The sequence below is a fragment of the Toxorhynchites rutilus genome, chromosome 2, assembly GCF_029784135.1.
Source record: "Toxorhynchites rutilus septentrionalis strain SRP chromosome 2, ASM2978413v1, whole genome shotgun sequence".
Taxonomy (NCBI): Eukaryota; Metazoa; Arthropoda; class Insecta; order Diptera; family Culicidae; genus Toxorhynchites; species Toxorhynchites rutilus.
Window position 1 is genome coordinate 164,363,018 of NC_073745.1, and position 52,380 is coordinate 164,415,397.

General features: G+C 41.6%; 3 protein-coding genes across 3 annotated transcripts; 1 reads left to right on the plus strand and 2 right to left on the minus strand.

Moving 5' to 3' along the window:
* Positions 1-9,026: 9,026 nt before the first annotated feature.
* Positions 9,027-29,813, minus strand: LOC129767919 (1-phosphatidylinositol 4,5-bisphosphate phosphodiesterase gamma-1). The gene is made up of 14 exons (XM_055769198.1): positions 29,331-29,813; positions 29,060-29,261; positions 28,498-29,000; positions 26,853-27,553; positions 26,493-26,750; positions 26,310-26,424; positions 26,067-26,248; positions 11,061-11,244; positions 10,945-11,001; positions 10,646-10,883; positions 9,798-10,556; positions 9,595-9,734; positions 9,420-9,530; positions 9,027-9,365 (listed from the first exon to the last, which is right to left on the minus strand). The coding sequence occupies exons 1-14, from the start codon at positions 29,475-29,477 to the stop codon at positions 9,333-9,335; spliced, it is 3,630 nt and encodes a 1,209-aa protein (XP_055625173.1). The 5' UTR covers positions 29,478-29,813; the 3' UTR covers positions 9,027-9,332.
* Positions 29,814-40,102: 10,289 nt separating this feature from the next.
* LOC129766304 (uncharacterized) lies at positions 40,103-40,672 on the minus strand. Its single transcript, XM_055766825.1, has one exon. It carries the CDS (start codon positions 40,670-40,672, stop codon positions 40,103-40,105), a length of 570 nt encoding a protein of 189 aa, XP_055622800.1.
* A 6,221-nt stretch (positions 40,673-46,893) lies between these two features.
* Positions 46,894-48,307, plus strand: LOC129768793 (grpE protein homolog, mitochondrial). Its single transcript, XM_055770679.1, has 5 exons — positions 46,894-47,132; positions 47,192-47,360; positions 47,420-47,581; positions 47,698-47,853; positions 48,022-48,307. The coding sequence occupies exons 1-5, from the start codon at positions 47,071-47,073 to the stop codon at positions 48,127-48,129; spliced, it is 657 nt and encodes a 218-aa protein (XP_055626654.1). The 5' UTR covers positions 46,894-47,070; the 3' UTR covers positions 48,130-48,307.
* The last annotated feature ends 4,073 nt before the right edge of the window (positions 48,308-52,380 follow it).

The window sequence follows — 52,380 nt, forward strand, 5'->3', positions numbered from 1 at the left end:
TCTATGGCGAATAGACACTCCTCCCCCCTCTCTAAGGGAAGAAGAGGGAAGGGGTCTGTCTTTATCCTATCATATTTTCTGTGTCAAACATTTATTCCATGTAACGGAGAAACATGTTATTTGCAAGTGGTTGGAAAATCTTGAACGAGAATTGTGTCTGAAAATAATTTGATATTATAATGATGAGCTTTGGTAGAAGTACTAGGATTTTTTTTAGTACAAGGTAAATTCAACGGGGTCGATTAGAAGATCAATCAAAGAACAGTTCTGCGATTGTACTCATGAATTTGCGCTTTGTAAAAAAACGTGAATGTTTTAAAGTATTGATAACAAAAAACAAATTTTTGGCGGGACGATGTTTGCCGGGTCAGCTAATGTTAAATAAAGCGTCTAATTTCGATCAGAAATACCACATTTCTTTTTCCCCAACCCTATATGTACAGTGGGGTAAAAATCGAGTTTTTTTTAGATTTTGCTTGAATTTTCACCAGGAATCGTTTATATCGATATTGCAGCGAAATTAAGAAAGATATAAGTTGAGTGTCAAAGAACAAATTGTAGAGTGGTTTGAAAACTTTAATTTTATTGATAGGAACAATCACGTTCAATATGAATTTTTAGGATAAAATTAAAAATCACGCATTAAAAATTACTAACTTTGAAATTTTCACTTCCAAAACAGTTATTAAATCCGTTAACTTAGTTGTTCCACTGCTATATCCTGTACTACATTGTCTCATTTTTACTTTTTAGTGTAGAACCAGTTTAAGGCAACAGAGCCCGAAAAAATCAATAAATGAAAAATACATGCATAAAAAACGAATAAAAAAATTTTTTTTTGACTCGATTATAAGGATTTGATTATATACAGTGAAAAGAAATCGGAGACTGTATATAATCGAGTCGGCCCTGTAGTACCTTTTTATGCTGACTTCAACTTCAAAATTATAAAATCAAGTACATTTAGAACCAGAACTAGAGATCTGACGAATCACAAGAGGGTGGTGATGATATTATTCAGCTATTATCAAGTTCTGTTGGATCGTCCACATCACACTATTCTAATGAAACAATTTTCAAAACAATTACGAATGATTTAACTAAAATCCATAATTCTTGTTTTGTAGTTAAGAAAGATTAACCGGATTAACCGGCTTTTTGATAGATTCAACCATTCGATGTCACAATTCAAATCAAAATAGTATAATATAAGATTCGTGCAGATCTATAGTATAAATCGATAAATATCATATGTCAACACGACATCCTTGGAGAATTAGTTATTGATGATGATGTTTGTAAGATTGTCGCATATTATAGCATTTACATGTTGATAATTGAGCGGCATTAAATTACAAGATTGGAGCAAACGATAGCTCGCCGAGGCGTCAGTGAAGATCACAAAAATTGTCTTGAAAGCAAACATCACATATGAAAATTTATGCCAATAAATTAACCAAACATAAAACAGACTATTGGAAAAGGGCGTGTTCCGTTTTTCTACTTGCCTCTTATTACTTTCTCATAGTTGTACGCTTTAAGTTTGATGGCTGCAACAGTTTCGGAGCGCTGCTTCAGAACCATCACTCACCTGCTTTTGAGGAACGTCTTGCTGGGCTTTCAGTTTTATGCTTCTCTCAGCTATTTATGATCTGAAACATTCTCACAGCCTATAAAATTATCCACCGTCACGAGCTTATTAGTTTCGAGTAATTTGCATACATATATACTGCGAAATATTATACGTATATGATCACAAAAGCTATTTAACTGGACGATCCCGTCGTGAGCTCTTCCTCGTGACTTTAGAAGTCATCATTACATCTGTTTATTAGAATTGACTGAATTCTTAGTGAAATTTAAATCACTTATTTTCTAAAATAAAGTAAGGAAATATAGTGATGAAAGTGATCTATAATATAACGAGTACAATGCAAAGTGAACAGTGAAATTACTGGTGCATTCAATGCTCTTCTCATTTTTAGGGTTGTCCATTTCGCGGTTCGGGAAATACTGCCCTGTATTCCGACAACTATAAAACTTAACTATCATCCAATTTGTTCAGTTTCAGGTCTGCCCATTAGACTTCTCTCAGCTATTGCGGAGGGGAACAACGTCTTCCTTCAGGAAAAATTTGAATTCCTAAAGGAACGATAAGATAGAACATGTTTGTTCAGCTTAATAATGTCTGAACTATTTCTCATCGAAATCCGTATTCAAACCTTATTCATGCAAATTAGGAAAAAATAATCAGCTATAGCCAATATTATTCGTGAAATGTAGTTTAAAGTCAATTAGAAAACATTTATTTAGCTCTAAGATTTATTAGAAATAATTATTCGACCATATTTTGATTTATTTAGCCCTACTTGGACTGCACTGCCATTGAAGATGATCTTTGCAATCAGTGCAATGCAATTAGTCATTATTTTACCAAATTTCTATAAACAGAATTCGCTTTTAGCTGACGCTTGTTAGATAAATCATGTTCAGCTTTTGATGGGCTTTTGAAAAAAAAAACAATCTATAAAATAGCCGAGACTCAAACTCATGATCTTTGCCTCGATGATCCTCCATCGACCCAGTTGCTCCATTAGAGCTGTTTGCGCGTTCCTCAACGTCAAAGCAGTGGGCTGTAAAGGTGGAAAACTTAACGACTGTGTGGAAATAAACTCTTTTCTTCCGCCTTGACCAAGGCAGGTGTTGGTTTCCACAACAGTCTATTCAGCTCGATATCGATGGTGCAAATGGTTTTTCTTGGACTGCACTAAGGAAGTATTTTTTTATTAATCCGTTTATTTTTCCAGGCTCAGTTAGATAGGGTTAAAGGAGCCACGCTCTTAAATACATTTTTACTAGAAAATATTAACATGTTTCCTTAATTCTATGGTTAATTAAACAGGAAACCGAATACTCGCGGTCGACTCGAGTTAAGAAGGGTGTGACATTTTCATTAGGAAAAGGATGGAATGTAAGGAGATTGTAACAATGTTCACACTCACACTCATATTTACATTCACATTCTCATTCACACTCACACTTCACACTCAATTCTTAAAACTATCCTTACATCTAATATGTATTTACAATTGACCTTATTCTAATGTTAGTAGGAATGGAACCGATAGCTCGCGAAGGACGAAAAGGAGGGGAAAAGGATGTAAGAACAATCACACTCGAAGATCGATAGCTTTAAGTAAAACATATATTTGGGACATGTAATCAAGATATAACCGAACCAACACATCTTTCACCGGCACATTGGGCTTCTTTCCTCGAGCTCGAAGGGAGTTTTCTGAATTCGATCTGACGACAAGATACAACTCGCACGACCAAACAACGTGTTCGATGTCGTGGTAACCATGGCCACAAACGCAGAGATTGCTGTCGGCAAAATTAAAACGAAAAAGTAGCGCGTCATGATGGCTCGATCAAGAATATTCAAGAATATTCACTCCGACAATTCGAAATATTTCATAGCGCGTTGTTCAATTGTTGATACCGTACACGTACTTTGTAAATTGTAAATAGTATATTTAGTGAGTCCGGAATTGTTTGTAGAATTTGTTATTTGATTATTTTTATTATTATTTAAAAATATTTGTAGCATGAGAAAATAAAAATTAAAAACCCAAAAAAAGTGCATGTGTAGCTTAGTACAGAATTTCATTGTAATAATAATAGCAATTTGTTTTATTTTCATTTATTTTAAATTGTTTTATGCTTCATTTCAACTTATTTTAAATTGTTTTATTTAGTTTTTTTTAAAATTTGTTGCTATAAATATTAGTTGGGAAATTTAGACCATGAGTTCGCAGGAGATCGGAAACGAAGGATGTAAATAAAGTTTCACTAATATTTTTTGCCCGAGTATGTAACTGTTGGTGAGATGGACAAAACTAGCGCGTCTTGTTAAGTACTTAATTTATGTATTAAAATGGAAAATATCTGATCGTGCATGAGCTTGATGTTTCACCGCTCCATGCCACGCTCACAACGTCGAGGCAACGCTACACTCCCCATGCGCTACCCGGAGACCCGAAAATCCGCCACTAGGTGGCGCTATTTGTGTGGCCAAGTATGATGGCGGAAACCACGATACCTGAGTACGAAACCTGGAGGTATTCACCAGAGGTTAAGGTGAATGTCCAGAAACACAAGAGAGGGGACTTCTAAAGAAACCTTGGAATCGGATGGTTGAACTCAACCGAGTGTCGCGCGTTTGAGAAAAGGAAGTCACGAATACAAAAGAATCGCGGTGAATAGAGCGAATAGTCGCGTAAAATAGAAAAGCATCGGTTTCGAAGATAGTAAGAAGTTTGGTGGTGCGATTTCGCGAGGGCTCGCGATTAATCTGAAAGGTGCGCGAGTGTTTCTAGATTCCGAGGCAGCGAAGAAGCCACGAAGAGTCGCAGGTACGTGATTTTGATCCCGCTTCTGGTCGCAATACAGGTGTATGTAGGCTGAGGAAGTGGGTGAAAAGTAGTGTGATTACACGTGTAGGAGTTTCCCTGACCGCGTATTCCGATACGTTTACCGACCCTGAGGTGTCGAATCAGGGAGTTTTGTGTGTGTGTCACGAGGCACCTTCCAGCCGGGAAGTATGTTCATTCCCCGAAGAGAAGAAGACATTGCATCGCAAGCTCCTCCCCACCATTCGCACCGCAAAAGGTGCGACCGTTCACGATGTCCGAGAATAACTAGCAGTGGTTGATTTGGTTCGCTACCCATTAATCTGGTGATCTCCAAATGGATTTGTGGATATCTTTGCTGGGGAAGAAAGTGACTCTTAACATCATTCCCTGGGAGACTGCGAAATAATTACACCGTTGGGCGTTGTCGTTTATGTCTATCTATACATTTTATCCCTTCTAATTTGACGTTCATGACACCTCTTGTAGGCTTGATCAAGCTGTGTTTGAAACCCTTTTTATCGTTTTTGGTTCTTCATTCATTTTGACAGTGCACGTTGATGACAATAGCTTGCATTAAAAAATGAACAAATTTTACCAATTTTCATGCGTTCACCTTACACCTGGTGCATCGTCAATCATGGTGGTAACCCATGAGTTTTCAAACAAAATTTGACAGCGCTATTCGTTGAACTGCGGAAGTTATGGCTAGAACAGTAAAAAATCTGGGCTCCATGCTTTGTGCGTACTGGGAGGAACAGACTCAGAAACTCAGAAACAAGGACTTAGGGTGATAGAGAATGAAATTTTCCCGGCGAAGCGGAACATCACGGTCGTCATGGACGACAAGATGCTGGATGGCAACGACTGGCACAAGGCGCTTGCATAAATGTAGAACAGGTGAAGCAACATCATCATTTCAATAAGAAGGGGATTACGGTTTGTGGAGCGGGGGTTGTTTGTTTTGTTATTGCTAGGATACGCCATGGATACGCCAGGATACGTAGTGGATATGAGAATGCAATTCTACAAAATCATTCTTTCTTTTTCACATAAATTCGCGAAACCCGAACATAGTAGGCATCGTTCGGATAAGCGTCGTAGCAGTTTGTAGAGAGCCGCCGGCAGCGTTCTGATGCTGTTTGTAAACAATACCGACAGCATTTCCAATATGGCTGAAAGTGCATTTCATATGATTGTTTCACCTGATACATATAGAGGCGCCTTGGACTGGCAGGGAGCCAGCTACTTTACGTCCCCCACCAGCGGCGTAGCGTGACTGGATGACACCTGGGGAGGGTTACTAGGGTGTCACCCCTCCATAAGACTTAGTTTTTGTTTTCGAATGAAAAATTGAACTTATCTAAACAAGAAACGTATTTATTGTAATACTAGCTGACCCGGCAAACTTCGTCCCGCCCAAAATTTATTTTTCGTTGTCACATCCACGTCTTCTTACTAAGCGCACGTTCATGGGTCCAATCGCAGAACTATTCATTGATTGATCTTCTAATCTACCCTTTAAAATTATTTTTACTATAAAATGTTAGTACTTCTACCATTATAACATCAGTACTTCTACCATATAATATTATAATATCAGATTATTTTCAGACACAATTCTCGTGCAAGATTTTTCATCCACTTGCAAATAACATGATTCTCCGTTACATGGAATAAACCTACACCCTACAGAAAATATGATAGAATGAAGACAGCTCTAAACCGGACAATTCCTTTCTCGAGTTTTGCTCTTGTTAACACATTCGGCGATCCATTTTTATTTATTTAGATGGAAGACAATATAGGAGTGCGTTTTATCACATTAAAATCCATTTTCACTTTCGAACGAAGATCAATTTCGTTACCGCAAACATCAATTTTATTTCGTTTGCTTGATTAATTCTCGAATAATGCAGAAATTTGTGTTTCATTTGTATGGAAGCCCCCCCCCCCTAAGAGAGGGAGGAGGAGTCTCTAACCATCATAGAATCATTTATTGCACCCTAAAACATGCACATGCCAAATTTCGTTCCATTTGCTTGAATAATTCTCGAGTAATGTAGAAATTTGTGTTTCATTTGTATGGCAGCCAACCATCCTACCCTCCCCCCCCCCACCCCATAAGAGAGGAAAGAAGTCTCTAATCACCATAGAATTATTTATTGCATCCTAGAACCTCCACATGCCGAATTTGGTTTCATATGCTTGATTAATTCTCGAGTAATGTAGAAATTCGTGTTTCATTTGTATGGCAGCCCCCCCTAAGAGAGGAAAGGAGTCTCTAACCACCATAGAATCATTTATTGTACCCTAAAACCTCCACATGCCGAATTTGGTTTCATATGCTTGATTAATTCCCGAGTAATGCAGAAATTTGTGTTTCATTTGTATAGCAGTCCCCCCCTGTATCTCCCCAACAATGAAACATTTATTGCATCCTAAAACCTCCACATGCCAAATTTTATTTCGTTTGCTTGATTAATTCTCCATGTGTTTTATTTGTATGGCAGACCACCGCCCCCCCCCCCACCTTTTAGAGTGGGAGGAGGAGTATCTAACCACCATAGAATCATTCATTGCACACTAAAACCTTCACATGCCGAATTTGGTTTCATATGCTTGATTAATTCTCGAGTAATGCAGAAATTTGTGTTTCATTTGTATGGTAGCCTCCGCTTATAGAGGGGGTGGAGTATCTAACCACCATAGAATCATTTATTGCACCCTAAAACATGCACATGCAAATTTTCGTTTCGTTTGCTTGATTAATTTTCGATTAATGCAGAAATTTGTGTTTCATTTGTATGGCAGCCCCCCCTTGATAATGTTATTTTCATAAAACTTCGTTCATCCGGTAGAGAGAATTTAACGCTCAAAACCTTGTACTTCGAACGTAACCTCCTCGTTTTCGAGACTTTGAATTTACACTCCTGGACAGAAATAGTAGTAGGTGGTAGTATGACGAAATAATAAGCGTAAAAAACCAAGGAAGTTGCTATATCATGGACTTTTCCATAGTGACTTGTTTTGTTAGATAATAACATAAGTAATAACCGGTTACTTTCATTCTTAATCTTGTTTTTTCTTCAATATAATATACTTGTTATGGTCATGGGTGTCACTCCCCTAAGGGTGACACCCGGGGCGGACCGCCCCCTCCGCCCCTCTACACTACACCATTGTCTCCACTAAGGAGGTAAGTACCGACTCCGACGTGAAGTACATCTCCCACACCAAGTTCCCAAAGAAGGTGCTTCGGTGGCTAACCATCAACGAAAAAGGGATGTCAAAGCCGCTCGTTCGGGACTTGTGGTGAACGGAGAGATTTACAGCACCGAAAGTGTCTGCCGGAAGTTGCCTCCTTCATCCAAAAATATCATCCGGGCGAGAACGTGGTACTTTGGCCGGACCTGGCCTCCACTGGCATTACGCGAAGAAATCGCTGGAAGAGATGAACCGCTTGAAGATAATGTTGTTCCGAAGTCCGCCAACCCTCCGACGTCTCCCATCGAGAATTTCCTGGCAAACCTGAAGCGGAGGGTCTACTCTAACAATTTCGTGCCGAAAACAGAGGTTGAACTAATAAATAATGCTAAGAAAGAACTGGAAAATATACAAACATATATGTTTTCGACAGCAATGGCAAAAGTTGTTTTTTAGTTTTTTCTATTGCCATCCGAAAATTGACAAAAATCTGTACCATCGAAAATATTCGTTGTAGAGAAAAACAAATTATTAGCATTAAAAAAAAATACTCATTTATTTACTACAAATACTACATTTACATTTGCAAGTCATTCGTGTGTTTGATGATGCTTATACATAGGTTTTTTGAATCTAGATTGCATACTATCATTTTTTTAAATTTTCAAGCTGCCACCACGATGTTTGACCAAATCCTATGATCTCTACATAGCGTTCATCGTATCGTTGCTGAGCCGATTTCAAAGCACGTGCTTGTTTTTTTTTGTGATTTCCTTACTCAGTAATTTTATCTTTAGGCTACAGAATTAATTCTCCACATCTTGTACATTCCCATTGTAGAATACTGGAAACGCTTCTAACACAACTTAAATGCTATTAATGGATTTCGGAGACGATTCTTGTAAGAAATTTCGTCCTTATGAAACTGATAAATCATTGCATTGTTAAATGCATCTATGATCAGCAGCATCAAGCGATACTGCGGCGTAAAAATCGTCACGTACCTCAATATTGCTTTGTTCAAATGTAACAAATTTCACAAACGGAAAAAATCTGTGCCAATCTGTACTTTTTGACGAAAATCTGTACTCTGTACCGTACAGAATCTGTACCAAAGATAACGAAAAAATCTGTACCATTCCAGCTAAATCTGTACGTGTGGCAACACTGGTAGTAGGTTGCAGGAGGTTTGTTGGCAGAGATGCTTATTAGTCAGCGTTAACTCGCACTGTCAGAGAATTATACGGATACATGTGGACCCGCTCGGTCGCTTGCAGATCAGCCCTTTGGACACCCCTGTCATTCAAGACCAAAAGCGTATTCAACCTTCGAAATGAATAAAAATAAAAATTATTGAATAAGTCTTATGAATATGAGAGATATAATAACTATGATAACTAGCATCCATAATAGCAATATATCATGTATATTTCATCCGTATTTTAACATTTCGTTAAACTTATCTACGATAACAACAATTAAATATAATCGACATACACAAAATTCCTTAGTTAATAAAAATATATGAATATTATCAAATATGGGAAAGTACAAATTAAACTAATTAGGCACTTTTCGACATCTGTTTGTATATTCCTCGGTGTATGAAATGCAATCTCAATAGTTAATACTTGTGATATGAAGTCTCAATCTTTGCAGGATTACACTAACGATGCACGTGTGGAAAATTCCATCGTAGAATTCATTGCATTTCTAGCTAAATGAATCCGTCCTATTGATTCCATTCTGTGTAACGAAGCAGTGTAAACGCAATTTATTCGAATTTCAGAAAATGGTTACCTGTTCGTTTATGCGGATGCTTATATGAACAAGAAGTGTGGCCAACTCCAGTTCTTCGCTATATTTGTTCTTTAAAGGAACGCTCCGGTATCCAGTACGAAGAGCATTGACCTATACGCGAATATAATATTTTATTGAACAATGCTTGAATCAGATATACAAATATGAAATTTACCGGAAATACAGCCTGCCCAATGAAGTTAGGCTCGCCGAACATATCTTCATCCTGAACCTCGAATCGAAGCATTGCAAAATAAGTATTAATAACTCTGAATTCGCAGATTTCGTTCCAAACCGGATTGAAGCCATTGTCAACTGAAAATAATTATGTTAGTACTCAAACATGGAAAAGTAATAATTTCTAAACTTATTACTCACCCACAGCCCTTGTCCGATGTTTTATTCCATTGTCAAATGTAGCTCCCAGAAGTTCAATTTCCACAAGTGGACTTGCTATATTTCTACCTCCTTTGCAGAGGTGTCTGGCACCTATGATTTTTATGATGATATTTTTTTCACTGACACCCACCAGTATGTTTGGATCGTTTGGATCGAACTCGTCACGCAGCATAAAGTTTGGTTTCAACATGTATCCACACGCTCCATTATCTCTGAATTTCGCTTGATTCAATTGCATGGGTTTATCAGGGGTTTGGAAGTTAAGAGCTATCATTTGAGATCCTGTATTCCACAGAGCTATCGGATTGTAGTTGGAAGAATCTAAACGTTGCCCCTTAGGATACACCCTGCTAATTTGATTACGATGATACCGCACAAACATTTTCGTGTCTTGTTGAAGGAAACATTTTTCGGCTTTGGTTTCCGGGAAGCTTGACATTTCATAGAATAACCATCCAGAGCTTTTGAACGGTACACTTCGACAGTATATGATCATGTCAGACATTTCTTTGGCCACCCGAGAATTTCTTTCCATTTTTCTGCGTTCATCTTCAAGCACGCTTGCGTTTTGGGCTGCCTCCTTGATGGAGTTCATCCATTCAATGGCAAGATCCTTGCTTTGCACTCCAACTTCGAACACATTCTGCATAGAGGGATTCTGAATGCGCAACACCCGTTCCAAATCAGCATGAGGACCATAGCTCATTTCCACGACTGCTCCATGAACATCGAGTGATCCTGATAGTTCGTTGGAATTTTAATAATGTGATGATAAATATAATTGCTGAGAAAAGCATCACAAACATATCCGAAAAATGTGATCTCACCTTTCTGTAGACTTCCTAGCATCAAGGAATCTCCCCCACTATCATCATTGTTATTGTCATTGACACTTATTTCTTGAACATAATTCGCCGGAAAGTAATGCTGTTTCTTACCACCGTAGTCACCCGTCCACCATAATTCATTGCTCTTCTTGTCAACATTCATGATGATCGCATGCTTGCAAAATGACAATTCATCGTCCCGCTGTGCTTTATAATCGTAGAGAGCTTTAACGGTAATCTACAAGCAAAGGCATAATAATGGTTCCTAAAAAGTTCCACCATCCATTCTGTCTAAATACCTTCTCAGTCATGCAGGATGGATCCATGTAACTGTAGGCACCGTTATCTTCGGGACCCTGAAATCAATTCTCCGGTGAACATTGTATGTTCAAAAACATTAAATGGTAATACTCACATTCATTGTGTTAATTCTTTTGAGCATATCCTTAGGTATTGGGTGAGTCAGCCTCACTTTCTTATACAAAGGATGCTTTGTGTAGAAATTGACAAGATCTATCAAACTCTCGAAATCCATTCCTCCAACACTGTACAAACGGCCTTCCACTTTTATGCGACAGTGCTTGATTTTCTTGTGTGCCCTGGAACATCAAATATTTCACTGTTAATTAGAATTTTGAAACAGATTACGGTCTTCACAGGAACCTATCCCTTTTTAGAAAGAGTGTATGTGTTTAAGACTATTTCTGCAAAGGTAATGGAACTAACGCGTTTATTTCGGACAATTCACTTTTTCTTAATTGCTGTTACAATGGGTATAGGCAAGCGGTATACGACAAGCATATTAACATCTCGTGAATTATAATAAAGTATAATTGACTAAAATTTGCTTCTGTTTTGAACTACACACTGGTTTTTTCGATAAGGAATATAAATTACATAGAAAAAAATGTACATGTCCTGGGTGTGAATAATAAAACGAATTAATCCATTATACGTATTGGTCATCACCAGCCACCATCTTCCCATCTTTCCGGCAATTTACGAATTCCGTCACGAAAGAAGCGTTCATCTTTTGAAGTTTGTTTGTCTAGATTTTAGCAGCTCATAGTGGATTACATCCTTTCGATCCCACCAAATACAGAGCATCACTTTGGCACCGTTGATATTTGGCTTCGGCGTTGATGTTCTTTTTGGACTGGCGTTTCCTACGATCTTTTGTGTTTTGGATAGTCGTAGTGAATCCATTTTTTCTTCCCAGTAATTCGCTCATCGATCAATTCCGTTCAAAAACAGCTTTTGACTATTGCAACGCAGGGCTCGTCCAACTTAACTCGGTCCACTCTAACGGTCACCTTCTCGATTTCTGCTTTGTCAGCCGAGAACTCTCTAATGACATACATAACCGTATCGAGTGCCCCTGCCCCTCTAGTAAAGGAATGCCAGCATCATTCACCTCTTAACCTGCTCAGAAATGAATACTCTACGCATTTGACGAATTCACACACAAACTTATTACCACAAACATATGATTACAACCGTGAAGTTGCCGGCCTAGAATAGCACTTCGGATCTTGGTCATTGTCACTGTCGTGAGAGGCGTCTTATCGGGCGACAACGCGCATGAGGGCGCGGAAAAGCCTATGGAGATAGCAAGGAGGAAATACCGTGTACAGCAGCAATTGAAGGAGTGCCAAGAACATCAGGATCGACTCCAGTAACATCCTGATGATGACAAACTGGTTATTTTATGAAAAACGGACATGATAAAGAAACGAGTGAGCTTTGACGCTTAAAGGCTGACAGTATTGCTATCCCGTTCCCTTAGTAAGGAAGGGTGGAACCTTTCGAAATTGACATGTGGGTTAATGGTGCGATTGCCCCCGTCCCGATAAAATCCTTTGCAGGCCTTCGGATACGTTCGATGCTCGTCTAGGCATAGGCACTAGGTACTAGGCTCAGATGTAACATTCCTGACTTGCGCTGATCCGGCTCTGAACACGGTCACCATGGAGGACCATGTCAACCATTGCATGGTCTCACTACTTGCATAGATAACCATGGGCTCACCAAAAGCGACTATGTACAATGGACGGAGATAGTGGCCCGATGTGGGGACCCAAAAGTATGGATTATTTCAGACAATCACATCAATGGAGAGGAGAATGCATTCGCGAAAAGCGGAAAATTGCAGAGGTCACCGGCTCGAGTGGTTGCAACGAGTGCCAGCAGTAAAAAACTACAAGGAGAGCAGCAAGTACTTCAGGAGGAACTTGTACCAAGTCAGGTGTTCACGTCCCAAGAAGGGTTCCAAGTTGGGAGGTGCAATATAAGCATTAGATCCGCCGTTATATCCGCTGAACGCGAACAGAAGGAGTAGAGGCTGCTGAGTAGGCACTGCTTGTGATCAAGGACAAACTGGAGACACCGAAGGGTTCTCTGAACCCGCAATCGGACAAGAGAAGGAGGGACACATCAGGAGAGGAAGAAGACCTGAAAAGAGCCAAGAGCGACAATCTGGGTAATACAAAGAAAGGTGAAAGCAGTAGGTGACGATCGTTGAAATGACAAAAAGGGTGACCTTGATGGTGTGCAGATATAAATCCGGTTGAGAAAGACGGGTGAGAAACAAACGGCCTCGACTCGACTCTCGAGAGACGCGGCGAACAAAATGGCGAAGAATGGCAGAGTGAAAGTGAGGTGGTCCATGTGTCCGTTGAAAGTTATCCCTCTGGTGACCAAGCAAATAGAGGACCCACGATCACAAAATTTGAAAGTACACTGGATTCTTTTTTTACGCGATAATTTCGAGCAAATCGCGTAATTTCGAGCAAATCGCATGAAAAAAAAATCGCGTAATTTCGAGCAAATCGCGTAAAAAAATAACGTAATTTTGAGCAAATCGCTCAAAGTAAAAACGCAAAAAAGTGTCCAAAAGCGCGGACGTAAGTGTGTGTTTTTTTTTTATAGAGGTGAGGAACGCTCTTCCAGCCTTATCTGGGAAGGGATAACCCAGACGTCGAGTGGAGATCGCACCCACAAAAACCAAGCCCTCTACTCGTAGCCTCATTCCCCCCGGGACCACATCTAGGCGACTACTTCAGGGGGCGGCTGTGCTCATGCACTTCACGAGTTTTCAACGCTAACTCTCGTGGGGGTACCCACCGATTTGATGATGCTCTCCTAGGCTCTCGCTCCGCCGAAACGACCTTCGCAATGTTCCTCTCTCAATCCACCAACAGGCATTGCCAGCATTTTCTTGACCCTGCTCTCCAGATTCCGCTTACCCGTCGAGACGTGTACCGATTAGGAATTGCCCTCCAGCTTGACGCGCAACCCGTCACAGTCACCCTCGCGGGGTTTCTCACCTGTCGAGACGTGAACCGATTAGGAAGCGCCCTCCAACTTGACGCGCGCCCCGTCACAGCCACCCTCGCAGGATTTCTCTTCCCAACGGAGCGCCAATTAGGCAGTGCCCTCCAACATAACGCGCACTCCGTCACAACGACTCTCGTGGGGTACTACACTTTGCAACAGCCCTCGCATTTGTTCCTCTTCTATGGTCAGGGGTTATTACTACGCTGGTCGGCCCTCCACTTCCGCTGTAGCTCGGACATGATGTGTATGATTACACTGTTCACAGCGTTCCAGGTGCCCTCGTCGCGACACATTTTCTCTACTATGTTCCCGGCATGAAGGGCAGGCAGCCCCTCGCGTCTTGCGGTGAACCTGGGACACACAAATACCACGTGTTCTGGTGTTTCCTCCACATCTTCACACTCCGGACAGAGTGGCGACGTTGCGTGCCCGAACCGGTGCAAATATTGAATGAAGCAGCCATGTCCAGACAGGAACTGTGTCAGATGAAAATTCACCTCCCCGTGCTTCCTGTTCAGCCAGGTCGATAGTACCGGTATGAGCCCATACGTCCACCTGCCTTTCTCCGCCGTGTCCCATTCCTGCTGCCACTTCAAGAGTGATTCTACTCTCGCTGTTTTCCGGATACCCCTGATTTCCTTTCGTCTGTAGCACTCTCTATCTTCCGCCAGAGTGATGCCAATAGGGATCATGCCGGCGATAACACAGACTGCCTCCAACGAGATCGTCCTATACGCGCTCGCAACTCGCATCGCCATGAGCCGAAACGTACGGTCCAGTTTTCTACGATTCCGGTGGGTTTCGAGAGCCGCCGACCAAGCTGGTGCTCCGTACCGCAGTATGGACGAGGATACAGCAGCCAGGAGACGCCTTTTGCAACTGCAAGGTCCTGCGTTATTCGGCATTATTCTCGCTATCGCGCTAATGGACTTCTCTGCTTTCTCGCAGACGTAGTCGACGTGGTTGTTGAAATTCAGCCGGCCGTCGATCATAACTCCCAAGTATTTCACCCTACGCTTAGAAGTTATCACGTGTTCCCCGACTGTGATTTCCGCTCGCTGCACGGCTTTGCAGTTACTCACCAACAATACTTCCGTTTTATTATGAGCAATCTGCAGTTTCGCTGCTTGCATCCAGTTCCCTACTGAGACGATGGACTCGGCAAGCATCTTCACCTCTTCGAGTGTCTCGCCTGCAACTGTGAGAGCGATATCATCCGCGAAGCCCACGATCTCCACGCCTTTGGGAAGCTTCAGATTCAGTACTCCGTTATACATTACGTTCCAGAGCGTTGGGCCCAGGATAGAGCCTTGTGGTACTCCGGCCGTTATATTCAACGTTGTCTGCCCCGTGCTCGTCTCGTAGACTAGGACGCGGTTCTGGAAGTAGCTTCCTAGAATTCTGCACAGGTACCCAGGAACCTTCATACGGTGTAGGGACTCGGCAATGGCTTCCCAGCTAGCGCTGTTGAAAGCATTCCTCACGTCGATCGTTACTATAGCACAATGTCGGTCGCCTCTCCGCTTTTGCTGTGACGCCTTCTCTGCCTTTTCAACCACTGTCCGGATAGCATCAACGGTGGACCTACCTTTCCGGAATCCAAACTGCATCTTTGACAGACCATGGTCACTCTCCGTACATTTCGTCAGTCTGTTGAGGATAATCCTTTCCAAGAGTTTCCCAAGAGTATCCAGCAGGCATATAGGCCTATAGGATGTTGGTACCCCCGGGGGCTTTCCTGGTTTTGGCAGCAACACTAACTTTTGGATCTTCCATTTCTTAGGAAAGTGACCATCATCCAGGCATTTCTGTAGCACTATCCTGAAAATGTCCGGGAACGCCTGAATCGCCGTTTTCAAGGCCGCGTTGGGGATTCCGTCGGGACCGGGCGCTTTGTTTACCTGCAGTCTCTTCGCCACTGCTACCAGTTCTTCACTGGAAACTTGAGAACGTTCGGTAGCTATTTCGGCGTACGGTGTCGGTGGCCATATCGTAGGATCATGCATCGGAAATAAACCCTCCACAATGACCTTCAGCTTCTCGGGACACGAGAAGCGTCACAGGTCCTCCGATCGGGCGTCACAGGTCCTCTGATCTTCGCCATCACGACTCGATACGCGTTGCCCCATGGGTTGGCATCTGCATCTCGGGACAGCTCCTTGAAACAGTTCGCTTTGCTCAGTGTAATTCCCCGTTTCAAGGCGGCTCTAGCTGCTCGGTACACCGTATTACGTTCCTCTCTATCAGCGCTATTTCGTGCTCTCTGAACGCGTCTTCTGGCTTGAAGACAGCTAGCGCGAAGGTTGCGAAGAGAGTCGTTCCACCAGTAAGCTGGGCGTCTTCCATTTTTTGGTACAACTTTCCTCGGCATGGTAGCGTCGCATGCTCTCACCAGTAGATCTGTCAACTTTTCTGCGTTCCAATCTGAAGCTCCGCTAGCTAGACGAAGTGCTTCGACGAAAAGGTCATTGTCGAAAGCATTCGTCTTCCACTTCCGCTCACCGCTTGTTGTCCTCCGAACTAGCACGTGGTTTCGTTTACCGATTCTGTACCGAATCGCCTGGTGATCACTGTGCGTATACGACTCGCACACTTTCCACTCCGTACTCGCCAACAGCGACGGACTGCAAAAAGTAACGTCAATGATGGATTCGCGCCCATCTTTCCGGAAAGTGCTGGTGGTACCTTCGTTCAGTAACGTTACTTCCAGCTTTGCTAGAGCTTCCAGTAGACTGTACCCTCTGATGTTGGTGCATCTACTTCCCCACTCCACCGCCCAGGCGTTGAAGTCGCCTCCAATGACGATCGGTGTTCTACCGATTAGTTCCTCGGTCATTGCGTCTAGCATCTGGTGGAATTGCTCAGTTGTCCATCTCGGGGGTGCGTAGCAACTACACATGAAGATTCCATTAATTTTGGCGATTACGAAACCTTCATGTGAACCTCCAACCACTTCCTGGATAGGATATCTGCCCATCACCTGTATTGCAGCAATCCCTAAGCTATCCGTCGCCCAGCTGCCATTATCACGGGGTACTCGGTCCGCTATGATTGCAACGTCGCATTTTGTCTCTGTTGTCGACTGCCACAACAGTTGCTGAGCTGTGTTGCAATGGTTCAGATTGATCTGAATTATCTCCGTTACTGCGATTCTGCTAACGCCTTCTTATACGAGGGACACTTGAAGCTTCCTGTCGCATGGTCGCTGCCGTTCTCTGGTTTGCAGAGCAGGCATTTCGGTTGCTTCGTGCAGTCTCTCGCAACATGCCCTTTCTCACCGCATCTCCTGCACAGTTCAGACCTGTCGGGGCCTGTGCAGCTTCTTGCCAGATGTCCAAAGCCCATGCACTGGAAGCATCTCTCCATCCGCTTGGCCACCCGGGGCACCATCTTCAGCGAGCAAACCGACCAGCCAACTTTTATTTCGGTCGTTTCTACCATCTTATTGGCTGCGACTGTTGAGAGCCGTATCGACGCCGTCTGCGTGCCACCATACGCCTTCCTCATACGGATCGTCATTGGTGTATTGTCCAGCTTACACTGTTCTATTAACTCGCGCCTTAACTCCTCGTCTGTCGTGATTTCGTCGAGATTTCTGCATTCGACCACTGATTCCTGGGATAGAGCCCTCACCTTCGCCTCCTCACCGAGCGACTTCGCAACCAGTTCCTTGAAGGCTGAACTTTTGACCGCCGGATCCGTCTTGAACTCGAAGAGCATCTCTCCTTTCTGGGTGCGCCTGGTTTTCACCACATTCTCTCCCAGTTCTTTCAACTTCGGATCGTCTCTCACTTTCCGCAGGAGTGATGCGTAAGTCACTCTTTCCTTCACCTCGACGATCAGAGCATCTCCCTTACTTCGCTCGCGTCTGGGCCTGGTTTTTTTTGTCTCCTGCACACCTTTCTTCTTTTCTTCTTCCTTCTTCCGTTTCTCCGTCTGTTTTTCGACAGTTCGCCATCCACTGCCTTCACCTTCCTTTTTGTTTCCCAGGTTGTCATTTTTAACCTTCTTCAGGTCTTCTTCATCCCCTGGGGTATCCCTCTTCCTTTTGTCCGATCGTGGGTTTCGTGGCGTCTTAGGCGTCTCCTGTATCTCGACGGACATCTTTTCCCTTGCTTCAGCGAGTGCTTTTTCAACAACCTCTGCTCGCGTGATCATCTCCTTCTGTTCGCGGTCAGCAGCCGTAACGGCGGATTTGATGCTTTTGACTAAATGTTTGATCTTAGTATGGACATTGTTTTTGTCCTTAATGAACTCGTAGAGCTCGTTCACTTTTTTCTTGACCTCCATCAAGCTTGACCTCCTTACCTTACCTTACCTCCTTACCTTACCGCTCCTTGCGAACACGCTCGCCTCTCCCGTTGGTGTGTCTTCATTACCGTCGTTTCGTCTGTTAAATTGTTCGATGGTATTCATGTCTGTTGGGTTCCAACTTCGGGCCGCTATCTCCGCTCGTTGTACATAGTCGCTATCAGTGATCCCATGGTTGTCTATGCAAGCAGTGAGGCCATGCAGGGGTTGACACGGTCCTTCATAGGGACCGTGTTCAGAGCCAGATCAGCGCAAGTCAGGAATGTGACATCTGACACCTAGTACCTAGTGCCTGAGCCTAGACGAGCATCGAATGTACCCGAAGACTTGCCAAGTTATTACCGGGACGGGGTCAATCGCACTATTAGCCTACACGCCGTTTCAGGAAGGTGTCACCCTTCCTTACTCAGGGAACAGGATAGTACGACTGTCAGCCTTTAGCGTCGTGTTGAAATCGTTTCCGTATCGTGTCCGTTTTCTATGTCGTAACCAGTATGTCGTAATCAGGATCTTACTGGCGTCAATCCTGATGTGCTTGGCACTCCTTTCGTGGCTCCTGTACACGGTATTTCCCCCGTGCAATCTCCAATAGGCTTTACCGCGCCCTTACTCGCGTTGTCACCCGATTAGTCGCCTCATACGACAGGGACAGGGACCAAGACCCGAAGTGCTATTCTAGGCCGGCAACTCCACGGCTCAAGGACGTAAGTGTGTGCGTGTATGTGTGTGTGTTTTGGTTTGTTGGTTGATTAATTGATTGGTAGTAGAGTAGAGAGTAGAGAGTATAGAGTAGAGAGTAGAGAGCAGAGAGCAGAGACGGTGAAAGTCCCAGACTGCCTGTGTAGAATACTGAGAAGCTACTTCGAGAACCGTGTGCTGGTGTACGAGACAAACACGGGCCAGGTGCAGATTAAAACTACGGCGGGAGTTCCGCAGGGCTCTATCCTTGGCCCATCGCTCTGGAACAGTATGTACGATGGTGTACTAAAACTGAATCTGCCCAGAGGTGTGGAGATCATTGGCTTCGCGGATGACATCGTTATTCTCGCGACAGGGGAATCTTTGGAACGGGTCGAAATGCTCGCGACCGAGTCGATAGACATGATCGGAAGGTGGATGCAAAGTGTGAAACTGCAGAGAGCCCACCACAAGACGGAAATGCTGATTGTCAGCAACCGCAGGGCGGTGCAACGTGCAGAAATCACAATTGGAGAGCACTCGATAACCTCGAAGCGAGACCTAAAATACCTGGGGGTGCAGATCGACGATCGACTGAACTTCAACAGTCACGTCGACTACGCTTGTAAAAAAGCAACGAAGGCAATCAATGCACTGACACGAATCATGCCCAACAACTTTGGCCCAAGCAGCAGCAAGAGGCACCTCTTGGCTAGTGTCTCCTCATCGACACTACGTTACGGTGGTCCAGCCTGGATCGCGGCGTTAGAAACTCAGCGGAACACGAAGAGGCTGAATAGTACGTACCGGCTCATGGCGATGCGAATCGCGAGTGCGTACAGAACCGTGTCAACAGAAGCGGTCTACGTCATAGCCAGGTTGGTCCCCATAGACATCATCTTGGCGGAGGACAGCGAGTGCTATAGGAGGAGGGGAACCAGAGGAATCCGGAAGCTAATGAGGGCGGAGTCGATGGCTAGGTGGCAGCAAGAGTGGAGTGCCGCGCAAAACGGCAGGTGGACACACAGGCTCATACCGACACTAATGAGCTGGGTGAACAGGAAACACGGAGAGGTAAATTTCCATCTAACGCAGTTTTTGTCTGGTCATGGCTGCTTCAGGCAGTATCTGCACCGGTTCGGACACGCAAGATCGCCTCTTTGTCCGGAGTGTGGAAATGTGGAGGAAACACCGGAACACATCGTATTCGAATGTCCCAGATTCACCACAGTGCGCGAGGGGCTGCCTACCCTTCATGCTGGGAACATCGTGGAGGAAATGTGTCGTGACGAGGGCACCTGGAACGCAGTAAACAGTGCAATCGTACATATCATGTCCGAGCTACAGCGGAAGTGGAGGACCGACCAGCATGCGGATAACGCCTGACCATAAGAGATGAATAATCGAGACGGCTGTAGTACCGGATAGTCAGCACAACCCCCCTCCCCTCCCGAGAGCCGCCGTGACGGAGTGCGCGTCATGTTGGAGGGCACTACCTAATCGGCGCTCCGCTGGGAAGAGAAATCCTGCGAGGGTGATTGTGACGGGGCGCGCGTCAAGTTGGAGGGCGCTTCCTAATCGGTGCACGTCTCGACAGGTGAGAAATCCCGCGAGGGTGACTGTGACGGGTTGCGCGTCAAGTTGGAGGGCAATTCCTAATCGGTACACGTCTCGACGGGTAAATGGATGCCTGCGAAGAGGACATAAGCGCAGTGGAATGAAAAGCGAATAGAGAGAAAAAATGTTGAGAAAAAGGGAAGGACAACGCTAGTCAGCGTTGAAAACTCAAAGAGTGCATGAGCACAGCCGCCCCCTGAAGTAGTCGCCTAGATGTGGTCCCAGGGGGAATAAGGCAACGAGTAGAGGGCTTGGTTTTTGTGGGTGCGATCCCCACTCGACGTCTGGGTTAACCCTTCCCAGATAAGGCTGGTAGAGCGTTCCTCACCTCTATATAAAAAATAAAAAAAAAAAAAGAGAGAGCAGAGACGGTAGAGAGCAGAGAGAGTAGAGAGCAGAGAGAGTAGAGAGAGTAGAGAGCAGAGAGAGTAGAGAGCAGAGAGAGTAGAGAGTAGAGAGCAGAGAGAGTAGTGAGCAGAGAGAGTAGAGAGTAGAGAGTAGAGAGCAGAGAGAGTAGAGAGTAGAGAGTAGAGAGTAGAGAGTAGAGAGTAGAGAGTAGAGAGTAGAGAGTAGAGAGTAGAGAGTAGAGAGTAGAGAGTAGAGAGTAGAGAGCAGAGAAAGTAGAGAGAGAGTAGAGAGCAGAGAGAGTAGAGAGCAGAGAGAGTAGAGAACAGAGAGAGTAGAGAACAGAGAGAGTAGAGAGCAGAGAGAATAGAGAACAGAGAGAGTCGAGAGCAGAGAGAGTAGAGAACAGAGAGAGTAGGAAGCAGAGAGAGTAGAGAACAGAGAGAGTAGAGAGCAGAGAGAGTAGAGAGCAGAGAGAGTAGAGAGTAAAGAGAGTAGAGAGCAGAGAGAGTAGAGAACAGAGAGAGTAGAGAGCAGAGAAAGTAGAGAGTAGAGAGAGTAGAGAGCAGAGAGAGTAGAGAGCAGAGAGAGTAGAGTGCAGAGAGAGTAGAGAGTAGAGAGTAGAGAGAGTAGAGAGAGTAGAGAGAGAGTAGAGAGCAGAGAGAGTAGAGAGCAGAGAGAGTAGAGAGCAGAGAGAGTAGAGAGCATAGAGAGTAGAGAGCAGAGAGAGTAGAGAGAGTAGAGAGCAGAGAGAGAAGAGAACAGAGAGAGTAGAGAGCAGAGAGAGTTGAGAGCAGAGAGAGTAGAGAGCAGAGAGAGTAGAGAACAGAGAGAATAGAGAACAGAGAGAGTAGAGAGCAGAGAGAGTAGAGAACAGAGAGAGCAGAGAGCAGAGAGAGTAGGAAGCAGAGAGAGTAGAGAACAGAGAGAGTAGAGAGCAGAGAGAGTAGAGAGCAGAGAAAGTAGAGAGCAAAGAGAGTAGAGAGCAGAGAGAGTAGAGAGAGTAGAGAACAGAGAGAGTAGAGAGAGTAGAGAGCAGAGAGAGTAGAGAGCAGAGAGAGTAGAGAGTAGAGAGCAGAGAGAGTAGTGAGCAGAGAGAGTAGAGAGTAGAGAGTAGAGAGCAGAGAGAGTAGAGAGTAGAGAGTAGAGGGTAGAGAGTAGAGAGTAGAGAGTAGAGAGTAGAGAGTAGAGAGCAGATAAAGTAGAGAGAGAGTAGAGAGCAGAGAGAGTAGAGAGCAGAGAGAGTAGAGAACAGAGAGAGTAGAGAACAGAGAGAGTAGAGAGCAGAGAGAATAGAGAACAGAGAGAGTCGAGAGCAGAGAGAGTAGAGAACAGAGAGAGTAGGAAGCAGAGAGAGTAGAGAACAGAGAGAGTAGAGAGCAGAGAGAGTAGAGAGCAGAGAGAGTAGAGAGCAGAGAGAGTAGAGAGTAAAGAGAGTAGAGAGCAGAGAGAGTAGAGAACAGAGAGAGTAGAGAGCAGAGAAAGTAGAGAGTAGAGAGAGTAGAGAGCAGAGAGAGTAGAGAGCAGAGAGAGTAGAGTGCAGAGAGAGTAGAGAGTAGAGAGTAGAGAGAGTAGAGAGAGTAGAGAGAGTAGAGAGAGAGTAGAGAGCAGAGAGAGTAGAGAGCAGAGAGAGTAGAGAGCAGAGAGAGTAGAGAGCATAGAGAGTAGAGAGCAGAGAGAGTAGAGAGAGTAGAGAGCAGAGAGAGTAGAGAACAGAGAGAGTAGAGAGCAGAGAGAGTTGAGAGCAGAGAGAGTAGAGAGCAGAGAGAGTAGAGAACAGAGAGAATAGAGAACAGAGAGAGTAGAGAGCAGAGAGAGTAGAGAACAGAGAGAGCAGAGAGCAGAGAGAGTAGGAAGCAGAGAGAGTAGAGAACAGAGAGAGTAGAGAGCAGAGAGAGTAGAGAGCAGAGAAAGTAGAGAGCAAAGAGAGTAGAGAGCAGAGAGAGTAGAGAGAGTAGAGAACAGAGAGTAGAGAGCAGAGAGAGTAGAGAGCAGAGAGAGTAGAGAACAGAGAGTAGAGAGCAGAGAGAGTAGAGAGCAGAGAGAGTAGAGAGCAGAGAGAGTAGAGAGCAGAGAGTGTAGAGAACAGAGAGGAGAGTAGAGAACAGAGAGAGTAGAGACCCACCCACAAATTAAAGGTCAAAGAATGAAAAGTAGGAAATTGTTAAAATTTTCATAAAAAGTGTCTATTTTTTTTTAGATATGCTGTAAAAAAATATTAAAAAAATTAAAATAATTTTTATTCAAAAACGTATTTTTATAAATTCTCAGGAAAATAATCTAAATAGAATATATAATTACCAACCTCAAGAGATTGGCACAATTTTCTCATGATTTTTCAAAAAAAGAAATACAACTGATCTCAATTTTGTTTGAAGTTTGTAGTGTATTCGTCGAAGTCTTATTAAAATATGAACTTTTGACGAAGATGTCAACATTCTATCTTTTAAAGCTTCCGGAATATATATTATTTTCGCATGGAGAGTTCTGAAAAAATAATGTATTACTCGTAACATTTTTGTTTGCGAATTCTCACGATTGACATGTTCTTGATTCGTTTTAAATAGAAAAAAGCTTACAGAACACGTCAATCGCGATAATTTGCACACAAAAAATGTTACAATGTAAGTTGGAAAGTTTTCAAAGAAAACATGAAGAATGTTATATTGGGGAAAACCTTTCCCTTTAGTAGTACTCTCTCTGCTCTCTACTCTCACTGCTCTTTACTCTCCCTGTTCTCTACTCTCTCTGCTCTCTACTCTCTCTGCTCTCTACTCTCTCTGCTCACTACTCTTTGCTCTCTACTCTCTACTCTCTCTGCTCTCTACTCTCTCTGCTCTCTACTCTCTCTGCTCTCTACTCTCTCTGCTCTCTACTCTCTCTGCTCTCTACTCTCTCTGCTCTCTACTCTCTCTGCTCTCTACTCTCTCTGCTCTCTACTCTCTCTGCTCTCTACTCTCGCTACTCTCTACTCTCTCTGCTCTCTACTCTCTCTGCTCTCTACTCTCTACTCTCTCTGCTCTCTACTCTCTCTGCTCTCTACTCTCTCTGCTCTCTACTCTCTTTGCTCTCTACTCTCTACTCTCTACTCTCTCTACTCTCTACTCTCTCTGCTCTTTACTCTCTACTCTCTCTACTCTCTTACAAGAATTTGCGGGCGCGCAAAATAAAATCGCGTAATTTTGAGAAAATCACGTAAAAAAAGTCGCGTAAAATAAAATCAAGCAAAAAAAATCGCGTGAAAAAAGAATACTACTGAAGTGTACTGACCATTGGCCATGGATCTCAAAGAACTGTGGAGGTTAAGGGAGATCCCAAGAATTGCGCGATTATCCGATAATTGTCTCGCATATTCGTATGAAACATAATTCTCTTACTTTTGAATATATCCTACGACTTTGATTCGTTTATAAATCCATTGTCGAGTTACTCCTAATTACTATGGAAGCTCTGTTTGTGTTTGACACGAATCTTGATCGAATAATGGGTCTGATCACGAACATCACTGCCACGCACGCTTTCACGTCACTCACACTTCACTTAATCTTTTTGTGTCTATCATTGTCACAGACAGTTGCGTGTAAAAATAAACTCCGTGAAGTGAAAGAGTTCATTCCCGTTTATAAGAGACATGTCAGTTGCATAATTTCGGGCGTTTCAAGGTTATGTCGATTGCATAATTTCGGACGTTTGAGCGTTATGTAGGTAAAATTAAAACAGTGTATAAGATAATATTCTATTTAATTAAGCGTATGTTTTAGAATGACAAGTTTGCGATTATACCCCAATGATTCGGTATTTCAATGTCAACTATTCTGGCTCAACCCATGATTTATTTGTTTGGTGTGTTAGTTTGCTGAATAAAACGCTGGTTCAAAGATGAGGAAGAATACTTGGTTGTTCGTGAATAAAATCTATCATGTATCACTTTTTTAATATTCTTTCATTCATTCAAAGGATGTCTTCAAAACAATATCGTGGAAAATATTTATTACGTAAAAAGGAAAAATAATAATGGCCTTATTCTTTATATCGTGCGAATGTTTGAATCACAAAAACCTACTCTACAATGTTAGAAAAACTTCACGGTTATTATTCAATACTCAAAATATCAACCATTGATTTGTTTTACATAATCAATCATAATGATCATGCTTTATAATGAGAGATGACGAATTGTTGTTTCTCTACACTGTTACAACGTGTTTGGGCCAATGGCCTCAATTTACATTTATGGTATTGCATCTTTTTGTTAGTCTACTCATAAAAATGGAAATAAATTGCTATTCATTTAGGACAATCGGAAGTGGAGTTACTTACCTTTTGCCATGTTTCAATGGGCCTGCGGGAGCTACATTATTAGTTCTTAATTACTCCTCATATCGCAGTAACCGAGTTCCAAAAAACAAATTTTCGTCCTCTGGACATTGGACAGCGGGTAAATTGCTATTTGTTTATCTTTTCTTTCCAAGACAAGATTCAAAATGTTAGCAAAAAAGCTAACTAAATATGAAATTAAACTTACTCCATTCCGCGTGATTAGCTTTCACCATCTAAAACACAAGTGACAAAAATGTACCTGTTTTTCTACGTGACATGACAGTATCGTGGTATTCATAATAACACAGAGTTCATCAAAGTTGTCACGACGGATTAACTATTCCGGGTTCTACACAAACGGCGGCAGCCGTAATAAGGTTGTATACAATTCACTTCGTTTTCACCGTGAAGGAACGTTCATGATCAGCGCCAATGTCTCTAATTCTTCGCTCTCAAACTTTTTCGGTCGACCCGAATCATTCCCTACAATGTCTATCCAGTGGTACAGAGTTACCATAAACTTCCACAAGCATTCGATCTCTTCCAATGGAAACAGAAAATCAAAACTTCCCGCAAATGTTGCTTATTTACAACGCAAAATTTAACTTGTTGTGCAAAGATTTGTGAACGACATTTGGTTGACAAATGTCGACACTTCACGACTCAGCAAAAATCAGCTGTCGCCGTCGGCTATTTATAGTACCTGGGGCACTCGTGTGGAAACAGAACGAATAAAGTCGTACACTCAATAAATATAAAAAATAAAATGAATTGTAAGCAGAATCAGTAAAAATTGTCCATTCTAACGCCATACCTGAATGAAATCACAAATGCATTCGGTCCTTTATCACTGGGCCTGACTAGGAATGCTCCATCGTTATACATTTGGTGTAATATAATTTCAGATTGTTCCCGAGTTGTATTCTGGTGGTACCAATCTTTAGTCTCATGTTTATTTGGTTGCGGAACCGGTTCCCTTAAGGTGATATAAAATTCCTGAAAAGATATATGTATGTCACTGGCAATATATTTCTCAATCTATAGAATAAACACTTACTGAGCTTCTCAGCGGATTCTGGCGATAATAAATAATTAAACAATATAAACTGTCGAACAAATTGTTCTCCATCAAATAGTATTTGGTAACACCCTTTTCCTGTTTAAGTTTGATCCTACGCCAAAGATGAATAAAACGAGAGTTATAGTTATCACTGATAACATAGGCTATAAAAAAGCACACCTGCAATGATTGGGTTTTCCTTGACGCCAAAAAGACAGACAATAATCTCCTACAAATGTCACACTTTCACGCACCAAAAATGTTCCATCACCAAGAAGTGCATACTGGCGTAGAAGACTTTCGGCTTCCTCGCGGCCACCGGACAACTTGCCATGAAACCAATTCTCACCGAAATGCAATTCGTCATTGGTGACGCTCTCCTTCGGTCTTGAGAAACTGGTCTCGAGATCATCGTCACGCACATCTTCTCGTTCAGTTCTGTGATTTTCAACAACATGAATGTGAATCATACGCATAGCCAATTTATAACACTTTTATAACATCAATCAAACTCCAAAACTCTAGTTCTCTAGTACTTACCTCTGACTATCGGTGTAAAAAAGTTTATGTTGCGTCAGAACAAAAAAGTGTGGATTCCAAACTTTGTCCACAGGATCTTCCAAGAAAAGTATCCCATTTTTCACCGTATTCCTTATGTCGAGTTCATTTTCATCGGCACGTATCAATGCTCCATCATTGGGAATTACTCCATCCTCCGATTTTGTTCCATTTTCTGGCAGTTTTTTGTGCTTAAGAATTATCTTTCTTCTAAGCTGATGCGGCGAAGGTAACTGTATTTCGTTTTTCTCAATTTGTTGCGTAAGCAACATATCACCGAATACTTCTTGCATCGCTGTGGCCATTTTGCGCTGTTGAGCTAGAGAGCAATTCTGTTCGATTGATAAAATAACTGGATATTCAGATGTTACGAAAGCATGCTCTTTAATAGTTTTAATGGCATCCTTGAATTTTATTTTCGTTGTAAATGTGTGTCCATGGAAAATCAATGGCATATTATCGGGACCGTCCCAGCAGTCCAATTCAATACAACGACATCCCATACGCAATGCTCGTGCGTATGCCTCCACTGAGGATTCACTGGAAAACTGATCGCCAGTTAGGTAGGTGTTATGAGATGATGATATCCAATAATGAGAAAGTGGCTGATTCATATCCTGATACACAGCGTCACATTCTTTGTCCCAAATTTCGTTTTGCCGCGAAAATAAGAAATCAACGAACTGAAAAATAGGACAAATAGTTACGTATTAATCATACAGACCATTCAAATTCTTCATGCGTGGCTGTTTTGTTGATTACTCAAAAGAAAGGTCATTTACTACACTTTAAAAGAAAAATATCGACGAAACATTCCGATTTGGTTTTTATAAATCTCGAACTTGGCTGTCCCGACTTAAAATGCGTCCATTTCAAATGGCTATAACTTTCCTACCCATTGGTTATTTTCTATTGAAATCTAGGCTAAAATTAGTTCAACAGTTCCCAACACTTCATTTTAAAAACTTTTTTGCTGAAAATCAATGTTATAAATAATTCAATAATAATAACCCCGATATTCTGTCCATATAACAAGATTTAGAAGTATCGAAACAACATTGATGTTCAGTAATTTAGTTTTTTAAAATGATGTGTTCGGAATTTCCATTGTTGCGTGGCCATGCAGCCATGGAGTTCGATCCACGGTCGAATAAAGATCGATTCATCCATACAACTGCTCTGCTCTGCAAGAAACATCGGGCTGCTGTTCTATTAATAATACAACAATGATCATATCAACTGTCTCCGCTGTCTGGTGGTCTCACTGGATAATGGAAGAACAGAAGGAATACTCTTACGCCTAAATGACTACTGTGTAATGTGCTATTTGTGGGTTTGATTAAACATGTACACGATTAAATTCGACTCTGTTACAGCTAAAAAGTTACGCGCTTATTTGGAATCCAAATTTCACAATTGGGATATAAAAAAACACATCAAACATCCTGATCTTTCTCATCGTGCCTACAGCTCGAAAACGTCGTGTTTTAAATCAGCACAACGAACGCTTGACCATCGATCGGGAGGTAACAAGTGGTCGAAATGGATTTTCGTGTAGTGTAAAGGTTCATAAGCGCGTAACTCAAAATAAATAAATAATACGTAAGTACCTTTTTTTCATACATACCTCTTGTATTTTAAGATAAGGCTCTTGGACGTCTCTGACTGGATCTTGCACATACTCCCGAATGAAATTTGAAACTGCATCATCGTCGTTGCCCAATTGGTCATTTTGTACGTCAATTAAAAATTTTTGAAATTCCTTCAAGGTAACGATCTGACCGTTTTTCGAGTACGCTATTGAACCGTCGAAATAATCCTTTATAACATTCGTGGAGATCATAAGTTTTTGATAAAGTCGAGTAAAATCGTCGAATCCAAGTTCACTGCGTTTTCGAGAATCGACATCGTTGAAAATTTCATTCAACTTGGCTGTTGTTATTTTACAGTTTACTTTTGGTAAGAAACACTTCACTTCTTTGAGAGTCACTGTCTCACGGGAATTTTCCATTGCATAAAATTCTTTCCTCAGCCATCGCTCAACCTGCAACCAGTACGGGGCGTTGTTTGTATCTGCAACCATGTATTTGAGACCTTTGATCCACATGTCGCATTCTTTTTCGGAAAGAGCTGGAAATTGACCCCATTATTTGTAATACTTAATATTTAATAATATACTTCAACCCTACCAACCACTGAAAGTGAACGTAACTTAAATTCACTTCCATAGAGCACAACAAAACATTTTCGAATTTCAACTTTCTTGGTTTCCTCTGGCCACTTTTCAAAATCCTTAGAACCTTTTCCCAAGCGAATTTCTTTTACTTCGCGTAGCTCGAGCGCCCCTTCAAAATTTGCGCGATTGTTTTGTGAAGGCGATGACCACGTTATCTGAAATTTAAAATATAATTCAATGCAAGATACATGTACATAGAATATCAAAATAGGACATTTACTTACTTGCCGTGTTTCCCTTCGAAGCATCAATGTTTTCTTTTCTGGTTTACGCCGGGGGTAGAACTTTTGGATTAACGTGCCACGTTCCAGCCTGCAGATAATCTGTTCCATTTCGCCTAACCCCGTTAAGCTAACACTTGAGAAACTCATTGATATACGATAATATTATTCACCAACAAACTATTCACTTGTGTATACACGTTTGTCTGGATTCATATGCAACGATTCAGCTATGAACAAATAACTGTAGATTCTGCTTTTATCGTAAACTAGCGTAAATATTTTCGTGTGTGAAAGACGAAAATGTTATCTTCGAATTGTAGGAAATTGGTATACAAAAACAACACATGAAAACTTCATTCACAGTTCGGAGAAAACAACAGCACAATTACGTGGATTGTATTTAGTCACTGACTTCATTCCCATGATAATTGAAGCAAAATTTTTAAAAATATGTTAGATGCATAAGAAGGCACTTCTCGTTGTTTTGAGTGAAATTTTAAAAAAAACATAGAAGCAGAAGGCCAGAGATGCCAGATTTTTTAATTATTCGAAGTGTCTGTGAAAAAAGATTCAACATGTCTGTCACAGTATGTAATGTCTGTAAATTAAACCAAATGAAACTGGAACATTCAGCAAACAATATTTTCAGATACAATTTTTGTAAAAGATTATTTCACCAGATTTCCATTCACATTGAACACTAATTTGATACGGAAACATTAATTTTCTTACACAATTTCTATTCGAAAGGTGTTCCTTCTACCTGAAATCCCACTATTATCTTAGACGCTTCACTAATTTGTAAAAACAGGAAGTGGGTTATATCTATGGTATAACCGCAAGGGTGACGTAGGACTATCGTTGATTTAGAGATCATTTGTTTGAAGTTGAATCTCAATCCATTCTGAATGAATGAATAAATGAATATTTGGGGGACTTCGAAAACGAGAGCGTTACGTTGGAGGCACAAGGTTTTATGCATCCATTATAGGATACGAAAAACCTTGTTCTGAAGAATAATCTTCAGAAGCTAACCTGCTAACTGTACTTGATTGACAAATCACAAACCCAAATGTATTATATGGATATTTTATGGATAGAAAACATTAAAATAAACTCTTTCGCTTGAATGTAATTTTCAATTCCAAGGGGAACTGGCAGATTATTTTCCAGCAACCATTAGATATTTCCACATTTTCCTCGATACTGGAAGCCCACCAGTGGTTAATACTAATTCGATAACCACCAGTTAATAGCACTTGATTGAAACATATTTGGTCACAGTTTTACATGGATAAAAAACTTTCAAATAAACACTTTCACATGAATGTATATTTAAATTCCCAGAGGAACTGGCAGATTATTTTCAGTAACGATTAGAAATTTCCACATTTTCCTCGATACTGGAAGCCCACCAGTGGTTAATACTAACTCAATAATCACCTGTTAATAGTACTTGATTGAAAAATATTTGGTCACAGTGTTACATGGATAGAAAACATTCAAATAAACTCTTTCACATGAATGTATTTTTAAATTCCCAGAGGAACTGGCAGATTATTTTCAGTAACGATTAGAAATTTCCACATTTTCTTCGATACTGGAAGCCCACCAGTGGTTAATACTAACTCGATAATCACCCGTTAATAGTACTTGATTGAAAAATATTTGGTCACAGCGTTACATGGATAGAAAACATTCAAATAAACTCTTTCACATGAATGTATTTTTGAATTCCCAGAGGAACTGGCAGATTATTTTCCAGCAATGATTAGATCTTTCCGGAACTTTCTCGATGCTGAATGGCATCCAAACGGAAAGAATTCTGCGCGTGTATGTGTCGATCCTTCGCCGTACACCTCCTCCAGCACGTTAGGCAACGATGTTGTCTTGTCGATGTCCTCACGAAAAATGAATGTGTCTCACCACCAGAATATCGCTTAAGTATGCTTTTTGTGTGTGATTGAATCGAGAGAAGGTGTGGTTTACGATGGCAATTTGGAAGGCAAACTAGAGGGGAATGAACTCTCTGAGCTCGGAACTTTCGGCGACTGAGCAATAATCGATTGCGGGTGCATACAATATTGGATACGGAGATATCCTACTGATGGGGAAGAATAATCTTCAGAAGCTATCCTGTTAATTGCGATTGATTGAAAAATCACAAAACCAAATGTATTTGGTCACAGTGTTACATGGATAGAAAAAATTCGAATAAACTCTTTCACATGAATGTATTTTTAAATTCCCAGAGGAACTGGCAGATTATTTTCAGTAACGATTAGATATTTCCACATTTTCCTCGATACTGGAAGCCCACCAGTGGTTAATACTAATTCGATAACCACCTGTTAATAACACTTGATTGAAACATATTTGGTCACAGTGTTACATGGATAGAAAACATTCAAATAAACTCTTTCACATGAATGTATTTTTAAATTCCCAGAGGAACTGGCAGATTATTTTCAGTAACGATTAGATATTTCCACATTTTCCTCGATACTGGAAGCCCACCAGTGGTTAATACTAATTCGATAACCACCTGTTAAAAACACTTGATTGAAACATATTTGGTCACAGTGTTACATGGATAGAAAAAATTCAAATAAACTCTTTCACATGAATGTATTTTTAAATTCCCAGAGGAACTGGCAGATTATATTCAGTAATGATTAGATACTTCCACATTTTCCTCGATACTGGAAGCCCACCAGTGGTTAATACTAATTCGATAACCACCTGTTAATAACACTTGATTGAAACATATTTGGTCACAGTGTTACATGGATAGAAAACATTCAAATAAACTCTTTCACATGAATGTATTTTTAAATTCCCAGAGGAACTGGCAGATTATTTTCAGTAACGATTAGATATTTCCACATTTTCCTCGATACTGGAAGCCCACCAGTGGTTAATACTAATTCGATAACCACCTGTTAATAACACTTGATTGAAACATATTTGGTCACAGTGTTACATGGATAGAAAACATTCAAATAAACTCTTTCACATGAATGTATTTTTAAATTCCCAGAGGAACTGGCAGATTATTTTCAGTAACGATTAGATATTTCCACATTTTCCTCGATACTGGAAGCCCACCAGTGGTTAATACTAATTCGATAACCACCTGTTAATAACACTTGATTGAAACATATTTGGTCACAGTGTTACATGGATAGAAAACATTCAAATAAACTCTTTCACATGAATGTATTTTTAAATTCCCAGAGGAACTGGCAGATTATTTTCAGTAACGATTAGATATTTCCACATTTTCCTCGATACTGGAAGCCCACCAGTGGTTAATACTAATTCGATAACCACCTGTTAATAACACTTGATTGAAACATATTTGGTCACAGTGTTACATGGATAGAAAACATTCAAATAAACTCTTTCACATGAATGTATTTTTAAATTCCCAGAGGAACTGGCAGATTATTTTCAGTAATGATTAGATACTTCCACATTTTCCTCGATACTGGAAGCCCACCAGTGGTTAATACTAATTCGATAACCACCTGTTAATAACACTTGATTGAAACATATTTGGTCACAGTGTTACATGGATAGAAAACATTCAAATAAACTCGTTCACATGAATGTATTTTTAAATTCCCAGAGGAACTGGCAGATTATTTTCAGTAACGATTAGATATTTCCACATTTTCCTCGATACTGGAAGCCCACCAGTGGTTAATACTAATTCGATAACCACCTGTTAATAACACTTGATTGAAACATATTTGGTCACAGTGTTACATGGATAGAAAACATTCGAATAAACTCTTTCACATGAATGTATTTTTAAATTCCCAGAGGAACTGGCAGATTATTTTCAGTAACGATTAGATATTTCCGCATTTTCCTCGATACTGGAAGCCCACCAGTGGTTAATACTAATTCGATAACCACCTGTTAATAACACTTGATTGAAACATATTTGGTCACAGTGTTACATGGATAGAAAACATTCGAATAAACTCTTTCACATGAATGTATTTTTAAATTCCCAGAGGAACTGGCAGATTATTTTCAGTAGCGATTAGATATTTCCACATTTTCCTCGATACTGGAAGCCCACCAGTGGTTAATGCTAACTCGATAACCATCTGTTAATAGCACTTGATTGAAACATATTTGGTCACAGTGTTACATGGATAGAAAACATTCAAATAAACTCTTTCACATGAATGTATTTTTAAATTCCCAGAGGAACTGGCAGATTATTTTCAGTAACGATTAGATATTTCCACATTTTCCTCGATACTGGAAGCCCACCAGTGGTTAATACTAATTCGATAACCATCTGTTAATAGCACTTGATTGAAACATATTTGGTCACAGTGTTACATGGATAGAAAACATTCGAATAAACTCTTTCACATGAATGTATTTTTAAATTCCCAGAGGAACTGGCAGATTATTTTCCAGCAATGATTAGATCTTTCCGGAACTTTCTCGATGCTGAATGGCATCCAAACGGAAAGAATTCTGCGCGTGTATGTGTCGATCCTTCGCCGTCCACCTCCTCCAGCACGTTAGGCAACGATGTTGTCTTGTTGATGTCCTCACGAAAAATGAATGTGTCTCACCACCAGAATATCGCTTAAGTATGCTTTTTGTGTGTGATTGAATCGAGAGAAGGTGTGGTTTACGATGGCAATTTGGAAGGCAAACTAGAGGGGAATGAACTCTCTGAGCTCGGAACTTTCGGCGAAGGAGCAATAATCGATTGCGGGTGCAAACAATATTGGATACGGAAATATCCTACTGATGGGGAAGAATAATCTTGGAGGCGATCTGGCGTAGTGGTAACATCCATGCCTCTCACGCTGAAGGTCACGAGTTCAATTCTCACTCCCGACATTCTTCCAAAAATGGAAGTAAAAGTAACGAACCAGCCAAATGAGTTGAAAATCACTATAATACAGATAAAAAAAAAAAAAAAAAAAAAAAGAATAATCTTCAGAAGCTATCCTGTTAATTGCGATTGATTGAAAAATCACAAAACCAAATGTATTTGGTCACAGTGTTACATGGATAGGAAACATTCGAATAAACTCTTTCACATGAATGTATTTTTAAATTCCCAGAGGAACTGGCAGATTATTTTCAGTAACGATTAGATATTTCCACATTTTCCTCGATACTGGAAGCCCACCAGTGGTTAATGCTAACTCGATAACCATCTGTTAATAGCACTTGATTGAAACATATTTGGTCACAGTGTTACATGGATAGAAAACATTCAAATAAACTCTTTCACATGAATGTATTTTTAAATTCCCAGAGGAACTGGCAGATTATTATCAGTAACGATTAGATATTTCCACATTTTCCTCGATACTGGAAGCCCACCAGTGGTTAATACTAATTCGATAACCATCTGTTAATAGCATATGATTGAAACATATTTGGTCACAGTGTTACATGGATAGAAAACATTCAAATAAACTCTTTCACATGAATGTATTTTTAAATTCCCAGAGGAACTGGCAGATTATTTTCAGTAACGATTAGATATTTCCACATTTTCCTCGATACTGGAAGCCCACCAGTGGTTAATACTAATTCGATAACCATCTGTTAATAGCACTTGATTGAAACATATTTGGTCACAGTGTTACATGGATAGAAAACATTCAAATAAACTCTTTCACATGAATGTATTTTTAAATTCCCAGAGGAACTGGCAGATTATTTTCAGTAACGATTAGATATTTCCACATTTTCCTCGATACTGGAAGCCCACCAGTGGTTAATGCTAACTCGATAACCATCTGTTAATAGCACTTGATTGAAACATATTTGGTCACAGTGTTACATGGATAGAAAACATTCGAATAAACTCTTTCACATGAATGTATTTTTAAATTCCCAGAGGAACTGGCAGTTTATTTTCCAGAAATGATTAGATCTTTCCGGAATTTTCTCGATGCAAACGAAGGATTCCGCGCGTGTATGTGTGTGTGTGGCGGCTGCTCCGAACTCTTCCCGGGGAACTGTTTGTGGCATCACTCTCCTCCTGATGGATTCTCTTCTGGCCTAAGGTGCACAAACAGGCTCTTGGTGGCACCGTTCATCCGCACTTTCATGATAAACGAAGAGCTTCACCACAACAGCGACAACATGCTCCAATCGCTGTTCAATTAGAACTGAGTGGATTTCCGAGCGCCGCTCGCTTATATACCGATTGGTGATTTCAATAGCCTGTTTTGAAAACAATTTTAAGACTATTGAAATAAGTTTTTGGATCAAAAAGTAACAAGTATAGAACGCGTAGACATTTTATCTTTCGAATGAAGTGTTTATCATACCATTTCGTTCAGTTGTTTAGGAGCTATTAACGCTCAAAATCTCGGTCTCCGGCGTAACGCTTTCGTTTTCGAAACTTTGATTTTACACCCCGGTATAGAAATGAAAGACGTAGTCCTACGTCAAAAGTAATTCAATGGCGTGCCGCCTGAAGCGACCTTAAGCGTACCCTTAGAAAAATCCTCGGTCGAAAACTACTAAATGCATTTGGTAATGCAAAATTAGTAGAATGTACAAATTTTTTGTACATATTGTCAACAAACCCGCATCCCTACCAGAGATTAGTATATTTTACTCGATAACATTAGTAAGCTTGGATATTGTCATTTCTGAAAATTGGTGAGAAAAGCGCGTATTAACCATTTTCATTGTTTCCATAAGTCAATACGGAGGTATAATAAGGATATAATTCTGATACGTGCATTTTCGGCGAGAAAATGTAGCGGATATTGGGCTTCCGAATCATGGTTCTGCTTGACATATGTGTTTATTAGTACGGTCGAAAATGACTATAGATTGGTAGTATTTACCAAAAAATTCGTTATATTTACTAATTATTTCTCTCAGTGTAAGAACACATTGAACCGAGATGGAAAATTAAAGGTGGGAAGATTTTTTAAATCTGTGACGTCACAGATTTTGTTTATGTTGTTACTTTTCTTATAATAGTCCACTACATAGGAAAAGTGTTTTTATTAAAAGTAAAAATAAGCGAATGAAATTATTTTTCCTAATTCAATGCTAGCGTTCAAAATCATAAGGGCCCGACATTTTAACAGAAACAGAAATTTCAGTATTGTTGAAGTGTTCTAAACTCAATTTTATTTCATTTTCAATTCTCGTTACGTCGACCAAAAACGTAAACGAACGAAGACAGAGTCACACAATCTTTTGCTCCTTTGAAGGATAAACATTTGACAGTGCATGGGGAAAAAAGGTTGCAAGTTTTTTCATGTAAAATGAACTTGAAAAATAAATTTAATTGACTCCGTATGACTTAAATTGAGACGAAAAGTTTTCCGTTTGAGTCTCAGTTTTAGACGACTGAAGTTTTCAGCACCCTAATTGTGAAAAAAGTAAATAAAATTGCTGACAAAAGTCAAACTTCCATGAAGTTGCTCTAGAATCCAAACATAGTAGACATTAGAATACTATTTATGAAATTTAAAAAAAAATTAAACATTCCAGTTCGTGATATGTTCTGTTTTTTTCCTCATGCGAAAAATATGATTTGGAAATCTGCAATTAGCTTCCACCTTCAACGTTATTCGTTGACACATTCAATTTTGTACCATTTCAGTAACTGACTGGTATGCCTGATATGTGAACTGCCTATCTTCCTGGCTACTAACACAATCAAAGTTCAACACAACCAAAACCCGTGAATCTTCCCACCTTCTATTCTTCATCTCGACATTGGACGGCTCTCCCGCGCGGATTTTGCAATGACAAACTGCCGCGGAGCCTCGATAATGGAATGTGTATGATCTAAAACACACAGGGCGGGGCGGGTGTGTACAGTTCCAAAATCACTGTTGTACGGTTCCCCATTTGCTGAGGTGGCTCGATGGAGATGATGCGCCGCAACGGTTTTGTGAGAGTTTTAGTGTTTAGGCACTTTTGAAAGGTGAAAATAAAGCAAAGCAATAATAAATGTACTCTCAGGTGAGCCAATACGTGAAATCCACTCTGCGGTCATGTAGCTGCGGATAATCGTATTCCATCCAAATTGTCGAGAAATGCAATATTTCAGACGTTTGTGATCAAGTTCTCTCTCCCTCTCGCTCAAGTAAACATCCCCTCCTCCGTTTTCCATCATTCTGTTTTTATATACCGCCCCTCTAATCCGCTTACTGTCCAAACAGTTATACCTTGTACCATAGATTCGTCTTGCATCCGTCTATAAACATATGATAATGGCAGATAGTGAAACCGTCCAAAGCCGCTGAATGTGTTTTACATGAAGCTCCTGCTGCGACTTGTCATTGCGAAAATCGCGCGGTAGAGCCGTCTAGTGTGTTTCCACGCTAATTCCTCCATATATGTATGTAGAGATGCTTAGAGAATACCTCGCCAAACCAAGCACATTTGCGCTTTGTCGTCAAGTTCCAAAAGTGCATCACCCTTGTCGAAATACGAACACTTCTCTAATTATATTTTTGTTATTTTTGTGCCAGTGAAATAAATTTCAAGTTTCCACTCGGTTCGTGGCAGTTCAACACACACGGGACATTTTTTTATTATTCGGCGCATAATTATTTATCGGCAGATATAGCAGGGTAACTCCAAGCGCCTCCCCAGAAATTTGAAGGTGGAAGAATTTGCTTGTAGAATTAATTTCGGAAAAATAAGGGTCGAGAGTTGCACGCTAACAGGATTGGTCGTGTTTTATTTATTTATTTATTTATTTATTTACTTAAATCTGATTCATCTGACATCTGTGGTCTTAATGAATAAATATATAATAATATAGTACAATTATTTATACAATCGACGAACTAGTTAATCTTTTTTTAAAGCGGCTGGATGTCTCGCCGAAATCAAATAAATCCTCCACCAATGTGAAAGTTCGAATCATCGACGACAGCGGTTCGTTGTATCCGAATAAAGTACGATGAAATCTGTTCTGTAGCAAAGATCGCTGTCGGAGAGGTCGTTGAGCAGCACGAAGGTCCAGTAATGAAAGTAGCCGAGGAGAATCAACTTCCCCATTGAACAGCTTTGATACGAAAATTGCCTATTGTATTCTGCGTCTTCTCTCAAGAGTGTCCAGACTTAAAAGTCTGCATCGATCCGGGTAAGCAGGAAGATTCAATGGATCGCGCCAAGGTAGATGACGCAAGGCCAACCGGATGAATCTTCGCTGTACACGCTCAATCCTCAAATTCAGAAAATCACATTGGGAGTCCAAACAACGGCTGCAGTTTCGAGAATTGGTCGTACTAAAGCGCAATATAAGGACTTCAAGCAGTATGGGTCAGTGAAATCCTTCGCAATCTTCGAAATAAATCCGAGCTGTCGGTTTGCCTTAGCAATGATTGAGGTGTAATGAGCGTTGAAGTTCAATTTCTGATCCATCACTACTCCAAGGCCAGTAACTTTTCCGTTTTAGTTGTATGAAAGACCGTTCAGGCAACGCTACAATTGGTGACAGCGGTGGGATGCTGTCCAAGTGGGGACAGCAGCCCACCCATCGTGGTGTTTACAAAGTGTTGCTTTCCTTGAAGATAATCTGGGAATCGGAAAGGATCCCTAGCTCAGAAAATGTGCGAGGACAGATATTGTAGTGAAAGAAGAAAAAAAAATCGAAAAAATATGAATCAGCATTGTTGAATCGATGAATTCGTTCGGATCCTCAGAAAAAGACGTTATTTTGCCTTTTTTAAGCTGTAATTTATTTATTGACTTTTAGTATATTTTTTAATTTTACAAATTCATGAACTTACGTTATAGTTTCCAAAAAAAAATCGAACAACAATTAGATCTGTTTAGAGAACACGTTCTTTCCATAAGTTGGTTAAATAGCTCAATGAAAAAAGATAATCATCGACTTGACATAGCTGTCAAACTGAAGCAAGATTGTCAGCTATCGAGGGATTCGACAATGATCGCGGAACAGATACGGCAGTGCTGCCAGTGTCCGTAACACTCCCCGACTCGTAAAGCTGCAGGTACACTCCTGGCTCAGTTTTACCTTTTGAAAGCACGTCCAGTACCGCGATCTTGCATACAGGACGACGAAAAACTCCGTCATTTGTTTGGACGACGGCCTGTCGTACGCGGCCATCGTGTCCTGTCACCACCGAGATTATGCGACCTCTGATCCATCAGTTGCGAACATTTTTCTCCACCAGGACCACAAGATCTCCTATTTGCGGAGCCTTCGTTTCGTCGAACCATTTTGTTCTCATCGAGATGGTTGGCAAGTACTCCTTCGTCCACCTCTTCCAGAACTGGTCAACCATCAGCCTTGACATATCCCAGTTGGTACGGCAGACTCCATGACACTCTGATAATGGTTTTCTGGTACGCACGACTCCGTCTGAACTCAGGTGAATGAAATGGTTCGGCGTTAAAGCCTCCTGTTCCGTCGATTGAAGAGGTATGAAGGTCAGCGGCCGCAAATTGATTACGGCACTGATTTCAGCCATGATTGTTTGTAACGTTTCGACATCTGGGTTCCCGTAAGCGGGCAGCGATGCCATTGCAACCTTGACGGGGCGTACAAGGCGTTCCCACACACCTCCAAAGTGTGGGGCGGAGGGGGGATTGAAGACCCACTTCGTGTTGGCATCCGTGAAGGTGTTAGCTAGTCCGCTGTTGATGGTTTTGAGTTCCTGCAGTAGCTCGCGACTAGCACCCTTGAAGTTCGTCCCGTTATCGGTGTATATCTCGCTGGGCGCACCTCGATAAGCAATGAAGCGACGGATGGCCATCTTGCAAGACTATGTCGTGAGGGAATGCACGATTTCCAGGTGGATGGCTCTAACGGTAAGACACGTGAACAAGGCGACCCACCTTTTCACGAGACTGCGACTTCTTTTGACCGATATCGGCCCAAAATAGTCGATACCTACGTAGGTAAACGGTCGGCTACACTGCTCCAATCGTGCCGCAGGTAATGGACCCATCTTCGGAGTAACGGGAGATGCCTTACGAATTTTACAGCTCTGGCAATTCTTTGCGACCTGGCGTACAACTGTGCGGAGATTCGGTATCTGGAAACGCTGTCGGATTTCATTCACTATAGTCTCGTTATTTGCGTGCCGGAACTTCCGGTGATACCAATCGACGAGGAGTTCAGTAAGCCGGTGGTATCGTGGTAGAATTATGGGAAACTTGAAATCATATGTCACACTCGTTGCGGCTCCAATCCGACTGTCCACGCGTAGGACACTCCTTTCGTCAGCGAACGGCGATAACTTGTAGATTTTGCTCGTTTTATCAATCTTCATCACCGGGCTCCCACTAAGCAGCACGGCGACTTCGTCCGGATAGACTTCCGCTTGCACCATACGCCAAAGAACTGATTCCGACCGCTGTAACTCATCGCGCAACAACCTCCCAATTTCTTTTGGTTTCCCCAATCTGCGACGACGGGCATTATCGAAGCATCGGACGACATACGCAATCGTTCGCAGCAGGCGCTCCCACTTTGAGAAGCGGCGGGAAATCCACTAAATGTTCTACGACGACCTCTCGATGAATCAAGCAAGCACGTAGCTCTTCAGTAGTCTCCAACGGTTGCGCTGTAGTTTTCTTCGGCCACTCTGCTTCCGGACGACGTAGAAACTCGGGACCCCGAACCCATCTGGAGTTGGAACCGAAGCAGGGACCTTTTCCCCACTTAGTCGCTTCATCCGCGACATTTTGCTTCGACGGGATCCAATTCCAATCTTCACCATTGGTTTTATCCAGGATCTCCCCTATTCGGCAGGCGACAAACTGTCGGTAACGTCTGTGATCCGATTTTATCCAGGCAAGCACGGTTTCCGAATCGGTCCACAATACGCGACGAACAATGGATAGTGAATGAGATGCGATAATAGTCTTCGCTACCCTAGCACCCAAGACAGCACCTTGAAGCTCGAGACGAGGAATGGATAAGACTTTCAGCGGCGCCACCTTGGCCTTCGACATCAGGAGAGCGCAGTGAATATTCCCGTTGATTTCCGCCCGAAGATAGGCCATGAATTGTGCCTGACTCGGCAAGCTCGTAGATCCAAACGTACCCACATCCATCACGTACACCTGGATTGCGTGCGAGGGATCTTTCCGATATAGGAATCTTTGTGAGTGAACGTCGCAAGGTAGAATTCGAAACTGGTGGAACATCTGTTTCAAGTCCCCGCAGATCGCTACTTTCCGCTCGCGGAATACGAACAAAACGTCCAGCAGCGGTGTTAGAAGATCGGGACCTTTCAGAAGCATACTGTTAAATGAGACACCCTGAACCTTCGCTGCAGCGTCCCAGATTAGCGGATTTTCCCGGGTTTCTTCGGGTAAATTCGGCTAGCCTGATACCACACCCTATCAGGGTCCGCCGATTTCAGTTCAGTTCCAAGTGGATGTAGCCGCTTTGCAGATACTCGATAATCTGTCGCTGAACGCTTTCTCGACGTTCTGGATCTGCTTTCATCCGCCTCTCGAAGCACTCCAACCTTCGCTTCGCCATATCAAAGCTGTCGGGGAACTTAAACTGATCGTAACGCCACATGAGTCCCGTCTCAAACTGGTTCGACACGCGTCTGGTTGTCCGCTCCAGAATCGAACGAGCCCGCTTATCATCATCGGACTCTGGACCCTTTTCCACCGATACTCCTACGCTGTCCACGGAGAAGAATTCTTTCACTAGATCGTGTAATTCACTGTCTTGGCAACGCGCACAGATGTGTAGACTCACTTTTACTGAGCTGTCGCCCTCTTCTGCCATCCCCGAGAGTGTCCAAGAGTGTGCGTTCACCTTCTCAATGTTCTCGGTTGCAGCCCCTGCTAGTTTGGATTCTTCCCTTGCAGTTTTGTCCTGCTTGTAAAGCACCGCGTGCAGCAGTGGGTGATGACGCATACGACAGCTTTCCACTCCACAGGTTGATTGTAATTTACACGGCCTACGACCATGCTTACCGAGACACGTACGACAGAGATGGTTGTCCAGCACGAGTTTCCAACGACGTTCTGGATCCATCTTCTTGAAGATCGCGCAATCCTTCACCTTGTGCTGGGGGTCCTCGCACGCCAAGCAAAGTACCTTCGAAGCTAACTCCTGTTTCGGCTGCTGACCCTTTTTTGATGAGCCCTCCGCTGAATGAACGTTGATGTAGTTCCTTTCCCTTGTCTTTTCACTTTTGTTTACCTTGGATGACCTGGTGTCAGCCAACACGGTGACGTCAGACGCTGCTACAACAAGAGTGGAAAAGTACGCCGAGAATGTACGAAGATCAACTGCGGGAAAGTTCCGCTTGTACAACGCCCAATCCAAACGAAGCTGCGCCGGTATTTTCTCAACCAATTCTTGCAGCAATACCGGATTGCACATATGTGTCACTTGGCCCGCCGCGTCCAGGTGGTCGCAGAGATTCTGCACGGCCATCCCGAATGTTATTAATGTTTCTAATCTATCCGGCTTTGAAGCCGGTACCTCCCGTACTTTATTTAGCAAATTATGAATAATCAGCTCAGGGCGTCCGAAAAGCATATATAAAGTGGACAGCACGCATGCCGGTAGAAGCAACCGACTCTTGACTGCTTCGTACGCCTTACCTTGCAGAGCCCGCTGGAGTCTCGCCAAATTCTCCACGTCAGTATAGCCGCAAGCCGTAGTGGAGTTGAGGTAGGCACTGTAGAACAGTGGCCAGTCCTCCGGGTCCCCTCTGAACGGGGGCAAATCTTTCGGCATTACCTGTCTCGCTAACAACTGCTGCTGCGTAGGTGCCACTGGTGCATATGGGTGCACATACGCCTGTTGACTCGGGAACGATGGATGACTCGATAACGATGGAAGACCCGGTACGGGGGGATAGATCGACGACACTGATGACATTGTAGCACTCGTCGACACTGCATTCATGGTTGGACCGGAATACATTCTTGGCTGCGTAATAACTGATACAGCATTGCAAGCTGGTAGAGTAGGCGCCGGAGGGATATTCATCGCTGACATCGAAGGTGGTGGCATAGTCAGGATCGTACTGCACGTTTGATATACTGGAACTGAAGGCTACCATCGACCACGGCGGCATAACGGGATTTGAGCTGCGCGTTTGGAAGGTGGACACAGTAGGCATACCCATGCCTGGCATGGAATGTGACGTCATAACCTTGCTCCTGGGAATCGCTTCTTGGTTTACATACTGTTCGATTCCACCCGGCACTAGACCTGACGGCATGCAACTGTAGGGTACTTCTGGAGGGACGAACGTCGGAACAGAAGGTGTCGCGGTCATCTGGGCAGCTGTCATGCCAGAGCCATAGGCGGGAGTAAACGGTTGATGAAGCGAAACATTCGCGGCCGTTTCGGATCTCGGTGTAGAGGTCCCGTAGCAAGATGTAATGGGAGATGCCGCTGCCACCACAGGCTGAGCGAGTGATAGGTTCGATAGCCGATTATCCACTCTTCCCTTCCATTCTTCTACCCGTTCAACACCGGAATCTTCGACGATTGTCGTCATCGTTGTCAGGTCCACTGCCTCGCTTCGTATAGTCTTTCCTCTCGCATTCGAGATCGCCCAGGCCAAATGCTGCTTCTTCCTCTCCAACTCCATTTGATGCTGCATTTCCATTTCTCGCTCCAGAATACCCTGCCGTTCTTGCAACAGTAGAAGGGTTGCCTTCGTTTTCTCCGAAACCTGCGGCGAGGTGCTGCTGATAGGGCTGATCATATTATCACTGATTCTACCAGTCACCGCGACCGGAGATGTTGTTTGACTGGTCTCAACTGCCGAGCTGATCGGATTGGACATCGACGTAGGTGGAATTGATATGGTTGCGGCGAGGGGTAACGGTGCCGGGGCTTTGGAAATCGATGCTTTACATGCCTCGCACTTCCAAGCTTTTACTTTTCTCACGCTGCCATCCACTCCCGCGCATCCATAATGTATCCACTCTTCACACGCCGAGTAAAGGACCATGTTGTCCATGCTGTTGGACTGCTTGCAAACCTTGCAATCATTGCGTTCCGTCTCCGGCATAGTGATGAGTTAGTCCAAACGTGGATATAACCTTAAATTTGTTGAATCGATTAATTCGTTCGGATCCTCAGAAAAAGACGTTATTTTGCCTTTTTTAAGCTGTAATTTATTTATTGACTTTTAGTATATTTTTTAATTTTACAAATTCATCAACTTACGTTATAGTTTCCAAAAAAAATCGAACAACAATTAGATCTGTTTAGAGAACACGTTCTTTCCATAAGTTGGTTAAATAGCTCAATGAAAAAAGGTAATCATCGGCTTGACATAGCTGTCAAACTGAAGCAAGATTGTCAGTTATCGAGAGATTCGACAATGATCGCGGAACAGATACGGCAGTGCTGCCAGTGTCCGTAACAAGCATAATATGGTACAAGAAGTGACGTTCGAAAATGAACATTTCGTAGTGAAAAAAAAAATGTGGGAAATTATTAGTATAGTTGAGCCAAGTAAAACCATCCCCCTGTGGTCTCCAAAGAAGAAAATTCCGGTAATGAATCGCTTGTTTCGGATCGATCGAACAATAAGGATATGCTGTCGAGCATATACAGCAAAGTGGAAAGCATGTTGAAGAAAAATGATTCCCGCACGGAGTCGGTTGGAGAAGCTCATTTGGTTGAGCCATCGTTGTCTGCTGAGAAGTTTGATTCACGATTCATGTTTTCGCTGGACTGTGGCCCCGATGTCCATCTACATGTCTATCTGCATCGGATCGAATATGGTAAACTATCCGTTGGTCAAAGGAGGAAGACAGGAACAAACGTCAGTTCTCGGAAGAGCAAATGTGAGCCGGACAGATAGTAATCTCGCTGCGATACGGATCTAACAAGGTGACAATCTAGAGAAGCAGTAATTTCGGTAATACTAGACATAGGAGCTATATGATATTCCATCAACTTCCCCATAAACCATAATGCACAGACTGAATTAATTTAGCAGAGAAATTTGAATCCGGCATCAAAATATGAATCAAAGAAGGGATAATTATTATTTAACGATATTTCGTCAATTCTGTGAATACTGTTTATTCTGTTTAGAAAGACACAATCATATCTCCCCTACCTTAATTGTATGAACAGGGAAATATGAGGAAATGTACTTATCGATAATTTGAATAGGTGTGATTCTAAACTTTACATACACACTTTGAAGTGAGATTTTAAGAAAAAGTGAAAGATTGAGCCATGTATGTCTAAAGCCAATCTATAACAAGAATGAGTCCATCAATCGCAATAATAGCTTTTGAATGTACCGAAGGGCTGGAAAACCAGAAAACCAGGAATGAGAAACTTCTCCAGAAACAATCGTACCGATGATATTTTTCTTTATTCACCGCAAGTACGCTTTTGCGCCGTTCCGGTTAGTCCCAGAGGAACACTCCTGGTAACCCCCTCAGGCCACCCAAACACAACTCTGAGGCATCGCGATTAGAAATCTAATTGCGACGGCGAAGTGCCATTCCCGGGACAGCCCGCGTCTCTACAACAGGATTCGTTTTAGCACCAGTCCCGTTTCTCTTCGTCGACGGAGGATATTCGAATAGTGATAATATATGATAATTAACTTCTCCGTATCGAATTAGGGTTCAATTTGTGAAAAAATCTTAATGTGGTGAAAAAATCTTTTACAAAAATTGTATCTGAAATTACTTTTATATTATAATGATATGTTTTAGTGGAAAAATTTCGTATAGAATTTTCGTAGAAATTTCGTATCCAGATTTCGACACCGTACCGTTGTCATCGCGGATACACTTCATATATTAACACAACTTCGATTAATTTGTATCAACATTGAGTTTCTTCTAACCGCGGTCTGCAGCCTTAACACTCAAAACGATACAATTTTTATGGGAACGAATTATGCATTCAAAGTTTTACTTCAATTTCACATTAATTTATCACAACGCATTTATTAGCAGCCAATCAGTCTGTTCAGTGTTGAATTAGAGGTAATTTACTGTGTACACGTGGGTGGTGCGTTTAGAATCAAATTGGTTGTCAAAAAGAATTCAATAAAAATGTCAAAAGCGATCCTTTGCTGCTTTTCTTAAAATAATCCTAGTCCTAGTAATAATCGTAGTACCTAGAGACAGTATTGTCATTGAAGGCAAAAATAATCGAATTAATAAAAATGAACGCACTGCATTTTGAACTTGAAAAATAAATTTGATTGACTTCGCACCACCTTGCTTTCAATATGGCTGCAGAGAAGTTTTGACATATTGACTCACCTGATATATACTTTTATTCACTTTGCATATTGGCCTTCTGATTGGACCACCTTCTATTACACATAAATCTTGATGCAGACCACGACGGGTCTATGGTACTAGGTGAGGCCGTTTCGCCACTAAGTTGGTTAGGGGAGCGGTATATGAAAACAGCACGGAAGAAAGTAGAAGGGGAATAATTTGCTTGTAGCGTGAAAGAGACAGACTGATCACGAGCGAGCTTCGGCAATAGCGTATTGTGTTTCGTTTACAAACAAAACACAGTAGACTTTCAAGATGGCTGAAGAGTGGTTATAGCAAGTTGGCCCACCTTAGTATATACTTCTAGGCGCCTTGATGCAGACATCATGCAATAAGTTATTCAGCATCCCTAGTTCTGGTAAACGCATTTGTTGAATAAACTTTTGAAATACGCGGAGCTGTGTATTTCGACAATTTGTCATCGAATTGTGATTGGAAATAAACCACCAAGTAAAACAGAGAACGAATCAAAATGACATCGTTAATTACAAGAATATCAAAACAAGCTTTCATTGCCACAAAACACTTCAATCGGTAAGAATCTTGGAATCTAGGATGATGTAATAATTAACCTAAGATGATTCGTATGAAAGTTCTAGGGTTGCGATACACTTACCTATTTCATCTGTTCGTTCCTTTTCGAATGAGGAGGCTGCAAATAAAGAAGCTGAACTATCAGAACATGAAAAGAAATTAACAGTCGAAGTCGACAGTTTAAAAACAGAGGTAGAAACACTTAACGGAAAAGCGAAGGAACTAGATGTAAGTTTCATCACGTTGTTATGCCGGCACACTAGATCATGTATGTTTTTCTCTTCTAGGATAAATATAAACGAGCACTTGCCGATGGCGAAAATCTGAGAAGACGACTAACAAAACAAATTGAAGATGCGAAACTATTTGGTATTCAAGGTTTCTGTAAAGATCTCCTTGAGGTTGCGGATATATTGGGACACGCGACCGAAGCTGTTCCGAAGGAAGAGGTATTTTGTAATTCATTACGACTGAACAAAGCAGCTTTCAGTAATAGAATATTAAATCATGAGTCGAAACTGTCTTAAAGGTTTTGTATATGAAACTGATGTATTTCCATCTCCAGATTTCAGATAAGAATCCCCATTTGAAGAATTTATTCGAAGGACTCACCATGACGAAGGCTCAGCTCAATCAGGTTTTCAAACGCCATGGGTTAGAACAAGTGAATCCCCTAAATGAAAAATTCAACCCTAACTTACACGAAGCGCTTTTTCAGCAGGTTTGTTCGAATTGTTCTGGGTTCTGTTCGAATAAGATATTAGTTTGAAAGCAATTTTTATAATCTCTTCTACGGCGAAATGGACTGCATTAATTATCTCATTGAATAGAATCCAGAAGCATGATTCGAGTTACTTTCTCTGAAATATATATATTTTGTCGTTTTCAGGAGGTTCAAAACGTCGAACCAAATACAGTCGTAGTAGTGAGCAAAATTGGATACAAATTGCACGAAAGGTGTATACGGCCTGCGCTAGTGGGAGTTTCGAGAGGATAATTTTGAATTGTTAAACAGAAGCGTTACCCAAATATTCCAGTGTAATTTCTACACAATAAAACAAAATAACGAGAAACTTGGTGAGATTATTGTTTCAGTGAATGTAATGTAATGTAATGTTTTCCTGACAAGGTTATTATAAAAATATAAAACAAATTTTCGTAAACTATCAAGCATATTCAGGGTGGCCACTTAATCTCAATTTTTGAATTCCCGCATTCTTCCCGCTCGATTTCACCAAATTCCCGAATTTCTAAAATAAAGGTTTAATAATATTGGAGTTAAACACTGATTTTAAAAACCCGAATGGTCGAAATATCTTTACCTTATTGTTTCCGAGATCCGCATGTGACAAAAAATTTGACGGTGTTTCTCAGATCAGATTTTGGGTTGGATGTAGGGTTCAGGAATAAGATACGTGGATTTGTTCTGATTTTTATTTAAAGTAATAACCCGTGCTCAGTTATTTCATTAATTATCGCAAATAAAATAAGAAAGAAAACCAGTCTTGTTAAAATAACGCTGGACAAAAATGCTTAGCAAAAATTGGAGCATATGAGACGAGATGAATAAATGCCACGAAAAAAAACACTTTTTGATGACCCTGAATCTGAATCCTTTTTCTTTAATCTGCGTACCATTTTCACGCCAGAGTCTTGATTTATTTCAAGGACTTATTTGTAGGACTTGTAGGCTGAATCTATATCTCAACTATCAATTACTATTTTCTCATAGATAGGAATGTTTCTTTTGGATGCCATGAGAAAACCGTGAGAGAAAAGACCTCCATTTTTCGAGCATTTTAATTTTCTCGTCCTCTCTGCATCTCTCTCTCTTCGCCAGCATCTTCATTTTTCTAGCCTCAAGTTCCTTCGCTTCTTCTCGTTTTGCAGCGATTTTTCTCATCTTTTTCAGTTTGCTTCACTTTTAAGGGCATCCGCACCAATGCGTTGTTACAGACATTTTGTCAACCCTCACCATAACGCAGCAATCCCACTGGTGGTTGCGGTTCAGGTGTGGGAAATAGTAATCAGCCTCTTGGTGAATAGTGAGTTAACAAATTTGGCAACGCGATAGCAACCGAGCCAAGAGTTGCTATTTTCAACAAATGTCAAACATCTGTTGTGGGTTTCATTCGTCTTGTGTTCGTTTTTTGTGATTTTGCTCTGAAGTATTGTTTCGGAAGTGTATATATTACATTTATCTACCAAAAAATGAACGCGACGAAAAGAGAATCAACTGCCTCTTGTCATTTCTTCTAGTAAAAGCAATCGTATTTAGCAACCTGCAGTGCGAAAAAGAAGTGATACCATAGCAACAGCGATAGCAACGACGGGTGCGCAAATCGACGAGTTAATAAATTGGCATTGGTGCGGATGCCCTAAGGACTCCACGTATCTTAAGTGAGTCATGCACCTGTAATGGATGAGCAATTTCGTTACAAAACCAATTGGCGATCTAACGCAAAACGTAAACGATCGGTGAGACATCTAGATTTTGTTTTTGAAATAAGAAAATGATGATAATGTAACCTAAAACTCAAAAATAAATCACATATTTTACTTCCGGGCTTTCCAAGGTAGTTCTCACATGCAGGAACCATGCATTTTTCAACTTGATTTTGATTTTGCTCTCGAATTTCCTTTTTTGATTCAATCATTGTCAATATTTATACAGTTTTCTCAAATGAAAAAGGTAAACAAATAACATGTTATATATGAAATTGCGCAGAACTAAATTTCTTACAAAATCATCGCAATCAAATAATCGTTTATGATTATAATATTGTAATTTATAAAAAAGAACCACAAACCTTCCATAAGCACACGTTGCAAAATTTAAAACCATCATCACTTTCACCGCAGCCTCACAATCCGATCGGCCTGGGTTCAATCCCAGCTGGCGTCGTTGGGATTTTCTGAGGCGAAAAATCTCTGGTTACGTCTTCCTTCGGAGGGGAAGTAAAAGAAGTTGGCCCGGCTCATGTGTTGTTGAGTCTGATAGGTAGGAACAGGTGGAGTCGCCTCCCTGATGTCGGTGATTGGCACTGAAGTGGCGGAAATAGGCCGACGAAAAATAAGCGAAGATAAAAAAAAAAAAAAATCACTTTCACCGCAGCGCCGCCTAGATGAAGATTTGTACGTTAGATCGCCAATAGTTTATCCTGCATTCGTGATTGCCTCATACACATACACAACTTTTTGTGTCGTAAGACTTTCCTCGGTTTGGTTTACTATCAAGCACTTTTAGTTGATAATCTCTCAAATGATGCATTGCCATGTGATAGAATCAGAACTTTTTTCACAAACTTGGTCAAATTTGAAAGCTTCTTCTTCGTCTGGGCGATAAGTTCCATCCAAAAATAGTCCAATCGTTGATATTTTCTTTGATATGCAGATAATATTAGGCTGTCAAAAAAGTCCTGCGGTATTTCCGCGAGGTGTCGTTGTAAGCGCGTAGTTCTAGTTGTATTCATTGTATCGAGTCATACTATAGCTTGTTGGGAAGGTATTTTTGCGCGCTATAATATAGTCCTTGACAGTGTTTTGTTTGGTTAAGTCGTTCGTGAGTTATAGTGTCGCAAATATGGAGCAAAATAAAGAGAAAATCCGACATATTTTACAGTACTACTATGACAAAGGCAAAAATGCATCTCGAGCTGCCAATAAAATTTGTGCAGTTTATGGATCCGATACAGTTTCCATTTCCACCGCACAACGATGGTTTCAACGTTTTCGTTCTGGTGTAGAAGTCGTCGAAGATCCGCCACGCTCCGGAAGGCCTGTCGTCGAAAATTGCGACAAAATCGCTGAATTAGCCGAGAAAGACCGGCATAGTAGCAGCCGTAGCATCGGCCAAGAGCTGGGGATAAGTCATCAATAAATATGGGTGCCACACACGTTGACGCAAAAAAACATCTTTGACCGTATCGACGCATGTGAATCGCAACAAAATCGACCCGTTTCTGAAGCGGATGGTGACTGGCGATGAAAAGTGGGTCACTTACGACAACGTGAAGCGCAAACGGTCGTGGTCGAAGCCCGCTGAAGCGGCTCAGACGGTGGCCAAGCCCTCATTAACGGCCAGGAAGGTTCTGCTGTGTGTTTGGTGGGATTGTCAAGGAATAATCTATTATGAGCTGCTTCCCTATAGCCAAACGCTCAATTCGGACCTGTACTGCCAACAACTGGACCGCTTGAAGGTAGCACTCATGAAGAAGAGGCCATCTTTGATAAACAGAGGCCGCATTGTCTTCCATCAGGACAACGCCAGGCCACACACTTCTTTGGTGACGCGCCAGAAGCTCCGGGAGCTCGGTTGGGAGGTTCTTTTGCATCCGCCGTATAGTCCGGACATTGCACCAAGTGACTACCACCTGTTTTTGTCCATGGTGAACGAGCTAGGTAGTCAGAAGTTAGCCACAAAAGAGGCCTGTGAAAATTGCCTATCAGAGTTTTTTGCCAATAAGGAAGTGAGCTTCTATAACAGGGGTATTATGAAGTTGGCATCTCGTTGGGAACAAGTCATCGAACAAAACGGCGCATATTTGACTTAAAACAGATGATTGTAACTAATTTTATGAACAAATGAAAATTCGAAAAAAATACCGCAGGACTTTTTTGACAGCCTAATATAATTTTAGCAGAAGATGTTGAACACAATTGTCCATATTCATTCTTTATTTTATCTGTACAAGCGCCAGGCAAATGTTGTTCATCGACGAATACTTCCAAGCTTAACTCTATCTGTTTCTTCGCTATATTCGGAATGTTGTAAATCACATCCGGGTTAATACACGTTAAATAACTTGATGAGGGGCAAACCACGCCACTATTCACTTCATACCACCCTGCGTATTGTAGTAGCATCTGCATCGCTCCATGACAGTTTATCTGACGACCGTCAAAATTCAGCTGTCATAACAATCCCATTAATTTCCTTCATATACATCTTTGCTAACCACAAAAAGGTATTCGAGTGTTATTAAAAATCTATATCAAAACCAGTTGAGTCATCCTGTAATAAGCTTTGCTAGATTCAAAACAAGGAGAGCAAATGTAAGTCTTATTGAATTGTAAAGCATATCTGAACTAATTATTATTATACTATATATAGCTTCGAGCTCGCTCAACAACAATTCCCGCGTGCTGCAAAGAGTTTCGAAAAAAACCCAACGCAACGAGTAATGAAATATGTCAAACATAATCGTATGAACAATTTCTTTGAAAATCCGCAGTAGAACTCACGACA

Excerpts from the sequence above, each read along its gene's own strand:
- LOC129767919 (XM_055769198.1), bottom strand. The coding sequence starts at position 29,477 with ATGAGTTTCTCAAGTGTTAGCTTAACGGGGTTAGGCGAAATGGAACAG. Across the intron at positions 9,735-9,797 it reads ACATCGGACAAGGGCTGTGG|TTGACAATGGCTTCAATCCG; the intron begins GTGAGTAATAAG and ends AATTATTTTCAG. Across the intron at positions 9,531-9,594 it reads TTGGGCAGGCTGTATTTCCG|GTCAATGCTCTTCGTACTGG; the intron begins GTAAATTTCATA and ends ATTCGCGTATAG.
- LOC129766304 (XM_055766825.1), bottom strand. The coding sequence starts at position 40,672 with ATGGTGCAAGCGGAAGTCTATCCGGACGAAGTCGCCGTGCTGCTTAGT.
- LOC129768793 (XM_055770679.1), top strand. The coding sequence starts at position 47,071 with ATGACATCGTTAATTACAAGAATATCAAAACAAGCTTTCATTGCCACA. Across the intron at positions 47,361-47,419 it reads GAAAAGCGAAGGAACTAGAT|GATAAATATAAACGAGCACT; the intron begins GTAAGTTTCATC and ends TTTCTCTTCTAG. Across the intron at positions 47,854-48,021 it reads ACGAAGCGCTTTTTCAGCAG|GAGGTTCAAAACGTCGAACC; the intron begins GTTTGTTCGAAT and ends TGTCGTTTTCAG.